The 72,089-nt window shown below is 34.9% G+C and overlaps 2 protein-coding genes across 4 annotated transcripts; one reads left to right on the top strand and one right to left on the bottom strand.

Annotated features, from left to right (window-relative positions):
- Positions 1-12,986: 12,986 nt before the first annotated feature.
- LOC106131062 (cilia- and flagella-associated protein 99-like) lies at positions 12,987-14,791 on the top strand. The gene is made up of 2 exons (XM_060944545.1): positions 12,987-13,359; positions 13,392-14,791. Exons 1-2 carry the CDS (start codon positions 12,987-12,989, stop codon positions 14,789-14,791), a joined length of 1,773 nt encoding a protein of 590 aa, XP_060800528.1.
- A 15,368-nt stretch (positions 14,792-30,159) lies between these two features.
- On the bottom strand, positions 30,160-69,709 carry LOC106131154 (paired box protein Pax-6). 3 transcript variants are annotated; one of them, XM_013330152.2, is made up of 6 exons: positions 69,408-69,709; positions 57,172-57,369; positions 44,533-44,673; positions 32,091-32,366; positions 31,625-31,809; positions 30,160-31,422 (listed from the first exon to the last, which is right to left on the bottom strand). In XM_013330152.2, the coding sequence occupies exons 1-6, from the start codon at positions 69,535-69,537 to the stop codon at positions 30,859-30,861; spliced, it is 1,494 nt and encodes a 497-aa protein (XP_013185606.1). In that variant the 5' UTR covers positions 69,538-69,709; the 3' UTR covers positions 30,160-30,858. The 3 variants fall into 3 exon arrangements, with proteins under 3 accessions (XP_013185606.1, XP_060800830.1, XP_060800831.1); XM_060944847.1 differs by having other exon boundaries at positions 57,193-57,369; XM_060944848.1 differs by having other exon boundaries at positions 31,117-31,405.
- Positions 69,710-72,089: the final 2,380 nt, after the last annotated feature.

Genomic DNA, 72,089 nt, shown 5'->3' with positions numbered 1-72,089 from the left:
CCTTCGGGTTCATACGCTATCCATATGCAAAGCGGATCTTTGATAAAGTGCGCTATTTTTAAAGATTTATCTCGAACGAGAGGGATTATGTAAGAATAGGGCGGTTTAGAAGAGCGTGTGCTATGATTTGCTATGAACGATTTGTTTTTTAAACTAGTTTTAGGGTTTCGAGCCCATGGGACTCCATTAGAGTTCTTTGTTTAAAAATATCAAGCCACCTACCTACTAATTAGAAGATACATACAAGATATATACCTACAGTTTGTTTTACAACTTGCAGAGTTCCCTCCAAGGAATATTTTAACTGAGCAGGTAGTACCTATTTGTAAGGTAAATATCTGATCATCTGCTCTTGATGTTATTTAGTTTCGGGAACTACCAAAGCGTCCTTACTACAGTACCGTGAGTATGACTTTATGAGCCTGGGGTGCGCCTGTTTTTAGTCATAATGTTATGAAGAGGTCAATTAATCTGCATTTTTTCAGGAGAAGGAATGTTATCTGCAAAGTTTAAAATATTCGTTTTGTGGCAAGGAAATAACAAGTATAATAACGACCTCAAAAATCCGATAATTAAGCACTTGGTGTACACTGTACACATATAAACCGTGAGTTCATCACGGACCTAATGTTTTGATACGGTCCAATTATACCCTTTACACATCTGCCCTAAAAAGGGCCACTCGTTCGTCCTATCTATCCGTATCATCGGAGTGGAGCATGACGCACTACCCTCTCAGGGTGCCGGCAAACCGTTAAAATGAATAATGGCTGTATCTCGTCAGAGGTCGCCAACTTTGTAACTTTTATTCGCCTAATTTTTCAACATTATTCTGACATGGGTCCTCAAAGCTTGTAGTAACATCTTCGTCGACCACGATCAAGGTGTAATTCTAGAGATATTCTTCACAAAGTAACTTTCGTCTTACCGCTTTTATAAGATCAACGTCAACATAATATGTAGATGTCAACTTCTTATTGAGACATTTCCATGCAGCGCCATATTATGCATCGCCTTTGATAATATTTGATAATTTCGGTATTTATTTAATGTATTTTGTATACGTTTATTGTTTTGTATTTATAATATTATTTATATATTTATTTATTTAAGTTTATTAAGAACTGTGTGGATGTACACGCCTGTCGCGCTTCCATCATGTCTTCTGTCTCGGGTCCGCTGAAAGAGATTTCTATAGAAATAAGCTTGGCAAAACAAAGTTAGTATTGTTTCTTGTTGTCATCACTATATGTTTATATATAGAAATATATATATATAATAAATTAGTAAATAAATAAAAAAAATAGCGTAAAATAACTGTCTCACAAATGTTAACATGTCTCAGTCATTGACTGAGACAGAGATTTTAACACTATTAAAAACTTGAAATTATTACTACAAGCTTTCTTACTGAATTAAAATATATTACCATTGGAAATTAAGAAATAAACATAACTTGACTTTTTTTGCTTATGTACCTACTTATAAGTCATTTGAAGTAAAACCTAGTTAAATATTTAAACAATACAAAGTGAGTGTAGTAGGTAGGTAACCTATAAAATTATACAAAAGATTCACTGAAAAATAACAAAGGTATAAAGTTTTCAGCTACAGAAAACAGTTCACAACTCCTGCCTAACCATCCAAATGTACTTATTAAACTCTTTATATAAATATGAAAAAAAGATGTGATTATCATTTAATTTCATAGCTAGGAAACGCTTATTGATTGTCAGAAGAAGGCGCGTGCGACTGGCACCTGCTTCCGTCGCTGATAGGGTTAAATCAATATTTGGACTAACGTACTTATATATTCAAATCTTTTTGTTCTCTGATTAGAGTTCGCCTGAGTGAATCCATGAATCAAATTTGAATAATCCCGTCATTACTATTATTTGCTCCCTTTTTAATGACCGTAGAAAAGTAACTTATTTACATAATTATAGGAAAGATGAAGACCAAAGAATGAGATCTAAAACTCATTTAAAGGTAGATGTTGAATGAGTTACCTGATTTAAGTAACTGTACTGTGTACAGGAAGCAATAGGTAACTATGAGTTAAAATAACTGTTTTACTAGATAATTAAAAAAAGACCCCAAATTGTTTCTTAATTAAAAGACATCATTTGTATTTGTTCAAGTTCTCACGGATAACAATCAAAGGCCAGAGTTACAAAGTAAAGACGATTAAAAGGAACCAAAGCAAAAACCTTTAAAAATAAACCTTTATCTTAGATTGATTGGTTCAGTCTGACCCTTTACCGATGCAAGCAGTTTTTATACACTTTCACAAAAAATTGAAATGTATCAGTGTTTATTTGTGACAATTTGCTTTGTCGGTTTGTGCTGATTTACATTTGAAAGGCTTTTTTTGTGCAGCGATGCAACCTGTAACGACACGGTGAATGACACAGGTAGAACAAAAATGAATGTTGTGATGCGCCCCAACAATCTTGGACGTTCGAACAGACAAATTTTAGAACAGAGTTTTAGACTTTCAATTCAATTATTTTGAAATTGATTTTAATAATTTTAATTTTATTAATTTTTTATAATAATTGATTAAAGGGCCGGATTCTACAATAGCCATAATAAATAATTTAGGACTGGGTCAGTAATATTTTTACACGAAGCGACTCTAGTCTGACCTATGCAAACGTTGCAGGAGAACCTAACTGATACTGGATCATAGTTAAACATGATTTTCATGCGATGGTTTTGGTCACAACAAGAATATCCGACACCGACATATTAACAAGTATATATGTTTAAATATATGTAAGTATACATATATAATTGAAATAAATGTCAAAACATATTAAACTTAGTTAAAATAATAAAATCACGAATAAAAAAATGCAAGATACTATCAAGATGCAATAGTCGATCTCTCCGCAAGTTCACTGCGTCCCGCGTGGCGGGTGCATAGGTCTGGGACATTCGGGATAAAGATGTAATCATCGATCAATCGGTGCTCGTCACCGTGGAACCGACCGCACACCGTAGTCTGGAGCAGTCTGACTGAGGTCCCACCACTATAAGGACCTGAATTAAATATAATTGGTGACGACTGTGTTGGTTACGGAGTAGCCTTAATGATATTCAGATTTAAAATTAAATTCATTTGTTTGGTTTAAATCAAGAGAGAAAGTGTACCTATGTACCTACTTTTCATTTCACCGAATTACTCAAAACTACTACAATGATTTTGTTGAAATTTTTAACAAAGATTGATAAAGTAGACTTCAGCAGGAGAAAAGCTCCAATGAACATATACTATAAAGTTATATAAATAACTCTCACTAAGATGTTGGTTTTTAAATTTAAAGTTCTATAGAAGACAATTTTTTCTCGTTTGTTTAGTTAGGCTTTGTTTTACAAAGTTTAATCCCCAAGATCTAAAATTTACTGATACTTATAGGTATACTGATTCACGCTTTTCCGTAATCAACACTATAATCGAGGATATTAACTCCACGCGATTCCTTCTCGTAAAATATGTAAATGCTGTTGATTACTGGTTATTGTGGTGGCATTGCGTAAAGCGGCAGCGTCGCTGGGCTTCTGGTGTAAGCGGATTGGAAAACCAAGGCCAGTGGCTCTTAAACTTCCCATTTTTATGTTTACACAGATATAATTTAGAACTATCAAATATTTTTACAGTTCGGTTAACACGGGCAGAATAGACCATGCGGCGATGGCACGGCAATGCGAGTTCAACCGTATATCAATAATACTTTTCCTGTTATTAAAATCGAACAACCAAGTAAGCATTCCGTTCTTGTTATAATTGTTTGTAAAAACCTCTATCCACTAAGCAAGAGTATAAATTATAAAGCAAGTGAGCAAATAGGTGTTACCACAGTAGGTTGTGTTTTCCCGCTGATTAACTAGCATATTAAGGCATAATTTAAACCTGGCAAGTTTTAAATTTGGCATCTAGGGGTCTAGGGGTGCACTAAGTATATTCTCGAAATTCCCGCAAGAATATAATTAGTGGGATTTTTTACATTAGTTAAATTGTGTTTTATGTGTACCTAAAGCGTGGCCGTTTCTTAGTTTAATGTATAAAGCTGAATATGAAAACATGTTTTATAAATTTTTTATTAGATTTTTGAAATAGGTATTTTATAGATTCAAACCTAAATTACAATGAAAAATAAACTTAAGTATTCTGCAAGTTTCAGATTTACTTGGGGCTGGGCCAAATTGCGTGATTTGTTGTTATTAACTATGAATGAAATAAATAAAGGGAATGGAACAAAACCATAATTTAATTAAGTATATTATATAACAACAAATATAATCTCGCATCGCGAAATTCTGATAAGTATTATAAACTTTGAGAATCCCCTATTTCCAATGTCGTATTTTATTATCCTGGAGACAAGATTTATTTGCACCAATGCAATTAAACTAGTTGTGCACGAACCAAAACGATATCTTTCCGAGTCCAATGTTGAATATTTACAAATATGCAAATGTTTTTGCTCCTGAATTATAGATATTTTTGCACTTACCATCACCATTTGAAAATGATGTCAAAATTATATATGTACAAAAGACCTCTAAATCTTCTAAATGATGCCTAAATTATATATGTACAAAAGAGGACTGACTGACTAACATATCAACGGACAGTCCAAACCGCTGGCTAGTAATTTGTAATTTGGCATTAGATTCTATATTTAGTCCAGGGCTGCACTAAGAGAGAATGTTCGGAATTTTTTACGACAAAAGGAAGGGCGTAGTATTTTTTTTTTTTCATAAAAGTTATAACAAGAATAATCTGGTAATAATAGCCAATATATTTGTTAATTTATATTGCAAACTTAATCGTCGATATACGCTATATGTTTCAGAAATTACAGTACATAGTTATAATTCTCCTTCCAATGTCTCAGTTGCCCGAACTGATTAGAAACCTCAGCACTATTTTATCGATAATAATATCAGAGCTCATAAATGACCGTAATGAAATGAGCAAATAATGTTTATTGTGTACAGTCCAATACGATATCGTATCTGAGTATAGTGGGCCTTCTATTTACAGGAGGCAGAGTATGCCATAGTAAACGGTGTAGTAAGATAACTTTAAATAAATATAAATACATAAAATATTTTTAAGACATTCAAATAAGAATATGTAATGTAACATGTTTCGGTTATTTCTGGCTGGTATTATTATCTGTGGTGAGAAACTTAAGAAAATATCAGTTATATTTTATTCAGTTTTACCACAGATTTATTTAATTAGAAACCAACTACATTCTAACAATCACCAATAAAGATAATTACAAATCTCTAAAACACTATCTTTTAACAGTCGTAATATAATCATAGCTGTAGTAATGGCCTGAATACTATGCATTTCCTCATCATTTCAAAACTACATCACGTTAAAAAAGTCTTACCATCATAGAAATTAGAATAAATAGGATTCTTCATCGTAACTTACCATCAGGTGAGATGGAAGACAAATGCCTAATCCAATATTAATAAAATAGATTAAGTCAGTTTTCTCTGGTTTATATATAAATAAATAATTGTGGAACTAAATTTCTACGCGGAACACTAAAAAAGACACTTACATGTGTATTTGTGCTATGTATATACGCCAATAACACAATAACGCATAACTCCATAGATGCAACCAAATGCAGTAAATTCAGTTGGTAGCGCCTACGCTGCGCATTTCAGAAGCTACTTTGGCTACGATACTGCGTTTCTTTATAATCAACTGACGGTGATCATTTCTATCAAATAATACCTACCTAAAAATACAAATAATACCAAATAATACATTTTTTATTTTTGAATATTTTTTTCCGCTTACGAATTTCTATGGAAGAAGGACCATTTAATATGGGAATGCATGTTATCTGTCCGTGGCACATTCTAAGTAATGAAATGAGTGAAAATGGGTGAGTTTTTGAACAATTTTGAGATTCGAGAGATATGAAGATGCTTTAATTTTTAGTAAATTAAAATAACTAAATAAATTAGACTTTATCGAGATGAGAACAGGATTAAATATGAATAAAGGACCCAATACCACGAAGACATATGCTATAGACGAGCAAAAAACTGCCATCTTTGAAATTTCGAAAAATGAAAGTCCTGCGTCAGGCCATTGACGGTAAAAGTTTAAAAAAGTAAGTTTGATCAGATTGCAGTCAGTAATCACGGGACCAATGCAACCATATATTAGAAATCAGGAGTACACCTGTTACACGCAGGTTAAACGTAGACTTTTTGTCCGGATCCTTTCACGAATTTACATATCTTACCCTTTGTTGAAGCTAACAAGGGTTATTATTTCAACCACAAAATGTGGATTTAAAAGTTTGTGATTGACAAGGGCACGGTTAAATATTATGTATTTCGAAGTAATTTGTTCAACCACTGTACAGCCGTTTCAAGAAACGTTCACATATAGTATTTTCACCTTGTTAGCAATTAGAGTAATCATTTCAAAAATCGACAAAGAAAACATCTCATTGTTGCGCTTGTTAACGAAAAGGTTTCTTTATTCACTGTCACATGTAATAAAATTTGCTAAAATTACAATCCATTTGCTGTGGAATGTACCAACATTTAATAATAACGATAAAGCCTTAAAGCTGTCATTAGTTGATCTAAAAGGACCTAATTAATGATCACGACCTATGAGAGATAGGCAAAGAAAATGATGGTACTCCTATCAAATTCCTTAGTCACCGTTTATTAAGGTAATGAAATGGATTTATTACGTCCAAAGCGATTTTATGTCAAAGTGTAGTTCATTGCCACCCGACAATGTCGGGGAGACAATGTAATTTTATGCTTAAATGAACCTCACCTGAAGTGGAACTCGCTCGGAAAATTTTGAATAGCAATTTTGGTGTTTCTCTGCGACTCACACCTTTGTTTTTAACTCGAATTGCAGTTATGCTTTATATAACAACAGAAGCGTAACCACTTTCCACTGTTATATACTTCTTTAAATGAAAACTCAGAAACTCTAGAACATACATACATACATACATACATATGATCACGTCTATATCCCTTGCGGGGTAGACAGAGCCAACAGTCTTGAAAAGACTGAATGGCCACGTTCAGCTATTTGGCTTAATGATAGAACCGAGATTCAAATAGTGACAGGTTGCTAGCCCATCGCCTAAAAGAGGAATCCTAAGTTTATAAGCCTATCCCTTAGTCGCCTTTTACGACATCCATGGGAAAGAGATGGAGTGGTCCTATTCTTTTTTGTAATAGTGCCGGGAACCACACGGCAAAACGGCACTCTAGAACATGTTACCAGTAATTAGGTTAATATTATTTTCTTTAATTTGTTTTATATCGAAGTCCTGATTTTTAAGTTTTTTTTTTGTTCTAATATGCAAAAAAAAGAAGAAAGAAGTATGCAGGGATCATAGCAAGTGGAAAGATATAGTTTCTGCCTGCAGCTTCGTAAAATACCCTTCTTTATTTAATGTATGTGTTACCTGCCAAACTCGATTTCAGAATCAACTAGTTTTGCCTAGGATAAACTAATTCTTCCTACATGTGATAGGATAGATCAGTACAGCCTAGCCTCAACAAGTTCGTCCTACCTTAGCCCAATACGAGTAGATAAATTTAATTAAGTATCAGTTAATTAAAAAATAATTATTTATTAGGACGAAAATGATTCGTCGCTATAAATTTTAGACAATTGTGAAAAAACGATCATTTTTAAGGAATAATAAAGTTTTTGTTTTATTATATTCTAGTTTGGCTTAGGCTAAAATGATTATTCCTAACAGAATAAGGACCAACTAGTTTAGCCTAGCATATACCTGTTTATCCTTTTGCATGTTGCGAATAACTAGTTTGGACTAGCAAAACTAGCCGATCCTGAATCGGGTTCAGCCGGTAAAAAATAAATAGCATAGTACTAAAAAGTAGCCTAGCGCCTGTAAGAATAAGCATGCGAACAGTGTACATGAAGAGATCCAGACAAAACACAATAAAGTGTTTATGTTCTCTATAAAACCTTCTCAAGCTAAGACCTCATATTTTATGTGAAGCCGCTGAACCCAATTACACATGAATGGTTCGTCATGACCAGATATTTTTTCGGGGCCCAATAAAAACTTATGAGGAGATTTATGCCCGCACTAGGCGACTGATTTCTAATTCGTCTTGTTACTGAATCAACTTTTAAATAAATTAAGAGATCAAATTCTTGGTAAAGATTTATGTTCTTGCTGAAGGACTTAATTTACCTTGTAATCACTAATTAATAAGATTTAATGTGAAAAACTCGAAGCACATTAAATAAAATTTCGCCCGACAATCGACAATACGACAGTTACAAATATACGAAAGTAGGTTCTAGAAGTAAGTTTTAAAATATTACGTAGCGTAGGCACTTGTGGATAATAATGTCTCATATTATGAAAAACTTTCATACTTCAACAAATAACAAAGTTGTATAAATCAAATAACTATTTCATCTTAAAGATTCTTGGTTAAACATAATTAATTCCTTTACTAAAAGCACTTGAGTCCAAATAAATTGATTTCGAATTGCCTAGGTTTAAGAGCCCGAGAGATAATGCCTGTGGCAAGTCGCCGGAATATAATATAATCGAACTTTGCGCTTGTCAATCAATAAAACTGAGCGAGTCGAGAATTCAAGATCGAAACACTTTGTCGATTGCGCTAGCGTTATATGGATACGACTTCATTTTGAAGTGGTAATTTCAACATATATACTGTTTATCACATCTTTATCCCTGACAGGGTAGACAGAGACAAAAGTTTAAAAAAGAAAGGCCACAGTCAGCTAAATGTTAGGACTGAAACTGCTTTGCTACCAAGGCAACATGCTGCAAGGAAATTCGAAAAGAAAAATATTTAAATTACATTTTTTTTAAATATGAAAAGTAGAAATACTTTATAATTTACATTATTCTTTGTAAATATTGCTCACTGGTACTTCTTCGGTGAGGGAAAACATAGTGACGAAAATTGCACATTCAGGAAAGGGGATGTGTAACCATGATTCATGAATAGGTCCACAATGTACTAGCGTGCGATAAATGTTACCACGGTGCTGTGATAAAAGTGACCAAGTAATAATTTATTGGACATACCAAGCAGAAACTACGTAAAAATAAACATGAATGGCTGCCTTATTGGGGCTTGATTTAATACGGCCAATAAAACAGTAACTAACCTTATATAAATTACTAAACAAATAAATAACAACTGTGGTCATCAAACTTATCGGGCTGAGGTTGAAACATCAAATTTTAACATCCTCTCATCGGTAATGTCTTTACTTTATACAAGGGTTTTAAAACATTTTGTAAATATTTAAGTGTTATCTTTGAGTATTTAATGTCATAGTAATAAATTTCATTATAATTGGCAATTATATTAGCATTCTTTGTGACATCCCTTTTTCATATTTGCATACTATTCACTTTATGCTATAAGCCAGAACAGTTGTAGTTTTATTGATTATGGTTTCCGACAAATTATAGAAAACCACTCTTCCTCTTCCTGTGTTTTTCATAGAAGACGAATAAAATACAACTACAAGTAGCTCAGTTACAATTCCAAAAATAAAAAGATTGTATTAGGCAGGTGACCGACTGTGAAAACTTTGCTAAATCTTTTTACGAGTAGGTACAGCATCGAGTTACCAAACGTAGACCCTAAATGCAAGCGTGAATGCGATTATGTGACAGTATTTTGGGTATTTTAATAAGCAACTAAAGGTAAATCGATAGTATTCACGGCTTAGAGCCTTTTTTACTTGAAATAATACTAACGACAATATTAATGTTCCCTATTTTATTTATAGTTTAGTGGTGTGACCAAAACCAAGTTCTTTATTAGGTACAATTGGGATTTCCACATTTCTGGCTGAAGGTACACTCTGTATACTTCAATGCAATAGGCTGTACAAGTTCTTACTACCAGTAAATCGAAATTTAATGAACGCTTCGTACATTAGTTGAGATATTTGGTCGTTATTGCATCGCTCGTATTCCCGAGATTTATGTAATAAAGCTATAGATCCACGGAAAGGCAATGTCTAATCACGGAGCGATCATTAAATTGAAGTAATAATTCTTCAACATAGTAGCGACCATACATAAAGACCCATAATTCTTTGTTAAGATCCTTTGTAACTGGCCCGAGAGATTGATGGGAGATCTCCTTAGGTGGGCCTTATTAATATTCTTTCGATAATTCCACTTCAGTTTGAAAATTATTTGTGACTTTTGTTGAATTCAATTTAATTCTGTATTAAACTTGATATTTAATGCACTTATTGATTATACATTATATAAACTACACAAATTTTCTTAAATGAAAAATACTCATATAAGTACCTACTTATTACGTAGATTATATTAATATGCTATCTATGTTAATTGATTTATTTATTTTCTAAACTTATTTCTAAAAGTTAAAATATTTTTATAATTTACTAATCTACGTACTTTCTTTTTTAATTTGCACTATATAACAATGTATTATAGTTTATTTCACCTGCAGTTACAAGTTGCCCCGGGCTCAATTGCTAAAAAAAATCGCAGCTATTATATTTACGTCTCACCTTGCTAATTGTTTCCTACCGGCACGCGGTAATGAAATTGTTATTTTTAAAATATATATCTTTTCCAGTAACATGTTTTAATCCTTAATTGTTTTAAAGACGGTGGTAGATGGTAGTCTTTTATGCTGTCAATTGTTTGTTCTAAGTTTTTGACACGCTCTCTAAGGATCCAGATATTATATCCTAACATATCATGACTATTATATCTTATAACCTTTGTAAAGATATTTTACGTGCAATTTAATTATGAAAACCGCATTACAATCCGATCGAATACAGAACCTCCTTTTTTAAGTCGGTCAAAACTAGGTTCAAAGTTAAACAACCAATTATTTGTCAAATTACGATTCATATTACACGGTGCCATGTCAGAAGTGACTGTCGGGAGTATTAAATTAGGTAGCCAGTCTGTTTTCGCCGAGCCTGTCATTAATCAATCATTTGGAAAGCCAAGCTATTATTCGTCAGATCGACACCTCAGGCGGATCCCTCACTCAATGTGCAAGTCACAAGAGACCTCTTAAAATATAATAATCATGTTAAACACGACCATAAAAGCCATATTCGATTAGAGGAATTTTAAATAGGTTCCAGTCTTGTTATCTTCGGCCCATTGTAGCGTAGTAACTACCTATCGTATTGGTAAGTTTTTGTTCTCCGCCTTTATAATTGCTATTGCTCGTTGAACGGCATTCACTGATGAACTTATTATAGTGTTGATAGGTGATTGTACTTGGATTTGATGAAATGAATACCATGATTTTTCGACATATAATTACGCTCTTGATTTAGTACTATCATAGAATAAAAAGTAAAATTAAAAAAAAAATTGAATAATTTACTTTCGTTAACATATATACCTACCAGCATTCAACTACGGCATCGCTCTCATTAGATATTCCAAAAAAAAAGCACTTGTCCTAAGCTTATAATCTATACTAGCTGTCCCGGTAAACGTTGTTTTGCCATATAAATATTTTTTAAGTAATTTCTAGTTAAAAAAAAATGTTAAGGGTGGACAACCCTTCGATCACTAAGAGGTATGAAAAATAGATGTTGGACCTACTTCTCAGACCAACTCAATATGCTCACAAAATTTAATGAAAATCGGTCAAGCCGTTTCGGAGAAGTACGGGAACAAACATTGTGACTCGAGAATTTTATATATAAGATGTGACAAATTTCATCCGAATCGGTAGTCGTTTTAGAAATAATTATTTATGAAAGGATAAAATACTGGAAAATGGACTGAAATAATTTGAAAGCGTCGGTGATCGAATCGATAAGGTGCCAGATTAAAATGCGTGTGGCGCAAAATGGCACAGGTTCGAATCCCACCTCGGCTATATACCAATTACTATTTACGTTTACTTTGAATACCAACCAATGCTCTTACGGTGAGGGAAAATATCGGAGGAAACCTGCACATTCAGGCAACTGGATGTGTTACCATGATCGATCCAATACGGGTAAGGGCTGCAAAGGTTGCGGAGGTCAGACAGGAGTTGCTTCGAGTAAAACCACCAGGATCCATGTGCAAAGGCATATCCCGGGCTCATGTCAAGAGTGTTGTAAATGCAACCGGACCTAAAGCCAAGGAAGAAAACAAGTTAAAAAAATCATGGATGACAATGATTGTTCTCCCAATGAGAAAGCGGTGGCTTATTAACTGTGTCAAAATTAATTCAACTTTGAACACAAATCAATTTCAATACAATATTAGCTGTCAGAGCATGTCAAATTAAGGCCATAATGAACTATGAGTCTTCTTTCTCACGTTACTAACATTTCTATGGAGATAAGTACTTATTTTTTTCGTTTTGTAATTTAATCGTTCTCATGCTATTCTTATGTTATATCAAAAAGATTTACTAATACAAATTTCCTTTAAAACTTCTGTTTTATCTTATAAACGAGGATTAACTAAAAAAAAAACCTGGTATGACTATGGAATACGGTTTCGCCACGGGTAAATACTTAGTACTTAATATATTTTTCAAATAAAATAACCTAAATCAGGTCAAAATTGCCTTGATAATCGTATAGCATTGTAAAATGAAAAACCTCTTCTTTTATAATAGTTTAAAATCATGATTCGTTCTGCAGGTAAGGGTGAAAGAGTGCCTTCATAAATTTTATAAGCTTAGAGCAAAACGGGCTTCTTTTTAGAGTTTTATGTAATGAAGTTATTAGACCTCAATTTTTTTTAAAAACATGTCTAAGATATCTTTTTAATTTTTGAAATATAACATTGACAGTTATTTGTAATATTTTTATGTCAGTGACATTTTGTACAGTCATAGTACGGTACGTTCTACATATTTTATGTCATGATTTCCATTATTTTCTGAATTTGTTAATAATCTAATTGTAAACCTTTACAATGGTTTACTATCTTATTTCCGACAACGTTAAAATGCTGCGAAATATATTGATGGACTACGCAGCTTCTCAAGAGGTATCACCATATGAATTCATGAAATGTTATTTGGAGAGGATTCCAGAAAATACAGAGGATGCAAAGATATCCTGGATTGCAGAATCATTTATAGGAATACAGAAACACAGCCAGTTTTTAAAAGAAATTGCTAATAAAATGGATGAAGAGTTGTCTCAAGAAGACGTTCATTATTTTATGATCATACTTCACGCCGTTACATTTCAAATTGATCCGAAAGAAATGCAGTTACTGTATAAATGTCTATTCAATCTAAGTAAGCACCTGCTGAATACTTTTACAAAGTTTTTAAGCACTTGTGCTATAAAAGTAAGAACTTCATTATTGAAGTTCTTACTTTTATAGCACAAGTAGCTCAAAGTCATTATGATACAACTTACATAACTGATAAAATTGTTGCACCTTTATTTATGTGGCAACCATACATAAGTGAAATGGCTCATAACTATGCGGGATATGTAAAGAAGCTAGAAAATCGTAAATCAAAACCACCTACATTACCTGTTCATCCAAATGTCTTGAATAGAAAAGGCAAAGAAAGGCAGCTTTCATCAACTGGATCAATTCCAATTACCCCTCCGAATTCAATACGAACAAAAAGTAAAAAAATGCTCACAAAAAGTGTCATTGATCAAAAACTAAAATGTTTACATGAAAAAAATAAAGAAAGAGCAACACATATGTTAAATGTAGTAAAAAGCAAAAACTTTCATTATGCACAAGTTAAATCGGATAGGTATTATCAAAGACTGTCCGATATAAAAGATGAATTGGAAATTCAGTATGAAACTAAATTACATACAAAATCAAGTCAACCTTCTACTAAACAACCTCCAACGATTAATGAAACTGCTACTACAATTAGAAGAATGAGTAAACGCATTCAACAGGCCGAAGAACAAGAATTAGAATGGTTTCAATCTATGATGAAAACTTGCAGAAATACCGCCAAAATAGAAGAAATAGAGGAACGTACCCGACAAGAACAGGAAAGAGAAAGGTTACTTGATATAGAAAAGAAACATTTGAAAGGTCTCATTTCTTATGAAGAGGCATTATTAGCTAAACAAAGAGTAAAAGATGAAAATAAGAAAAAATATGAGGAATTCCTTAAAGAAAAAGTATTATGGAATGAGGAAATTGAGAAATGGAAAAAGATGGAAATGGAAAAAAGTCGAAGAAATTCGGAGAAACTGTCGGAGATAGAATTAAATATTCTTAAGGCAAAACAAAATACTGCTGTCAAGAAAAAAGAAATTGCTGAAAAATTAAAGCAAGAATCTGAACTATTGATAGCTAATGCGTTAAAACAAAAACAGGAAGAGTTAGAACGCAGAGTCAAAATGATAAAAGAAATAAAAATATTATCTATGATTGCTAAAAAAGCAAGAGTCCCCAAAATAATTGATCTGACTGAGACATCAGGTCTCGGTCTTTTGTGTGAAATGTCTATGGCAGAATTACAAGAAAGATTATGTGCTTTTAAAATAGGCTTAAACGAAGAATTAGAAAGAAAGAAAAAGCTGATAAAAGAAGCAAATACAGCGGCAAAGCAAGGTTTAGAAGAAGCGAAAAAGTCAATTAAATCATTTATGGTAGATAAAGAAGTGATTCGTAAAAAGAACACTAAGACAAATTTGAACATTGAACCCAAGCCATCTAAAGAAATAAATGATTTAAAAAAAGTATTGGAAGAAAAGCGTAAGCAGCGACTTCAATCTAAAACTTAGTTTTGTGATTATTATATTTTAATTTTATTGACAAGTTTCGTTTTTGTCTTCGAAGTAAACTAATTGATAATAAAATATGTAGCGTACTGTCATTTTTTTGTAACTAATATTTATACACCAACCATATTCCATGATAGAGTACTTATTTATGGTACTACACTTGGGTTTAGCTTTTATAGAGCATTATTACGGTGGTCGCACATTAAGTATATGACTAAAAACTCCGTGATGAAAATGTTTTAATTCTACCGCAGCAAAGAGAGAGAGTTACGTAAACTATTTAAATTGCTTACATTTAATTGCTTACAGTGAAGTAGAAAATCTGCACATTCAGTCATCCACTATGATCCAATATGGGTTAGTTTCCCCTGCAAGATGACGGAGCTGACCAGACCATTTCCGTGGCAGGCAGATTTAGTTCCTGTTCAGATTGGTGAGGACACAAACGATGCCAACGATGATTTACACTATGCATAATTTTTATCATAAAGAACTTACCTATTTTTATATCCTACTATCACTATACATGCGAAATTCTGGTCTATCCCGCTAATCTCATTGAACTGTCCCATGGTGGGACCAAGTTTATTTTATAATTCTTTTACATAAGTTACATTGGATTAATATGTATGTACAGAATTGTAGTAACAAGTGATGGTTTCCAGCAGAATAGTAAAAGGCACTAACTATGCATGCCAACAGCAAAAATGCAATCGGGATAACGCAATGGTGAGAGATATATATACTAGAAGTGGCTAATGTTTTAACTTGCAAAATGGCTCGGATTAATTTGTGACCGGGCAATCCAGTGCTGCATTCGTGAAATGAAGATAGCTTTGATATAAATACAGGCACCTCGAGCCATCGACTTAATAAACTTGATTGCGCCGTTCATATTAGCATATAAGCTTTGAATGTGTGAACCGGAGATGTCTTGTAATAATTTACACGACAATGTAGACTTATCTTTCACATAGATAAGACACATTATATATCTGCTTAGCCCAATGGTAGAGTGTAAGTTAAAATAAAGAATAAATAAATAATCAGAGCAACCGAGTTTGACTCGGCATTTTTGTAAAATGTTGCATTATGACATAATAATCTGTTTTTGTTTTTCGAATCAATGTTGTGTACATTGATTCGAAAAACAAAAACAGACAAACAAAGGAGTTTCAACTCGAACCTAGAACCGCGTGCCAGGCCAACGGAACCACTGGACTACTGATAAAAGACATCAAAACAATTTAAATTTTATAATTACCTATTGGTCGCAGCATATTTTTTCAGAATGAGTAGCTTTTTGGTGTTCCAATTTTAAATAATGGGTAAAATATGTAGTAATTTAGTTGAGACCATAAAGTCTAAATAGGAACGCAAATTTGGCGGCGCTGCGTGTATCGCAGTCACCGTAGTCATTGCTTTTGTCTACTGCAATAATTAGAATGCGGCGACTATGGTGCATGCGGGGCAGGAAAGTTTGCTACACCTTTATAATTACATCATTTCTCAACGTATTGAAGTCTACGGTCAAACGTAGGTGCATGGAGTAGCAAGACGAATGATGTCTCCAGGCAGAATGAGATCGATGCGCATGCGTGAATTGGTTGCTACACTTAATTATTGCTGCGATATTTGTGATTGGAATTTATAGATGACGCCTGCCTTAATGAATAAAGCATTCAATTTATTACTTGTTCAGTGAGCTTAAAGCTTATAAACATGGGTAAGGTTAATCTATTTTGGCTTTCGCGCTTATTGATGACGACCTGGCAAATATAATAATTGACCATATCAGGGACTCTTTATTAATTTAATTCAGAATCCATTCATATTATAAAATTGTAACTAACTGATATTTATAATGATTAAAAGGAACCAAAATGGGATTTTTAGATTATCTGTCTGTCTATCTAACCGTCCGCCTGTATGTTTGTACTCGCATCACGGTTGCTTTGAATGCGGTTTTCTGCCGGGCAGTAGCTAATAAGTCTATAGAAGTTCTTAATTGCTTGCTTCTTAAATGTTTGTTGTGACTGGGACAATTATATTGCATTTCAATTCTGAGATTTATTTCAAACAGGCAAGCTACTGTACAGGAAACTGCGAGCAGTGCAAGACGACGACACATACATCTTTCTTATAGTCTCGTGTACTATTTCTGTTATCTAATATTATTATAATTACCTATATATCTAATGTCATGTTAGACTTGCAACTTAGGCGATAAAATTTATAAATATAACTTAACTAAATCGCAGGAAATAGCTATTCAATTTCCTGCAATACATACACAGTAACAAGCGTAGTCATTGTGCGTACACGGGAAATGCAAGTTGTTATAAAAAGCTCATCTAGAGCTATAAGGATTATTTGAAAGGCTTTTTTCGAGATGAAAATTGGCCAATTTACCTTTCGTCCCGATAAAAGACAGTTCCCGAAGGTATTGTGATAAACGAAAATGTGGGCGAGCAAAGCTGCAAGAAAATATATTATGCTATAAAAAATCTCCTCATTTTTATATATTTTTATTTTTAAACCGTAGGAAAATTATAATAGCTTTAATAATTGACACAAAAAAATAGATCCTACATTTAACCTTAATATAGGATTATTTACATAACGAATCGATAAATACATATGTGATTTCCATGTTTACATTTTGAACAACTTGGCAAACAAGGAAAAGTAACTTGTTATTTTTTTCGCGAATGCAAATCCCTTAATTTATGTGAAGAAACTATAAATTATCTAATGAGAGAAAGAAATCGTATCAACACTTTAAACTATTTATCGATAGTTGGAGCAATGTTGTTAAAAACCCGTAAGCAGTAACCGGGGTTTAAACTCGTAATAATCCAATCCAATAACATGTCGATGCCGACGTAATAGTACAAATAACGTGACAATGTGTCTGATATCGAGAAAAAGCTAGTCGATATAATTTGGATTAAAGCAATAAATAAGGCGGGGTCGCCCGTTCATTTGTATCGGCGTATAATTTAAATTCTTTAACGCCAATGTTCAAGATTACGCGGTGAGATAGAGGCGCGGGCGCCCGTGTCTCTGCGACAACCACAAATAAATTTATATTTCCGACGGACACCGGACTGACTTCTCTCTTTGTAGATAATTCGGCCGGTAACGTTGAATGACTCTATTAACAGCTTCCCTTTTTGGGATAAATGTCGACGTTAGGCACTGTATCAGTAGGGCTGTATTTATAGTCATTTAGTTCACTGCGAAAAATATTGAATTACTCATTTGTTTAGTAAAATGTACAATTTCAATATATAGCTGTGATGTTGAGTGACATACAAATAATGATGCACAACCGAAACATGTTCCTGTTGTAAGTCAAATTCAAATTCAAAATTTTAATAATAAATCTAATATCAAATGTAATTATTGGTATAAAATTTATGAACCAGCATATTTCTTATTAATTTCGATAGCCCAAATATTATGTTGTCTGAATGTTCAGTTAAAATTTGAATTTTGCAATTATTTATTTTATATAATCGTTAACTAACCATATAATTAACCCAACATATTTTACTCACAATGAACTTTTTTAAGGTAGGTACTTCAATATCAGCTGCTTTCTACGTCGTCATTCACTCATTATTAAGGACATACCTTCGGCATACGCTTTATAATATTTTGATATATAATTATAAATGATATGAAATGATGATGATGATATATAATTATAATTATACTTTTATTTTATAGATGAATTTGGAAGAATTTGTTTTCATAAAAAAGTTTCGAGAAGCAATCTCCTCTAGTGACCGCACTATAAATACGGCCACTGTTTCGAGATTAACGCGATAACAGTAAAACGTCAATAACCACCTAATTGGGAGAGAACACTCAGCCACAATCACCTTAGACCCGTCCTGAGTGAGAAACAAATAAATATTGTTGAGCGCAACCAGATAATTCCACCGATAACTTAATGTGCTTACATTTCCAATCTGCTCATGATTTTATGGGAAACCATGATACTGCCTCAACATTTTTTATATGATTTATGAAATAATACCGTTTGGCTTTCGTTTCCGTTTTTCTAATCTTAATTGCTTAATCTATCGGCTTTGTGACATCTTTACTATTTTATGAAGTCAAAATATGGAGTAAAATGTCACTCTTTTAATTTGAAAATTTTAATTATTAATTTCACGCATCTTGCTCTAAACGCATATTTAGATAAATCTTAATTTTATTATTCTATCCGTTTCAGTACTGAATCGAAAGTATACAACTTTTAATTTGTTTAATACCTACACAATATTTAATTCAAGTTGAAATGTATAACTTAAATGCAAAAGGTAATATTTGATTAAAACGATTATAAATTTCGAAGTAAAGATATTCTAAAAGAAAATAATGAGCTTGCTTCTGCAGTTCATATCGAAGGCTAATTTTGAATGTCAACCAAAAAATCTCGATTCAGTCCTTATGACCGGGAACATTATTTTATTGGCCTCCGTTATAAGGTTGTTCAAAGTGGGCATATTAAAGAATTTATGTTATGATTGCTCACTCAATTTGCATATGAATAATTTGCGAATTTTATGTGCGAATGATGTCATATGCTTTGGTGTTTTGTTAAGAAATGTGTGAAAAATTTCATCGATAATAACAGCACGTTTATATCTTAATTTTGTTAAAACGTAAAAAAGTTGAATGTTTACACCAGTAATAACCTCATAGAAACAGTTTGTCATCAATAAAGCATCAAAGAAAACTTGGAACAAGGCATTTTTATAAATATTGATTATGTTGCCAGAAAATCGCCGATTATCTGCCTGTCTCCCATCAAAAAATTAATGTCTTCGCGTTATTCTGAAGCTAAACACAGCATGTATAGCACAATTTACGTTACGTTTAAATATTTATCGTGTTTCTAAGTTCACGGTTAAAGATTTTTCTGTGTTAAGTTAGAGCAGAGCAATATTTTTTTTTTAATTTTCAAATACTTAGTATTAAACATCCATCACAATTGTCCTTAAAAGATAAACGGTCCATTTTCAACATTAAATATAGTTATCATATAAGCAAATCTCCACCCACTGCAAGCTCTTTACATATCGCCACCGTGACAGCACTCGGCTACTCAAAAGCCAAGATCATAGAAAATATATTTCAGTAGTTCATACTATCGTAAACTGCGACGTTTGCGTAGCCACTTCTTAAGTGGCCTTATAGAAGCTTCTACATTTTGAATGAACGCCTTTAACTTGGTAAAGTAAAAATTTTTAATATCAAGTATAGTCAACAAATTCATTTGGTGTTACGGCAACTGTGTCAATAAAATATTTAAACTCCATTTTATTCGATGTAAAAAAAAAATCTTTAAACAGTCAATTTTGTCATTTTTATAAAAATTTTTGACTCGTAACAATTATGTTGGCGTGCCACTGGTGTAATGCCTTAAACTTATTAAAGTTAATTGTCATATTGAGCGATCAGAAAACTTGTACACTTTAAATAATAAACGAAACTTAGCAACAAATAAATGACATTTTGTTTTATTGTTATTATTTCTTATAACTTCACTTATCTTGACCTGAATAAATCGTCAAGTGTGAGTTGAACTCGCATGGGAAGAGATTCCCGTGTAGATTGTAAAAGCCAATCAAGGAAAAGTCTAATTAAGTGACTTGATTATTCTTGTAAGGTGTGTCAGTTGTTGTAACCCGCGGTCAAAACGACAGGATAAAACGGTATGTACGCGTTAATTCATACAATTATAATCATGCAACGCGAATCTTAAAAAGATTAACTTCTTACTGCTTGAATCTTAAATCCATCATTAAGCCATTCAGCTGAACGTGGCCTTTCAGTCTTTAGGAACTGGCAGTTCAATAATTTTACACTTACCAAATAACATTACAGCACCTTTTCGATTGAACCTTAGTCTGCCATTAACATATTTTGGTTATGAAGTTAAACAAAAGAATAAATTTTGCACCTAGCACCACCAGCCAAGCTCGGTGAAGTCCTGTTACCAGACTTGTTAACAGAATAGTGTTTAAAGATGAATTACGGGTTCTTTCCCACGTAAGCTTATTTTTAACCTTTTCTGCGTAACTCTAAAGATCAAGTTACTACACAAAAATGCTTACAAGATCATAATGTGTTTACATAAGTTTGTTTTTCAATGTAGAATTGAGGTAAGGTATAAAAAATATATTATATAATTCAGACAGACGTCAATATTTCCATTTTTTTTCCAACTACGAAATAATGTTATGTAAAAAGTTAAAAACCTTACAAATGTCATGTTACCAGGTACCACTGTCAAAAAATTATGTATGTGTATATAGCATGCTTTTTACACTCGTATTTTATAAAAACAATATCAATTTAAAACTTTTTGGCGTATCGTAAATATTTGTCGTAATAGTTTGAATCGCAGTACCATAACCATAGTACATATGACTAGCCGGTGGAAGACTAGGCACAACATTTTAATGCCGCTAAGCCAAGACGTTAGTTACATCTATTTTAAATTGTTGCTAAATGCTATTCCACTGGTCTGAATTAGTTACTGAATCATTTAGGATGCCTGTATTGGAATACACTCCTAAGCGAGAAACTGCTTGAACTCAGCCTAAAAGTCTCATCAGTGCTGAACAAACGCTGGGAAGTGTGCGAGTATGCGCCGGGCGCGTCAAACGACATACAAAATTTATTGTTATTGGTCCAGCGCGCGTACATGCATCCTCACTCCGCGGCTATCACGACCCTACAACTTTATCGGCCGCCGCACTATTCTGAATAAATGAAATCTCTTTTACCGTGTACCAGACTTTTACGACGCCCCTATAAATTAACCGACATAGCTATGAATGCTCCGTTAACTTAACAAATCTATTGACTCACTTTGCTACTCTATTATAAGATGTTAATGAGCATATTTATAGATGCTGTGACAGGAAATTTTCATTATATCTTGCAAAAATATGCATCAAATAAAATATTTGTAGACTCTTTTATTTTTTTTATTACTGGATACTAAATTCCAAAGCAACTTCTAAATTTGAAACTGCCGCTTGTAAATAGAATTCCATAAAAAATTACAGATAATCATGTTCGTTAAAAACCTTACAGAATACTTCTGCTCTCTGAACATTCAACATCATAAAGTAGTCTGCACTATCGGCAATTTGTTAATGATAGGCTTGCATCTACATAATATGAACATTTGCTAACACCTTACTGTAATATAGTGCAACACTTTCTTAAACTACCTTTTTTATTGATGCATCTGATCAAAACGCATTTTGATAAAGAAATTGTATATCTACCTATCTTAGTTTAGTATTTAATAAATATATACATACATACATACATATGGTCACGTCTTTATCCCTTGCGGGGTAGATAGAGTCAACAGTCTTGAAAAGACTGAATGGCCATTCAGTCTTTTCAGCTATTCGGCTTAATGATAGAATTGAGATTCAAATAGTGAATGGTTGCTAGCCTATCACCTAAAAAAGAATCCCAAGTTTGTAAGTTTGTTTTAATAAATAATTAAGTATGTAGCGAGCGCGTACGTAGTTAGGTAGTTATCGCGGCCGCGTTGCTAGGCAACCGAGCCCGGCTGAGCGGTACCTCGTATCCCGCGCGTCTCTCCGGACGACTAAGCGTCTCCTCCGTGACTCGCGCGCCAGTAGAGCCGAGATCGCGTTCGCTGCGCACACGTTTATGTGTATCCAATCATACGAACCTTACACTGGCGCCAAATTGCGGCAAAAATTTTTTTTTCAAAAATACGAACCCCTTGCTCTTTAAACTTAAAAGCTAGCCAAAAAGTTAACAATGCCTCCTAAATATAACACTCGTCGTAACCGTAACTGTGAAAGTGAAGAAGAAGATGCTGCCACAGCCAGCGACGGCGGCGGATCCGGGAACGAGACGATGACCTTCGCCGGCCCGCAGCTTTCCGCGCCTGCTCCTTCCGCGGCTGTTGGGGCCCACAGCACGGAACAAGTGATGTCAACAATGATGGAAATGATTTTGCAAACGCAGCGAATGCAGGAGGAAACAAATAAAACGATCATCGAAACGCTTCGATCTTTCCCACGTGCTGATCCCACCGGCGATTTCAGGACGTCGACTCCCTCGACGACTTCGGTTCAGAGAAGCTCAACAGCCCCTGCCGTGGTCGCCGCCCCGCCAGGAAACTTCACTAAGTGTACTGCGCGGTTTAACGGGAAGTCACGCGACGCCGAGAAGCTGGAAGCTTTTTTGGATGCCGTGGAAGTTTACAAAGAATGCGCGGATGTGAGCGACCAGCACGCGCTGCGAGGCCTGAGTATGCTGTTGGAGGACGACGCGGCTCTCTTCTGGCGCAGCGTCAAGGACAACGTCACGACATGGGCAGAGGCCGTCGCGCGGCTGCGAGCTATGTACGGCACTCAGTTGCCGCCGTACAAAATCTTCCGCGAAGTTTTTCGTACTGAACAATGTGAAAGTGAACGTGCCGACGGATTTATATCACGATTACGTGCCCTCATAGTGAAGCTGCCGTACAAAGTGCCGGATGCAATGCAGATAGACATGGTGTACGGGTTATTACATAGGCGGATACGAAAAAGACTGTCACGCGATACTATTACTTCGATGGACATTTTTGTAGAAAAAGTGCGAGCCACGGAGGACGCGATCGCGGAGACCAATAAATTGTCCCTTATATCTCCGTCTTCTACGGTAAAAAATGTAAACAAACCCGCGAATGATAAAAACCTAACTACGAGTTCGTCCCCTACTACCGGTTCAGTAGTCACGAATAACTCGAATCTGCAATCGAAACGCACCCGGGTGCGATGCGCTTATTGTAAAGTGTACGGGCATACGGTCGAAAATTGCCGAAATCTACAAGGTAAAGGCGAGAACATCGGTAAGTCAGATTTGCATAATTCTAGTACCTTAAGGTGTTATGGATGTGGCCAACAGGGAGTTATAAAATCGAGATGCAAGACATGTTCGAGTTCGCATACAAACGCAGCTGGTTCTCAATCAGCTGATTTCAATACATTGTCTTGTAAACTATCTTCTAACAACATGTCATGCAACTCGAATTATCGCACATGTCATCGTGATTCAAATGAGGATATCATTTTTCTAAATAATCACGACATCGAAAATATTTTTTCTGATAATTTTGATATACAGTGTGTTTTTGATGAGCGTTCGGATATACAGGGTGTCGTAAGTGAAAATGTCACAAGTGTTCAGGAAGACAAAATTCGGTGTTCTGAACACCGTACAAACAATTATTTTCGCGATATACAGGATGTTTACAACGAAAATTCGAATTTTAAAAACTGTATTACAAATGATATTATAAATCTACAGGAACATTTTATCGAATACTCGGAGCAAAATTACTGTAATTATACCCGCGATTTGTTTAGTGTACACAGTAGTAATATGAAAAAATCTGACACTTGCGACAAATTTACTAATATCGATGCGACTTCACTTCCTACCGTATCTATTGATGTTTCGGGCCGCGAAGGGGTGGCCATCATTGATACCGGCGCAACTCACTCCATAGCTAGCACCAAGCTGTACTCCATATTAGTAGAACAAGGTGTCCAATTTTTAGACACAGAGCGAACAATAAGATTAGCCGATGGTACGCATAGTCAAAAGAGATTACTTACCGCCGACGTGAATGTCACTATTGGAGGTCGTAAGATAATCGTTGAAGATATGCTTGTTTTGCCAGGGGCTTCAACCAAAACGTTATTAGGTCGTAAATTCGTTAAAAAAGCCAATATTATTTTGGATATTCCACATGATGTGTGGTATTTTCGGGATAAGCCTGAACAAACTTTTGGTTTTGTTAAATCCTATTTCCTCACCGGTCGCGCTTCAGTTGCTGAAGTCAATAATTTGAACGGAGCGTTTTTACTTGCCGACGAGGGAAACCAGCTAACTTCAGAAGAAAGAATTAGGCTGAGCGATTTCATCAAAAGTAAGGCATACCAATTTAAATCTGAGGGTCCTGCCACGGACTTTGCTACGCACCGCATCAAGGTGAATGAGTCCCAGGAACCCATTGCTTCTCCTCCTTACCGTATGTCAGAAATACGTAAGAAAGCACTCAGGGAGGAATTAGATAAGTTGTTACGTGCAGATATAATTGAAGAATGTGAATCAGCATGGGCATCAAATGTTGTATTAGTTCCAAAGAAGGACGGAAGTTTCAGGTTTTGTGTAGACTATCGCAAATTAAACGCTGTCACTGAACCTGACCGGTATCCATTACCGAGGATCGAAGATGTACTTCACGCCGCCAAATCGACGAAGTACATGAGTACACTCGACCTCAGATCCGGATTTTTTCAGGTTAACCTTCATCCAGATGACCGTGACAAGTCCGCGTTTACGACGCCTCTAGGAACCTTTCGTTTCAAGCGTATGCCGATGGGTCTTCGAAATTCCGGTGCCACATTCCAACGTTTGATGGACCGATTCAAGTCAAACTTACCTGGCGTTACACTTATTGCATATTTGGACGATTTGCTGGTTTTGTCAGAGGGTTCCTTGGAAAAGCACTTAGCTGACCTGCAGATAGTCTTTGAAAGGCTCAAGATGTTCAACCTTCTTGTCAACCGCGAAAAAAGTCGTTTTGCGAGAGACTCTGTAAAATTTCTGGGTCATGTTATCGTTCCAGGAGGAATACATGTTGATCCTGACAAAACTGCAGCTATAACCAATATGAATATCCCACAAAACATTAAGCATTTGAAATGTTTTCTTCAAACTTCTAGTTGGTTTCGTCGTTTTATTCCCGACTATGCTAACATAGCCAAACCCCTAACCTTCTTATTGAAAAAAGGAAGTGCATGGCGATGGGAGTCGGAGCAACAGGCTGCATTTGACCACATTAAGGAATTACTTGTGTCTGCGCCTATATTACGTCAAGCGGATGAGTCGAAACCATTTATTCTTCGGACTGACAGCAGTGGATACTGTCTAGGAGCGGCTCTAATGCAGGGGGAGGGATTTGAGGAACGCCCCATAGAGTACGCAAGCCGCCTTCTAACCGATGCTGAACGAAACTATACAACTACTGAGCGCGAGGCCTTGGCAGTCGTATGGGCTGTAGGCAAATTCCGCGGATATATCGAAGGATCTGAAATCATCGTCAAGTCCGACCATCAGCCTCTGCGTTGGCTGATGAGCCTGAAGTCTCCAAGTGGACGTTTAGCCAGATGAAGAGAGCCAGGAAGACATGGAATGTGAGGACCCATTTAAAGGAAGATCCTGGACGGACAGAGGATACATCACATCAGACGGTATCCTATACCGCTATGGCCCAGAAGGCGATGAAGGCGACGAAGCATGCCTTGTTGTGCCGAGCCACGAGCGACCCAAAGTGTTGGCTGATTTTCATGATGCGCCCACAGCAGGTCACTTTGGAATGGAACGCACGTTAGCTCGTTTACGAACCCGCTTTTACTGGCCGAACATGCGGAAATATGTAGCTGATTACATTAAAAAATGTATATCATGTCAGAGGTATAAGGCTGACAATAGAAAACCCACCGGCCTTCTACAAACACCTGCAATGTCTAGACGCTTCGAGGTATTGTCAGTTGACCTGTTTGGCCCCTTACCCGTTACCGCTCAACGAAACCGATGGATCCTGATCGTTGAAGACGTTTGTTCGCGATGGGTAGAGCTATTTCCTCTAGAAAACGCAACTAGTCTCGAATGCGCCAAAATTCTTATGAACGAGATTTTTTTGAGGTTCGGTGTGCCTCGACGTCTAATTAGTGATAATGGCGTCCAATTTATTAGTGAAATTATGCAACAAACTTGCTACATAATGGGTATAGATCAAGTTCTAACACCACTGTACCACCCGGAGTCGAACCCGATTGAGCGTAAGAATAGGGATCTTAAACCACAACTTGCGATTCTCGTCGGTCAAGATCACGACACCTGGGACTTGCACTTAGCATCTATCAGGTTTGCTATGAACTCGGCAATTACGTCTAGCACAGGTTTTTCACCGGCTTTTCTTACCTTCGGCAGGGAGCTTCGTGCACCAGCTGATGCTGTTAACGACATGCGCGCGATATTAGAAAGCGACAATATTGTCCCTACTATCACTCCTTATCTTAAGAAAATGGCTGAAACCCTCTCAAATGCAAGAGATGTACATGAGAGAAACCAAATTGTGCAAAAGAAATACGCTGACGAACATCGCCGCGAAGCACCTGACTATCAGGTCGGAGACCTGGTGCTTTTGAAGACTCAAGGTCTTAATGATACTGACAAGGGTCAGACATCAAAGTTTATACCAAGAAGGGATGGTCCATATAAGATTAGGAAAATAGTGAGTGCTACTACATACGAGTTGGAAGGTATCAATGATGGCAAACTCGTAGGTAAATACCACGCATCACTTCTCACTCCATTTGTTGGCACCATCCAATCTCCTATAAGGGAAAAGCGCAGACGCGGTCGACCGCGTAAAGTTCCTATCCCAAACGCGGGGTCGCCAATTTTGGGATAGAGGGGGAGGATGTAGCGAGCGCGTACGTAGTTAGGTAGTTATCGCGGCCGCGTTGCTAGGCAACCGAGCCCGGCTGAGCGGTACCTCGTATCCCGCGCGTCTCTCCGGACGACTAAGCGTCTCCTCCGTGACTCGCGCGCCAGTAGAGCCGAGATCGCGTTCGCTGCGCACACGTTTATGTGTATCCAATCATACGAACCTTACAAGTATATAATGTGTCTTTAACCTGAATTCACCGAAGGCGATTGAGTTTATTTAAACAGAACGATAAAAAAAGGCTTAGAAGAAGGTAAACAAATTGATTGCAATTATGTTTGGCCATTATATTGCAAAAGCACCTGGAGATCCAACATCTTTCATCTTCTCTGGATGCGCTCAGATTCATCATCATCATGATTTGCCATAACCGAATTAATTACTTACTCTTTGGTACACTCCATGATGTTGTCATACTTACTCTTTGTGATATGTACCATGGTTGCAGTTACTATGTAAGTACATATTGTTATTAAATGATTCACAATGTGAAATCATTTAAATGTTTTATTTAATTTATGCGTTTTTTGATTCTGCAGCTGGGCCAGACTATCATTTGATGATCAGGAGGATGGCAGCAAAAGCACCACTGAAACAAAGATTACAAGAGCACATTGGATGATGAGTAGGTACTATTATTACTCTTTTGCAGTGAACTACTAGTACCTACATGTTATAAGAGTATATATTTATTTTTGAATATAACATGTCTACCTGTTTATTAAAATCGACCAAAATATTGCTCAAAATTACGTTTGTTGTATGGGAGCCCCACTTTTATAATTACATTATTACGTTATTTATTACGTTTATATTCTGTGAAAATATTAAGCGTCTACCTTTTACTGTTATTGACTGACTGACTCCCTGTCTGACTGAATGAATAAAAAACAAATTATATATTAAGTTTAATTTGTTTTTCATTTTTGGTATTTTTTGTTTGCGGGAACCAAAATATAAGTGAGAATTTCCGTTTTCTAGCTATCACAGTTTGTACATACATTATTATTGATACAGCCTGGTGACCGGCAGACAGCGGAGGCTTAAAAATTACTTCGAAATTAAAAAAAAAACTTCCAGAGATTCCTGTGGTGTGACCGCTTATGTAGATGAGTACCTACATAAGATTCATTATAATAAGTGGAAACTCACTGATTTTATGAGTATTAAGTTAGAGTAGAATTAAATGACTATTAAGTATAATCTAGCCGGTACATACTTACCTATGAATAAATACTGTACACATTTTTAAAGCTTATTCTGTACTCTTTGTATTTTTTGACCTCAGCTTTCACTGGGATGATTGCCGATATCCGGGAAGGACTCAATGGGACTTTATTTAATAACAATGGAGAAAAAAAGGATAATTGTTCCACATATGGTTGGAGATATAAGAATTGTGATTGCCATGAGATTTACACGCTTTTGATACAGGTGAAAGAGTTAATTGACGGATAGCATAACCGCACATCCGGCCCGTTTTCTGGCTTCAGGTGTTATTATTATCTTCAACCTATGTTTTCTTACTTCATGCCAAAAGATGGCCATTGTTCCAAGCCATTATCTTACTTTACGTAAAAATCTGAATAATATGGCGTTCACATTTCTGTATATTTTACGTAATATGATATCGATATCGCATTGTCATATTACTAGATTTACAAATACTTAGTTACTTAGACGATTAAAGTCTTAGCAGCTATAACTAAGCTTTTGGTCAAATTAACCCCGAAGATTACATTTATTTTAAAAAAACATGGCTCACTTTTAGTCAGAATGTACCAATTCGTTTGTTTGATAGTTCTCTGCCGTCAAAGGCTGCAAGTTAAAAACGTTTTTGACAATATATAATACCGTATAAGCAGTTAATTAGCTTTCTGCTACTGCTTTACATTGAACTTAATTTCATTCAATTTCTAAGCCATGCAGATGAACGCGCCCTTGAATGGACTTTATGAAACTGTTGGCTCTGTCTTATCCACCCCGTAAGGGATAATACGTGATTATATGAAGGTATGTTATGTATGTATTTCAAAGGACCAAGATAGGCTTTGTCCAGAATACTTTGATAGCACAGGTTTTACTAAATACATAGCGTAGCATAGGTTTTAGCTACAATCCGGTCTACTAGCTACAAATCGCTAGCGTTCTCACTCACCTAACCGAAAGCCGGGTTCATATCCCAGGATGAAAAAAATATCTGATTAGCCTTGGATATTTCGTTGAGTAAGTATCACATAACACAATATTGGAGCTTACATTCAGGCTAGGTCTAATTTTTTTTAATATACATATTAAGTAATTCATTGATATTACTTCAGAGCCAACGTTTTTGATTTACTTTCTCCACGCAAACCAGACTTTAGTTTAGCCTACATACACATATAAGTGTATATCATACATTTTGTCCCTCGCGGAATGGTCCATTACTGACTCTGTATACCTCGCAAAAGATAAAGATTTTATAATGACTTACCAAGATACAGCGACTATCTAAATAATATGTTTTTGGCGCCAGTTACCTTTTAGTTAAATAAGTGATGATATGAATGAAATGATTAAATTACATGCAGAAAAATCACTTCTTTTCGTAAAAGTTGTAAGGATTAAGCCACCCAGCTTAACGTGGCATTCGCATCTTGTGACTTTTTTCTCTTCTTAACCTCATGAAATGAATGAAAGCCTCATGTGTGTACAGAAATAAAAAAAGGTCTCATTTTCAAAATGTTTATTCACATTTTCTCATATAGGTACGAATGTAATTTTTTCTACTGGGTATTTTTACAATAAAATTATATTTAAGCAATAAATAGTTTACAGTGCTTCCGAGTTCATAACAGTATTTATTTACATAAAATTACAATTAACTTTAACAATATTTCATTTATCCTAGACACCAATACTGTTCCATTTAAGACTTACAAATATTTCTCACAAATCTATCGATAAACAATGGAGTATTATTATATTATATACCTATTAATCATCTGAATATGGATTAGGAACTTTAAATTTCCTGAAACCGTGCTTTTATTTGCTGAATAGGTATATCACTTTGGTTTACTCTCAAGATGTTACAATTTAACTAATATATTCGACCGTCCTAAATCCCTTCTACTACAAAGTAAAAACTTTCTCCTTATTATTGAATACATTAATTATTCAAAAGAGATATTAAACTTTTCTGCGTAATAAAAATATGAATTGGCAGATTCAGACGTCTTTCCAATAAATCTTGACTTTTATGAATTTGGATATAAAATAAATAAAGCATAACTGTTTGTGCATCATTAAATTTATTAGTCATTCATCTTCTTCGTATTCATTAACAATTTAAATATATCCGTATTTACATTAATTTACAAACAAACTGGAGTATTAGCACTCTAGGATATAATTTACATAATTATTCGGAACATGGACATTGAATAGGAATGATTATAATACTTTATGTAAATAAATAAATAAGAATGGTTCTAGATCAGCGATCGTGTTTGGTGAGTTGTAAAGGCAGATCGCTGGCAGGCTGCCGTCGGTCGTTCGGACTGGCCGACATCGACCTAGCTTTTCTCTTTTGTTTCTCGCTCTCATCATCACTTTCATCGTGAACATTTATTTCTTCGTCAGAGTCGGAATGTGACTCGCATCCTCGTGCTAATTGAATAGACTGTGCAGCCAATAACGCTGCTGCTGCGGAATGCGGTACGAGCGCTTTAAAGGCACTATTCTCTAGCGCCGGGTGAGGTTTGAACGCACCTCCTTCAAACGTCTGCTGAGATAAAGCCTTCAGGGCGTTACTGTCAAATTGTGCTTGGTGTGAGAGGGCTTTCAGTGCATTTGTGTCTTGGTGTGATAGTGCTTTGAATGCGCTATTTTCGCCACCCATCTGAGGGGTGTGGTAGGGCACGCGAGCGGGGGATATAGAACGCGAACGGGATCGGGAGGGGGAGTGAGGGAGGCGGTGCGGGGGTGAGCCGCCACCGCGCTTCAGGAGGTTCATGCGCTGATGGCGTCTCCACTTGGCTCGTCTGTTGGAAAACCAAACCTGTCAGTAACGGTAAATAAACGTGATTAGTATTCTGTTCTGCGTTAACAAATATTCATGAATATAAATTGGTGTGAAAATGATAGCTCTGATTTGATTAAGCCGTCTCTATTTCTGAGAAATGTCATTATGTTTAATATTATTAATTGGCTGTTGGCTTATGAATATAACATATAATATGAATTTTTATTACAGTCGTTACCTGAACTCGCGCTTCCGACAGAGATGTTTTCGAGGCGAGCCTTTCTCGTGTCGACACACATGGATAGTGAGATTTTTCGAATTCCTTTTCTAACTCTTCCAATTGGTCAGGACTAAAGGTTGTACGGTTACGTCTAAACTTTGGTTGTTCGCCATCTAATGAACCAGAATCATCGCCGTCGACATCTGTCAAGCAAAAGTATGACTGGTTAGTGACCGTATTGTTTTTAATTTGATGATATTTTCAAACGCGTTGAAGTCTTTTCTTCTGCTAAGTTTTACCATTGCAATGAAAATGAAACTGAATATGTACTATGTCAAGTCTATGGTTAATGTAGTAGTAATAATTCTATGCTGGTAAATTAAATTTATTTCTGACAATAATCATATATTTGATATAAGCAACACTGTTAAAGATGTTATTATCGTTAAGTTATTCTCCTAACAAAAACATAACATACTCGTACCTATAAGTCCCCGTCCCGAAGACAAGAATCCTTGTTGCACTGCATCAGGATGAGGGACTCCTGAAGAAGGCGGGACCCCTGGAGGTAGGGACAAAGACCCTGGGGGCCACACTCCACCGCCGCCGGCCCAGGGGAAAGCCCCGTAAGGAGGTGGCGCGGCGTAAAGTCCGTAGCCCGCCGCTCTTGCAAATTCTGCGGCCGCCCTTTCAGCCGCCCTATTTCTTAGTATCCTGTTGATTGATGATACACTTGGTGCTGTTGCGTTTGTGCAGACACCTAGAACAAGCAATTGAATATACTTAAAAAAATATAAATTGATCTTTATTCCTTGTGAGATCGAGTCAGTTAGTGACAGATTGGTAGATACCCCCATCGTCTAAGAGAACAAGAGTAAAAAAATCGATTAAATTTATAAACTAACTTGACATGAAGTTTTGAGTTTGGTCATTGAGAAAATTTTTAACTTCTAATTTAATTGAAAAAATATTCTAAAAACGAGGTCGCTTGAATAACATAAATCCTTTGAAAAATTTAAGTATTACCGAAACTTATAGCCGGAATATTTTTCAATATTTTCAATGAAAAATTTCCGTAAGAGACAGCAAATACCAGCACGCACAGTTTCCACTCCAAGTAGCCCATCAGCTAATTGCATCCAACGTGTCCGGAGGTAGTCGCGAAGTACGCAGCAATGCGTTAAAATTAAAACCAAATGCGTCATTGGTCGCGTTTGCGTTTTAAAACCGCCATTATATCGTTTAATGCGTGCAGTGGCATCGCGTGCCGGCACAGCCTTGGAGAGCCATCCTATGTAATTTTCAGGAAACACTCGCGTAAGTGCCATAATTTAATCATAGCCTGTCCGTTTGTAATTGTCGTAGAATTCGTTGTCGAGCTACTGCTGGACGCTCTTTCAAGCGTTATTTTATTGCCACACATATGGTTAAACATAATATGAATGATATGAGTACATACGTCATAATATTAGGTGGAGCAAAACTAGTCTACTCTAATGTTCCATTTCTAAATAACATCGTTGTCACATAGTTTAAAAACAAAAAGTTGTTTTTAATAAGAATGATCAAAGTTGAAAAAATACACATATTTAACAGACGTTCGACCTATAAAATCTGACGAATTACTGGAAAATTATGCAATATATTCAGTATAATGCCCAGTTCCGCTCTACCACCTAGTTGAAAATATTCTGTTTCAGTTTCGCCAATTTTTCGTAAAACAGAGTTACACATAGTAGGCATGCCTTCTAGAATGCTAAATAAATTACTCCTTTACTCCATTGCAGGTAGCCATTCCGCTCAGTCACTATAATTGGAACTAGTTATTTAGGGCTTACCTTGTGGACAATTGTATCCTGGAACAATAATTCGATCTAATTGCTTAATGAACGTTTTACATATTTCAATCAAAGTGGTTTTCCTAGACGCTTGTTACAGAAAATTACTCAATGACGTATACAAATACAACACCTTGTCAAGTTCTAACATAAAACAATACGACGGATCGACGTGAGCAATAATTATAATTAAATATGGATGCTTAAATCGCGATTATTTATAAAGATTCAATGTGGTCACTGTTAGTAATGAACCCCTATTGTTAGAAGCTCAGGAACGTCAAACGTGGCGCGTCTTTAAAGCGGACCTGTTATAATTTACTCAAAACACAAAGCCATATACAGTATAATGGTAATGATCAGTTGGCGGCTCCGTTCATTGTTAGCACGTCCAAAGTATAAAAAGATGCCCTCCAACACAATTTGTTTGCTTCGTAATCGGCGCATTGAGACGAGATTTCGATAGAAATGCCTTCTGTGCCAGGCTCACCGTCAAAAGCTTGATACGGGTTAAAATACTTCTAATGGTGACCAGTCATCACTTACCGGTGAGATCTTTAATTATATTGGGAGCAGCATTTCATAAAAAGAAAACAAACCGTTGAAAATCTGTTATCGTTTTGTGGGAGCTCAGTGGCGCGTCTCCGCTAGTTAATCTACTTCGTTCTTTCTATTCTTCGACCTGCAAAAACTCCTATGATCTTTAACAGAACAGTTAAATTGGTTTTTGTTTAGTAACAACAAGTACCTATCAAGCGATTTGATCAACAATGAGCGCCATTCGTTCTCGATTCTCTGGAGTCAAATTTTCAATTCAATTTGACTAAATAGTTTAATTCTGTAAAAACTGTTAGGTCTTTGGCGATTGATGAACTTCATAATTCAAAGAGTGATGTAATTCAGATCTTTTATTAAGAGTTTTTTCAGCGATAAAATACCTTCGGCAATGGTTGGTTTTACTATTTGTTTAGAAAGAGATCATTATCCGACAACAGGTTGCAGGTGGGAATGCGATATCTATAATTGTTCTTTTAATGATTTCGGATCGGACCTGATCTCTACATGCCTAGTCACGGTCATGCAATTTGTCTAAAGTCGTTTAATCATGATTAGTCACAATAGGCTCCGTTTCTATTAAAAGGTTAGAAACGTTTTCAATAGAAGGATCTTATTATGATGAAGTACACAGGTTCTTACGATAGTAATAAGCTTTGTATCTTAATAATTTGTTATTTTTATTTTGATCATAGTTTCATTGTCTTACACACTCGCTGTTTCATTATTATTTTATTAATGACCTTTTGTAGATATTAAGTCAAATAAATGGTTGTTCATCTTTCGTTGGCCCTTAAATTCTACGGCACTAACGTATTTTGTTAAATAGGCTTTTTGAAAGTTTAGAAAATACTTATTTTCATTGGTAGATAAATTGAATCATAAAATGTTATCAGGTATAATTCTAAATCGTGGTATAATAATCGGTAGAGGTCGTAATTTTAGTTCGATAAGTAAATTAATTAAGATATCACGATGACTTGATCTAACTTGATAAATAATTATTCTTAATTATATTGGAAGAAATTTAATTAAAACTGAAATTCATATGCCTTATAAATTTAGATAACATCATCTAGCGACGAAAATCTTTCCCATACGAAATCTAATAAAAAGCGAATTGGTATAAAAATCGTGAACATCTCGGTGTGACATTATGTAGGTACCTGCCTAAAAGCGTAGCATGTCTCCGAAGATAAGCCACTCCGGCGCCGTCTGCTTCGTTGCTTAATCTGGTTAATTTATCGATAATTGACGGAAAACCTTTTTGTTTGTATTGCCGGAAAGTAACAGTAATTGTCACGCCTTTGAAGATTTACGCTCGTTTCTAAATTGAGACATTAACAGTCGGATCTCGTGCCTAATGGTTTGGAATGAATTAGTTTGTTTGTTTTACTTATACCGGTTCTTCGATTTGGATTGTCCCGTCGCGTTGTAAAGAATGAACAGAAGAGGTGCAGATTTCTCTTTTTTATGCCTACTTAATTCCGTCACGTTTTATTAATAACCATTAATACGAAATAAATTTTCCAGAATGACATATGTAGCTCTATTAAATTATGATTTGAAAATACCTGTTTAAAAAATAAATCACATAGTTTAATATCTTAAAAGAAAACTGCTTATAAATTATTTAATATTATTTTCTTTTGTGTTATTTCTTTTTTATACGATACACGCCCTTTTTATCATTTTGTTTATTTCTGGATTATTTCTGTTGCAAAAGAAAATTATGTTCGTTATTATCATAAAAACTTACCTCCATAGATAAAAGGTTTTGACATTTTTGTGTCTCATTGACCGCGGTTCCCCCCGCGTGAAAAGTACCCTATGTCTTCTACATATGTACTTCTGTGTCCGTATTTCACGCTACACCTTTATATGGAAAAATTAATGGAAATCGGTTCAGTAGTGAAAGTATAAAGTATGTGAAAGGCGGACAAACAAACACACATAGACACCTATATAACATTAGAGTGGATTTTTCTAGGGTTAAACCTGTATCAACTATATTTTGTGGTTCGATCGTGAATCGAACGGATGCTCGACCGGATCAGGTCTCACTAATTAGTTTCGGTCGCTCGTTAAGGTGTAAGCATCATAATTTTATTGGTGAGCCAAGCAACAAGTTATTTGCAAACTAGTCTATATTTGTTTGTTGTTGTTGTTATAGTTTTTTCTTCACAAACACACCAGCAAGATAGTATGATTTTCCTGCTAAATATGATCATATCTGCCGTGTGATTTCCGCCACTTTAGAATAGGCCCTCTCTATCTTTCGTAAAAGGCGGTTAAGGGAAAAGCTTTTAAACTTGGAATTCTTCTTTCAGGCAATGGGGAAGCAACCTGTTACTATTTGAATCTCTATTCTATCATTAAACCAAACATCTGAACGTGCCCTTTCAGTCTTTTAAAGACTTTTGGCTCTATCTAGCCTGCAAGGGAAATAGACGTGATTATATATATGTATGTAACTTGGTCTTATATGGAACCCCCATGTATCGATATTTGCCAATTTCTTTCAACTTTAGGTCAGTTTTTTAAGCGTGGGTATTTTTCGCAGGCGAGAAAGAAAGCTGGTTCATAAACGACCAACTGTTTGTGAACCTGGTGTACGCAGTTATGGTTTGACCATGATTTTGTTTCCAATGGTTCTACAGTGAGGTGTAAGTGCTCCAGCTTATACGGAACTTCATGAAAGCTTGGCGTTTCAAAATCACGTCACCGCAAATGATTGGAACCAGTTAACGAGTGAGTGGCGTCACGTCGTCTAAATGAATTATTGTTGGCTTTATGGGGAACATAAAACGATGAGATCGGAGGCAATCAGCCGGCACCCGCAGCGTGCTGCAAGTAAAAAGGTGCCCGAGCCGACGGGGGGCCGAGGCGCAACCGTTGCGCTAAACGCCTACTCTACGCACCCGCTTTTCTACCCATTTCAATTAGTAGTGAATAGGTAAAGTAACAAAAGAAATGCCAGTTCGTAATAAATAGCCATGCTCGGAAAAACGAGGCCGTCCGCAATGTCCGATCTCGATCTCGCATCTACTTTTTACTGCTAATCTAAAAGGGTGGAGAAATGTTGTTCTCCATTTATTTCCTAAATCTGTACTACCATATCGTGCAAACTAGCACCGGCCTCATAAAAGCAATTGCTGTTTTGTACACATTAACTGTTCCCTTTTTTATGAAGGACGTAACATCGATAAAGTGTCAATAGGGACAAAAAGTGGTCACAACAAGTTCTACTGTACGGCATATAGAGACGATTCAAAGCGTCAAAATAAGAGCTTTAAAGTCAGGACCGTGACCTTCCAACGAGCAACAGTGTTGGTGCGATGCACTGCTGGGAACCAATTTAATGCTGTAACAAATCAATAAATGTATCGGTTTATTGGAAGCTGTGTGGAGATCGATTTGATTTATTCCAGCTTCGATGAACGGCACACCTTGTTAGTAAATGTCAAAAAAACTGAAATAAAAAGTGGATCTGGGTTTCGAATTTAAGTATGCCTTATATAATTATTTTATAAGTTTGGTCTTATTTATACTCTTTAATTGTGTTATTTTTGTCAAATATTAATGTTTTATTTTTTATCAAGACCATTTAACACCTTTCCAAAAGCTACACGTCATCGGTTTCGCTAATTAATCGGCGCCAGTCAATATCAGCCCAACACTAATACAGTTTGAGGTTGGAAGAATGCAATTAATCAAAACGTGGTCAGTAGCTAGAGCCGCCCGTAACGCCTCGTAAACCGATATCGATTTAGTCGATAAGTTGCGCAAGCTATTGTCCAAAATTGCCTAGTCATCGATAACAAAGGCGGTAGTGGGCACCTTATTAAAATTTAGTCGGCTTCGATGAGTCGCAGTGTTTTGATAACCGCGCCCCCGAAACCTATCGAGGTATCGACAAATGCGACTTAAGTGGATGCCGCGTTTTTGACAGATTCTTATTATCATCATCGTTTGTAAATATTGGGTTAGATTGTGTCTGCGAGCCGCTCTCATGTTTGTTCTGATTAAATATCACAAAAAATTGCTACAAACTTTATTAGAAATTAAATGTTATATTGTCAAAAATAATTATCAGCACTCCTTTCAGTAATTAAGGAAAAAATATCTTCAGTGTATTCATACAACCATTCTGAGTGATATTCTTCTATATAGTCTATCAAGAAGGCTCAAATATACAGAACTTTGTTTGTGTTAAATTTTTTTATGGTTTTGAAGCGAATTCAACTTGACTTAGTAGAAGAGCGTATTTATAATTGTTTTAGCCTTTTATTGAAGAATTAAAGTTAAGCATGATTTATTTGTATAGCTTATGTACGAAATAGGGAACGATTAGTTTGTGTACATTTAGACTTAGATTTTACTTCATTTAAATTTTTTAATTTAGTTTTAATGTGCAGTGGGGTTTTCGGCACCAATGGAAAAAAGAATTGGACTCTCCATCTCTTAGAATTCTTCTTTCAGACGATGGGCTAGCAATCTGTCACTATTTGAGTCTCAATTCTATCATTAAGTCAAACAGCAGAACGTGGCCTTTAAGTATTTTCAAGACTGTTGGCTCTGTATACCCCGCAAGACATAATTGCCTTTATGTATGTACGTATACAAATTAAGAAAAGCACAATATGGGTACTGTGTCATAAATCAGTGGTTTAGTATTTATATTTATTTTTAGTTATCATTCGAACTATTTATAGGTGTAAAATTAACAAAATCAAACGTTCCTCCGTTACAAATTTTACTGAGTACAACCATCATAAGAAATAATAATAAAGATAATTTTTTATTATGTCACTTATATAGTTTGCCACACAAAAAATAAAATTGAACTATTTCACTGATAACAAGTACTTAGTTCTTTATGAAATATAATCAATTTGGTCAGTTTCAATGGCCGGCGTAGAATTGGGCACGCGTCCACATCAAAAGGCTAGGCATTGTGAGCGCGCTCATTTTGTTATAAATTTCATTAAAATCCTATTACTTATGAAGCTCGAGCGTGCCACAGTCAAGGAATATGATTTGTATAGAACTGACAACAAACGTATTTCTTTTCCAGATGGTTCAGATTTTTTATAATGTTTTTTCTTAAACCTTTGTATTGGTTGGATGTTAAATAATACTTTTATTTACTTATTTGTAAAACACCATGAATCCTGAAAACAGCATTTTTATACTGAACTGAACTGTATTTTTATAGTGCAGGAAACATTTCTTTCTTTTCAACAATTGTTTTTAATCTTAGTACTTATTGTGGCTTTCAAATGTTTTTTTTTTTCAAATTTTGGTTGATAAAAAAGGAAAAAAAATACTTGAATGTTATACACAAATGAAGTCGTTTGCCTCCTTTAGATACTTGGATGTTAAGCGGTTCTGACAGGTTGCTTATGACAAATACGAGTATAATCTCGTGCCAGTTCTATTTATTTTTATGTTAAAATTTTGAAGGCATTGGCTGATCCCACATCAGCAGGTGGTCCGGTCCAGTCAACACGCTTTGATACACCGAAACCATAGTCAAATCTAATGGAATCAATCATAACTACATCCCAGTTACGTTCACGTTTTCCTTTGTCTAAATTGATTTCAAATATCACTTTGAAAGACAGCGTCTGCAAAACAACTGTAAATTATAAGTGGTTGAAAATACAGAAAACATTTAAATAATATTGCATTTACGACAAATATGTGAGCATTTACGCAAAACTACCGCCATGGGATCGCGTGCAATTTTTGCATACAACAGGCATGGGCGAGCAGCGCGCCTGAGCAATTATTTTAAACACATTTCAACAAATGACGATAATGTCAGCCGACCACGGAGATAAGGGCAAAAAACATAAAAGTAAAGCATTCACTGAGCAATTGTTTGACCCTTCCCTCTGCAAGCTTGCACAGCGGTACTCACGTTCCTCATTTTTAACATACATATTTTGCCAATTACTGGAAATTTGCTACAAATTATTCATTATATTTATGTTTAGTGCATTCAGAGCATAGCTGACAATCGCTAAAGTGAGCATTTTCATGTTGTTGTATCAGTATTTCTTAAAACTACGGTTACCTAAGTGCCTTCATACAGTTAAAAAAATTACGGTTGAACGTTAGTTGTATTTGTAATAAAAGCATTTTTACTTGATTTCAAAGAATAATGGAATCAAAGAATCAAGATTGATACTAGTATGATGTTATGACGCCCAGTTTTTTTTTTGTTTAGTTTTGAAAAGAAGAAAGTCCTTGTGCTAAAGCTATCGCGTTATTTTTTAAAATTACATTATGCAATTTTTCTTTTATCCTCTTCCTTGTCTAATATATATACCTAGATACCTTTTATTATCCTAGGTATACAACTATCATTAGTTTCAAATAAATCATGTAAAGGTTTTAAAAATATGCAATAAAATCACTATAAATACATAAAACATTGAAGTATAAGTTGTTTACCGAGCGTTCATTTTGAAATGATAGCGCCTCCTGGGGATTTAATGACAGTGAACCAATTTAACAGCTCAGTTTAGCACAGTATTTCCCATCAAGAATGTTATCGTCTCTAATCTGGTCCCAATGATATCGTTAACCAGAAGTGGTCTTAAGTGAAACCAGTTTAACAGGCGATCGCGCGCACCCTACCGATCTGCACTGCTAGAGAAAACATGAAAAGCAAAATTGATGCTTAAGATAAAACGAAGCAGCACTATCAGTTTTCAACCTTAATGGAAATAAATTAGGTGCGAAAATTATGTTTCTATGGAGGTGCATTTAAGTCGTTTTTTGTATGCATCAGAGGTATTTAACGTCACGCATGGCCACAAGAGGTGTCGTTGGTGCAATTATCGCAATTGGCTCGTTGGCCTCAGAGCTGCAAGTAAGACGCCCATCATGCTTTCCAGTCTTTATGTGTGTCGCGGCCAGATGCTGTAATGTTACTCTATAAAGGACTCAATGGTTTCATTAAGACATTGTAGTTTTGCTTTGGTTTATCTCTTCAAATAAGTTGAAAAAAATATTTATTTTGTTACTAACAGAAATATACTTACAAAAAATTATATGTAGCTGCTTATAATTTTTGGTAACCTACTACATCATCCTAAAAACTTATGCTAAACAAAGCAAAAATCAACGTCATATTAATAAAAAAAAATACAACTTCCTATGCAGTTTGCATTTTAGGCAACAGTATATCCACATATACCTCTTAAAAATACCTAAAACTAGCCAGGTACGGCTCAATATAAATAGCCCCAAAATCCTATAATCTTCTCAAGTTACATGATATCCGCTACCGCGTAAGCCAGGCGGCCATTTACAAAAACTATTAGACACATTGGTGGTCGCACTTCAGAGGCTTTACCTATTGACCCCCAAAAACGTATTTAACACAAAATACCCAATGTTCAGCTCTCAATAAGGCAGATCCTTTAATTGGATATACGTACTTACTGAGTAAGCAAAGTACCTACAATAGAAATATTTACGGTAAATCCTATGAGAAAATCATTTTTGGACAAAAATTCATACCGATACATATGACATACATATATTTATTTTTAAAAAATATGAAAAAATAACAATATAGATATCTTTTGAAACATGGTCATCTCAATACTTAGAAATGAAACTTATTTTTTTTCTGGTACTTGAAAATAAAAGCCAGTTGTCTTAAACATTTCAGATAAACTTTTTGTTTAAACTGCTTAAATATAATAAAAAATAATTTCCGTAATTTGCTAAAGCGGCTTTTGGCTTGTACAAAGGGTGCCCGAATTTGAAATTAATTTTTATTGGCCGAAGCGTTGTGATGTCATTATTGTTGAAAGATAAAAGAGATCCCATCACGTATGACGAGAAAAACTTCGCTAAACCCGTTGGGAATACAAATGAAGAAGCACAAACGGTAATATTTATAACCGGATGTGAGAACAATTTAAAGTAGTATTAGTGATCTATTTGATTATGAGCGTCATTTTTTTAAATATATCAAGTAATATAATTAATATCAAATGACTAAAATATATTAATTTCATTCAAAGCAAACTTAATTGTAATGGAATAGAAGAAGTACGGTTAATTTCTTTTGCATGTAATGATACCACATCATTTGTTGAATAGAATTATAAGTTGTAGCTGAAAAAGACACCTTGAGCGCTGTTCTTCCGTAATTTGGCCTGTGAAAATTAATGCCATCAAAAACATCCTGTAAAAAAACCCAAGTCTCGCAGCTCAGTCTTTCTACCGTAAAAAGTTGTGAGATCCATGTAATACCAAGTCGGTTAATCTATTTAGTCTCAAAGAACCTTCTGAAATCGAATATTAAAAATATTTTATGTTTTAAACAAAGAGATCGACTTTGACATTTTTTTACCAGTTTACCATTATTTTTAAATTGTATACTTTGAGAATATTTTTATTTTATTCACAATAGTGATGTGATTACTGTGAATATTTATATTGAATAAAATTTACGTAATGTACAAACTGAATAAGAACGCATTCCAATAAGCAATTTACGACTATTGCAATAAATATTTAAATTCTATTCATTATTTGCTATTTAATTTTCATTAAGATTTGTTTTATTATTAGCTTCATCCCAAACAAGCTGCTACGCAACGCGACGCGCACGCAACATGAGTTTTGTAACGCGAGCGCACACCGGTATTACGCGGTGCGCTCACGACTTATAAGCCTATGATATTACATTATAGATACACATGCAAAGCAACATTTCAGTTCATAAACCCAGCTATAATATTTACAAAATATTTGACAGCGATTAATACTTGAGCTGAACTTACTTTTTTTGATTCATTTTATTTCAGAGATTTTTACAAAACAAAATCGGCAAAGAATCTATATTGTCATATTTTAAAAGTTTATAAGTCTTTTCAAAACTGTTGGCTTTGTCTTCTCCGCAAGGGATATTAACGTGATTATATGTGTGTATGTATCTTAAAACTTTATTTGTCTGTGGTCCCCACTAATTTTATATAAGTACTAGCTTTCCGCCCGCGGCTTCGCCCACGTGTAATTCGGTTCTATATAGCGTTTTTTAATGATCTCGACAGGGCTTTTTCTTCCACAGGCTGAAATCTTGTTACAACTGGAATTAAATATAGCCTGTGTTACTCAGGGATGATGTAGCTTTCTAATGGTGAATGTTTGAAATCGATTCAGTAGTTTCGGAGTTTATCGATTACATGTGTAAACAAATATAGTCTGATAGTCATCATCCCATGTGAATGAGCTGATGATGGAAGGTACAACTCCTTAACGGTTAGGAGTTGAAAGAAAATTCTTACGAAGTTATACGTACATGTGAGGCTATTAGGTTGACCAGATAATAAAAAGTAAATCTCATTAACGTTAAGAATTTAGGTGAAAATGGATGCGGACAAATTTCGTCTCTTCACTTGTTTCCTTTTAGCTGTTTGTATGGGTAGAGTTAACACAAAATAGGGATTTAAAGGCGTGATGTTATTAATGTTATGCATGTATGTACATAATTATGTATGTTATTATGTATGTTAAAGAGACGACTGAAAGTTGTCATACAAAGTCTTTTTTTAAGGATGGGAAATCATCAAATGACCTCTCCCGCTCTGGGTGGAACGGAAGGGAGTGTCAAACTTTTACTGACTAAAACCCACCTCGTTCCTTCAGTTGCCCTTTGCGTTCCGGGGCCACGGTATCTCGTTAGAACTTTCCCGCAGCCCCGGCTCAGTTTATCCCGTTTCTCCCCCTTGGGGGTTGACATTTCAAAAATCCCTTCTTAGTGCTCACTTATGTTACTAAAGGAACCTCTGTTCAAAATCTCAGACTCCTATACCGAGCGGTTTCGGCTGTGCGTTAATAAATCAGTCACCCAATCGCACCCCCTAAATCACGATTGGAGGGTAGTTTGAAAAAACTTATAATGTCAAACATATTTACTTGCCTATGTACGTGTTCATGCCAAGTTTCAAGTTTATAAACCCAAGGAATAAGATTTTTCATAGAAACGTTTTTACCCCTTTTCCCCCCCTTGGGGGTTGAATTTCCAAAAATCCTTTCTTAGTGCTCCCCTACATATCCCAAGGAACCTACATTCCAAATTTCAGCTGTCTACGACCAGTAGTTTCGACTGTGCGTTGTCTGTCAGTCAGTCACTCAGTAACGGAAGAGTTTTATTTTTATATAAGTATATTTGTGCCAAGTTAAGATTTACCAGTACGAGCAGAGTAAGAAGGCGAATGTTGCACCACAGATTAAGAAGTATGAATTGTTCTTATTTATGACGGCACGTCATGCTTTAGCACTCAGGTTCAATCAAACTCTGATTGATTTTTACACAGAAATTTCCTGCACGTGTTATGTATGTTATAATAAGAAAATCTTTAAAAAGAATTTTCCTAGTTCCCCACACATTCTATCATGTTCTATCTCGCATCTAATATACTAGTCGTGAGGCCCTCGGCATTCATGTTTCACCTCAAGAAGCTATAAACAACGTTTGCTTAGAGATAATTGTTTGTTTACCTTCTGAGATGAGTCGCTCACGGATCTCCCACGCGAAGATTGTCGGGTTTTCCCTCTTGTATTGCTCTATCTTGGATACCACCGCCGGAGTTGCGACTTTGGGCTTGCTTCCACCGATGAGGCCAGGAGGTCGAAGAGTACCTGTGACGCAAACAATTGATATTTTTAATTTCAGTTTTTAATAAAAAATTTACGACTATATAATTTTAATAGAGAGGCTTCTTTACAATTTTTCAAACTGATATTATTTTGGATCTTATAATAAATATTTAATAAACTTTGTAGACTAAAAAAATGTATTATTTCAATAATTATTTTTAAAGCATTAAAAGAAACCTTGAGGAAAACATGGCCGTGTGCTTCGCCCAAAATACTACGTTCATTATTTCATTCATTATTTTCCTAATTATAAAAAACCAAAAATTTTTTGTATATCATATTAAGTTGTAATCAAAGCCTATTTATAAACGGAAATTGATAATCAACTTCTTAAAACCATTCATTCACTGTCACTATTTGCGGAAACGATGAAAGGCAATTATAACCACATTAGAGGCTCAAATAAAAATGCCAACAATAGCGACACGATGCCATTGAAGCAGTTTCATTGAGCCCTATACGTGAGGCTACGCTAACTGCTTGTTAAGAAACATTTTCTTGTTTAAACTCTTCGATGTAATATCGCTTATTCTTAAGGGGGCAATATTCGTTAATTATCATTCAAATTATATAAAATATGGCTTTATATTTTCAATGCATAGAAACTAAGTTACTCGTATATCATACTTTTCATTTAAACATTAAAAAAGACTAGTAAAATATTGTAAAAGCTTGTGGAAGATATTCGACTAATAAATTAATTCTTCAAAACTTCTTTGTAAATGACATGTAAGTCTACATTTTACAATACATAAATACAACATTAACGCTCACAAAAATAAAACTGCAGTATTGGTGATTCATTTTCGGTTTGCTTATCTATAACATCCAAAGATGACGGAGAATAACCTACTTTTAAAATCTATACAGCGATAGATTGTTAAAGTCACAAAAAGCATGTAAGCAGAGGAATACGTACAATGAAAATATGAAAGTGTAAATTTATAAATTACTATACATCCTATTCAATATCACGAGGAAGGAAACATTAATTTAAGGTACCTGTGTACTAAAGTCCCTTAACTAACTGGCAATTTTGATTTTTTATAGCACATAACTAAACATGTGCGCCCATTAAAAAGGAAGAAACAAAGAAATGATAATATCGAACACATCAGTAGGAATAACAATGAAATCTTTAAATTAGTATTAATTACAGAAACACCGGCTTAATGAAACTTGAGTTACGAGACATGAATTTTAATATTTTCGTTCTTCATACAAGAAACAAGTGCAATGACAAAAAAAGGATTGAAATTATTTGTAATATGAATAGAATCAACAATCTTAGATTTAAGTCTCCTTCCTCCTGGATTTTAGTCCCAGTTGCAGCCTCACCATTCTTGAAAGGAGCCCGAGGTATGCCTTTGATCATGGACACTGAATTGGGTGAGTCAGGTTTTTACACGAAGTGACACCTATCTGACCTATGCAATCTTTGTAGATAAACTTAGCCCGCATTGGATCGCTTATGGTTACACATCCAGTTTCCTGAATGTCCCTCGCCGTTAGAGCATCTGTTAGTATTCTAACTAATTTTCTAAAATAGTCATTGACCTGTGCATACATACATACATACATATAGTCACGTCTATATCCCTTACGGGGTAGACAGAGCCAACAGTCCCGAAAAGACTGAATGGCCACATTCAGCTGCTCGGCTTAATGATGGAATTCAGATCCAAATAGTGACAGGTTGCTAGCCTATCGCCTGAAAAAGGATCGCAATTTTATAAGCCTATCCCTTAGTCGCCTTGTACGACATCCATGGGAAAGAGATGGAGTGGTCCTATTCTTTTTTGTATTGGTGCCGGGAACCACACGGCACACCTGTGCATTTTTGCGCATTACGCATCGTATACGCGCGTCTTACCGATACGACCACCGTCGATCTATTATAAGATCTTTAACATAAATCTTCAGATATAAAATATACCTCATTGCTTAAATGATTGGATTTTCTTAGTGCAATAATTATGTGTCATTAAACTCCCATTCATCTATAATACCTACACTACAGTAAAATTATACATTTTAGTCCTTCAGACACAGTCACTTTTCTACAAAAAACAGTAGAATGCTAATTTTGTTTTGGAATGACAACCAAGGCGACACGAAACAAGATTCTTAACGTTTTCGAATCCTTAATTTTGTTCCGATGAAGAGCATAGATAGGCGGTTTAAATAATGGATTTTGTTAATCAATATTCTTAGGGCATCGCTGTTTCATGAACTGGAGGAATAGTGATAAAAACATTACATTCCTCAGTTCCTAAATCAGTTAGCTAAGTGATGGGTGCAAGCACCAAGACAATTAGGTAAAAACGCATGGACGCGCCATTCCAGCATGCGTCTCGCGCGTCGCGTTGCGTTTTTATTCCGCGCTGCAGCGGCTTCCATACCGATAACACGCTGAATTATTCATCACATTATATTCACATTTTTATCAACGCCATCCTCGGTAAATTCATAAGGGTCTTTATGTCTTGATAAAACTAAAGCTCAGCTCCTAAAATGGACAGGGCTCAGAAAAAGTAATGCTCCAAGTTTACACTGCCCGAATTTTGATACCGTAATAGGTAAGATTTATTGCAAAAAATTATAATATTTAATAATGACATTAGTGTCTAATTTGGGATACTGTATTTTCAAATACCAAAACCCCAAAAATATGGCTATGTTTTACTGCACAGTAATAAATGAACGTTGTTAATAACATAAATATGCTGTTTTATTTAGTACTAGCTGTGCCCGCGACTTCGTCCGCGTGGAATTGTTATTTTGAGCATCATTGAAGCCCTCAAGGATGAATAATTTTCCCCGTTTTTTTCACATAGTCCATTTTTTGTTTTCTCGTTAAAGTTGCAGCGTGATGTTATATAGCCTAAAGCCTTCCTCGATAAATGGTATATTCAACGCAAAAATAATTTTTCATTTTGAATCAGTAGTTCCTAAGATTAGCGCGTTCAAACAAACAAACTCTTCAGCTTTATAATGTTAGTATAGATTATGCAAAAAAATTGATGTACCTACGTGAGTGCTTGTTTGAGGATGCTATTCAATCACGCAAATTCTATTGGATGGATTTTGATGAAACTTACGTACACGGGAAGAATAATGCCTGGAATAGAACATAGTTTATTTTTCTTACAAAAGCAAAGCTCGGAAGCGCAGCTGTTAAAAAACAAACAAATTCTAAAGACAAAAAAAGGAAATTATAATAATGGAAAGTTAAAGTACCTATCTCTTTGTTTACAACATTTGCTGTCTTGCCCATTGGAGACATCACAAATTAACTGTCACAGCTGGTGACCCGCGAGCAAGCGACGTAGAGCTGTCCGTGTGAGAAGCAAATCGTCCTGAGGTCGACTCCGGCTGTTCCAAGTGTTTGACCTTGCGATTTGTTAATTGTCATCGCGAAACAAATAGCCATTGGAAACTGTACACGCTTAATTTGAAATGGAAAGTTGTTGGGAATGAGGGGAATGCGCGGTATAAAAACAATTTCACCAGCTGCAAAACCAGTAAGAATTTTAGCTTCTATTATAATGTTATGAAGCGACACCACTTTAAGGCAGTCCCATTACAAAATGGAATGTCTACTTTTAGAGCAATTGTATGCGCGGGCAGTCCAGATGCCGAAAGTGAATTAAGGAACTCTACCGAATAAGTACCGATGCTGCAAGCATCGGTACTATCTAATTTTGCCAGCGGCTACAATCGCGTTATTTCTTAAATTCTCGTGGCGCCATCTCGTATCGGATGGTCAAAAAATAAATATCTAAACCACGGGAACTAAATCAATGGTGAAATGGTAAGTACTGGCGTTACTACATGTGTGTTATTCCTGCTAATCTTGAGGAGCATGGCAACCGTCGCCGATGCGGGGCGCGTCAAACTACCTACATAAAAAAAAATTCTTCTCAAAGATGTGGTGAAACGGTAAGTGCTGGCGAAACTGAATCAATGAATAAAAGAAGTTTTAATTATATAATTAATTAAAAATTTTGCCAGCGGCTACAATTGTGTTATGTCTTAAATTCTCATGAGGCGCCATCTCGTATCGGGTGGGCAAAAAATAAATATCTAAACCACGGGAACTAAATAAATAAACAAAGCATAATTAATTTAATCAATAAAATGCTATTTTTTCAATCATAATAAATATGATAAATAATTATTTATAGCTTTTTTTATCGATTCAAAAATGACGAAGTTCCATACAAACTTGCACCCCCTATTTCATCCCCTTGGGATAGAATTTCAGGATAAAAAGTAGCCTATATTCTAATCCAGGTTACTAACTATATCTGTGCCGAATTTCGTTCAGATCCGTTCGGTAGATTATGCGTGATGCGCGTACAAACATACAGACAGACAGACGGACAGACAGACAGACAGACAGACAGACAAAAATTTAAAAAAAAATTGTTTTGCCTTCTATTGACCCTAAAAAGACCCCTTACAATATTTTTTCTTAAATATCTTCAATGTACAGACAATGTTCAGTTACAGTTTTATTATATGTATGGATATTAATATTTATTATATCTTTATTCATAAATTACTTTTTTTATAAAATAATTACTTCTTGTTAAACGTTACATGTCAACCGTTACAACTTACAAGCCGTCAACGTTTACGTACGTGATCGAAATTCGAAATCTATTACTGTGCCTTTCACTATACACTATGTTTTGCTAAGCGATTGAAAATCCATATTGCCGTTCTTGAAACGCCAATAACCGAGCCGCTCTTGATTGATAGGTAAATTGTAGGAGGCCGGCATACTGATCATTTTGCGATAATTAAATCGACTAGGAACGTAATCGCATGACCGCAGCCAATTACTTGGCATTGCCTAGGCAGAGGTGGATCGTGTGAGGCTCAGCTAAAATTGTTGTTAAATGTATATTATTTGCGTGAAACGCATGCGCGTGCTCCCGGCGCGCTCTTGCGCTTAGAAAAGTGCTGGACGTACGAGTATAATGCTCACTTTAAAAATACCTTTGAATATTTTAAGAACGCCACGAAAAAGTTAAGCAATCCCTTTAAATATGAAATAAATATAAAGAATTATAATTTTGACAGTTGTGCGCAAGAGTACCTAAAGTAAAAAATCTAGAGTGTGTGTGTAATTATATTTGATATAAGTATCTTTGATTAAATTTCCCCACGAATTAGTACAAATATTTTATGCTAACCTTACCTTATCTACTAGGAAATTATTTTAATTTTGTGTATGAATATAACTTTTAGGGGTTTCGTACCTAAAAGGTGAAAACGGGACCCTATTACTGCCTCCATTGTTTGTCTGTCTGTTGCCATCATAAACCGTGATAGCTAGAAAGCAGAAATTTTCTACAATTTTATATAAAATAAAATAAATATTAAAGTAACAAACATAATGATGATACGGATCCCTACGGGCATAAGTCCCGTCTCGCGCTTAGCTGGTTTTTTTACTTCAAAAAAAGATTTGTGAAACATTTGTCTCATCTAACATTCAAACACAACCGTTTATAATATAAATTTTTCCCACCGTGGCTGGAGTTATATGACACGAAATTACTCGCACGAAATACTTTAGAATATAATAAATCTTTTGATGTGTTAATGCTTTGTATAAAACCAAACAATTTTTATTCATTTTTACTTAAAAATTAAATTATCACGATTCAACTTGTCAGCATAATTGAGTTTTGAACTCACTTGGCATATTAACCGTAAAAGTAAAATTTAAGTGGTGCCATCACTTCTTTGGCTTATCAAAGGTCTCGAGTTTATATGGTTGAAACTAATTGATGTAATTTACTAAGGCTGCTGAAGTATATTACATATGTATAAATACTGAATGACCATTTTTGATACAGTCGGGAGCAGAAAAACTTGATTCATAAAAACTTTATAGGTCTACATCATAGTTCTTTCAAACCAATATTGCGTACAGTAAGATCAGCGTCACTAGTGTAATGAATTCAAATAATTAAGATTTAGATTAGATTAATCAGATCGGTATGCTTTAACAAGAAAGATGTAAAGCGTGTTTACCTGATGCTAACCCTAATATGTGTTAGATTTTACAATGTAAACGAATCCTGAAGTTAACAATTGGTTGCTCTTTATCGTGACAAGTGCATTATGTAGTTTCTTTCTACCAATCCAGGAAAGAAGCCCAGGTAAATGTTTGAATATATGTATTTATTATCAGTCAAAAACTACAAACAATCTCGCAGTTACACAAACTCTGTAAGACAAAGGTTCAAATAAAAAATATCAATGACTACTACACCATAACAAAACCCTAACAGAATACCTATCAGAAATCATTAATCAAGGCGTAGCGGTAATATAAGCGAGGCAGTTAGAAAGCACAAAGCGCGCTCAAATCGTCAGTTAATAAAATTCCACACAAACATCATTTATGAACTCTTAGAAGTCATTACACGGTGATTCTACAAAGGACAAGATCTTTGTAAACCACACAAAATGGTTCGAATCCAGTTAATTAAATTTGTATTAAAAGTGGGCTTTTATTGGCTGGCGCTAAGCGGCCCGGGGAGTGCACCGTCATGCGCCTAATAGATCAAAATCTTTAGCGGCAAGTAGGCAGAAAATAACGAGGATACAAATGATAGCTCGCGTAAGTACAACATTTATTTTCCTGGAAGTAATAATCAAAACAGATGAAATAGTTGAATTTCTTTCGTACGAAATTGTCAGATAATTTTAAATGTGCTTGGTTTTTTTTTTCGATATACTTTTTTATTTGTAGAACCCATTTTTACATACTAAAAAGCATTAAAGTTCTGTTTAGTGAATTTCTAATTTAAAGAGGTTCCAATTTATTCTTTGTGAATCAAAAAGTTTGTTCTTTTTTTATTTGTCTGTAAAAAGACGAGCTTTTTGCACCGCCAAATGGAAAAAAGAACTATATCTACCCACTTTGAAAATGCAAAAAGGGCCATTAACTTAGTTGCCACATAAATACCACCAAGAAGTGGTCCTATTCAAACTATACGCCGCCGCCATAGTTTCATTTCTGTAATATAGTGAATTTGCGATGCGGCTATGGGCCTGGATAGCCCTGATTTAATGCAATGAGTTAATGATACTTGATCTAATGATTGATAGGTTTAAACCTTATCGAAAATACGAAATAAATAGCGGTAACACCCACAGAATCAATTACAAGTGGTACGAAAAAGGTTTTAAATTAAAATTAAATATTAAAATACTAATTCCAATAAAAATGTCAAACTGTATTCCGCCTACAAATACTATAGTAGGTATATACTTTTACTATATACTTACAAATATGATTGGCGTAGCGTTGGGCAATTATATTGGGTGTTGAAATGAATAAAAATGGAATATTGCATGCCACGATGCTACAGGAAACTTGTTTTTATATAAACGGCGTAGGAACGCTCATAGGAACCTTTGTATGTAATTAGGGAAATAGTAAAAAAACAACCACTGTGCCTATTTGAAATGATTTTTGTAGTTCACCGATTTCAATTCTACCAATACAAAATATAGACATTGTAGCATAGAGTAACCGATAAAGTCTAAATCTTGGTTCTGGTTACGTCCACCCTGAGAAGTGACTATAATCTAGTAAGAACATACAATAGTGGAATAAGTATAATATTTTGAACATCGTATACATAGTAGTATTTTGCAAATAAAAAAGAAGAATTTGGTTTAACTCTATTATTTGGTTTCAACTTCGTCAGATAAAGAAAGTAGATGAATCATACATTTAGTTGATAACATATTTATAATATGAAGAAATATGTACGTAGACAATTTACTGTATTTTTATATGTATGTAAAAAGTATGTTGATGAAGCAAATAAAACTTGTTTTCCAGTGCAAATGAAGATGGCACTGAAGATTGAAAATTTATTTAAAAGATATTCTTTAATAACTCAATCGTACACGTCTATCAAATTAGTCGCCGTCGTCTTAATATTTTATTAAATTGTCGCGGATAGCATGTACGGTGTTAAAGCATAATAACTTCACCTGCTACATTATTAGCGGGTAATTGATAGATCTGTGCGACGGACAACATGTTCTAATCTAAAAATAACATTCCATCGATAGTAAGAACCATTAAAAATTCAAATTAGCCTTCGTGAATTGGAGCAGAAAAAGAAAAAGTCGATGGTGAAGCAAGAATGTCAACCGTGGTAATTCAATTTTGATTATAGGACCAAAGCTTAAATACGGCTTCATTACCCGCCGCGGCCATCCGCAGACAATCTTCTTGAGTAGGTATCATTACGCACTACAAATTTTGGTAATATCCAAATAAAATGACAGCTTTAATATGAAATTACTCACTGTCTGATTCCGGTTGCTTTATAGACTGTACATTAGCAGTTGGTACAAATCAAATGTTTTTGAAACACGCAAGAACTTTGCACTGAAATGTTAAGTTAGGCTCTTTTATATACTTATGTATTCTTTCATATTTTTAGTACTTATAAGTAAGAAGTTATTTAAAAATGTACTTTGCATACTATATTTTCACCAATATCTTATCGTTTCATTCATTTCATAAAAAAGATACGAAATCCTCGCAGCTTCCAATCCCTGCAATAAACAAAGAGCATGCCACACATACAAAAGTAATTTATCCATCAGTTTACAAAACCGACAATTTAATACTCAAACTTGACCATGGCGAGTTATTTATGCGTGCCCATTTCCATGCCATCAGCTCGGAAATTGTTTAGGCTAGATAATAACATTTGAGCTAAGGTGTACCCTGTGTACAGTAAACACGTAAGTGGTGGGACATGACGGCCCACGGCGGAACGCGGCAGGCTTCCGTGGGAACGTCCATGTGACGTTATGAAACCACCACGGGCGAAAATTGATTGACAACATTCACTCTTGTGTTCCTGTCACTCGGTTTCTAATCGCGCTCGCAAATAGCGTAACAGATATATTGACAGCAGAAACTGACCGTTTAAAGGATCTGCAGCTGTTTTATATTGTAAATTGCAGAAAATTAAATGTTGTGTAAGTTGCACGTTCTTGGTGCTTTAAAGTGCCGGAAACTACACGGCAGCTTTTGTTAAAAATATTTAAGTCATTTAATTTAGTATAGGTAGGTAGTATTCATTTACACTATACCATTTAATGTTAAATTAATATTTAAATACTGCAGCCAAACGTTTAAAATAATAAAAAGGTACTCGCTTACATTCACTAACCACTTATTTTTATCCCTGATATGAAAGAAGTTAAACTTATAACTCTTAGTTAAATTTGCGTTCAAACGGCGTAAAATTATATAGGATGGTCAGATGAACGCATCAGTGCTTTTGAAATCGCCCGTTCACGAGTCCTGAGCAAACACAAAGTAAGCATGTGTCTTAATAACACACCACACACGTCTAATTCCTCAAGTCACCTCGACACAACCGAGTTTCCAGCGCAGCCGCAGTTAACTCACGCTTCGGTTAAAACAAACTGTAATATTAAAGCACTAATTAACTCCGGTCACATTGTTTGTCCTCACGAAGCAACGTACAAATTACTAGGCACTTAAAACAACTCCCTTCGTGTTATTCTTTCTTTGTAATACTCAAGGGTATAGACGATTTGTGTCGCGTTCTGCAGCAAAAAAGATTATCAAAGGATGCGCATTATGTATTTCGTGTCGTCGTTTTATTCGCTGCTAACTCTTAATTAAATATTGTTCTCGTATAAATACAGCGATGATAATTGAGTCATCTAGTATCAAAGTCCGCTAAAACGCTGTTTCAAAAATTTAAGGAATATATAAAAAACGTTTTTTTTGTATTAAATTTACCACTAAGACAAAAAATACTAGCAGGTTTTGTGGATTCTACTCTGGTAATACGGGAACTAACCTAATTATTTGGAAATGCATGTTATAATTTTAAATATAACGTAAAATATTTTCATTATGGCGTATTTTGCTACGAACAATCAATTTAAAGGGAGTTTGAAAGAAACGTCAAGAATTTTAGAGGGATTTGTTGCAAACAGGGATTAGAAATAAAAAGCGTTATGCAATACGGACAAGACAGTAAGTGAATAAATTTTGGTTTTAAAAATAAAACAAAATAATTAATAAAATATTAGCAGTTTTATTACTATCATTGGAAAAAGCAGGTAAAAGCATTAATGTGAATGGATTATGTCAGGTAGTACATACCACGCATTATTCGATTTTATTCCATTGTTTATTATCAGATTAATTTTCAAGAAGCGTGGACGTGTCATACGCATCATTATATCATTTATTTTTTTACTAGACAGTATTCAATACTAAGTACGAAGTCGGTAGTTAATTTAACAATCCTTAAACGTTAAATATCAGGTTGATATTAAAATTAAATGTGAATATTAAAACTAAATATAATGAAGGTACTTTGTAAGTACGTGTTAACTGAAAAATTAATGTACCTACAATATGTAACTATACTAATTACTCATTTTGCATAACACCATCAAAGCACTTTGAAAGTAGTTTTACAGTAACTTTTTACCTACAGTTTTCGAGTTTCCTTAGTGCGTTTCCATGAAGGAATGTCGCGTAGTTTCTTCCGCGCTTCCTTAGGATCACATTTTTGCACAAATTGAACTAAATTCTCCATGTTTTCTTATTAAAAACAATAAAAAACCGGAGCAACCTTTCATAGAGATAAAAAAACTGCCATACTGTTTTGAATGACACGTGATCACAATACCGCGCTGTCATTGGCTAATTTCTTTTTAGCGGATTCTGAAGTAAACAACACGTATTTTAGCGGGATTTGCAATGAAGGTAAAGTTTTGAGTGCAAATTTCTAAAGGTTTTGCCAGGTTTTGATGAGAAATGATAATGACATCATAAAAAGAATACGTACTGGCGCCATTTTTATCTATTACCTCAATTTTTATAAAAAAGTCTTTTAGCGGACTTTGAAACTAGACGCCTCAATTGTAAAGGAAACAGTGAAATAAAGGGTTATGGTTGTGAAGAATCGCCGATGGTAGATAGTTCGCACATCAGGATTGCTTTTGAGCGAATACTCGCGGCGGCGGCGCAGGCGCATCCAGCCGCAGTACAGTGGCTTATAATTAACACGCAGCAAGTTTTATGAATCGATTAGGATCTAAGCTTTCGTCAATAGCAGCTTTCGTCGCGGCAAGCTCCACCGATCTTTTATCATTGATTAATAGCGATTGAGATTTCTGCTTTAACCGTGTTATTAGCACGCAGTTAAATACCAACCGTGCTCGATTCGCTTTCGACAAATTGCCCAGTTGTCAATATATGCTTTCATATTATTTATGTTTCCGATAATCGTCGGTATATTCTTTTTTTAGATAAAGGCAATATTAATTTGAATTATTTTTATCTCTGTGCTTATAGATCTAACAAAGCCGCAAACTTTTCTTGTATATTTCCTTCGTGTTTAAATTTGGTTATAAATAATCTATTTATTGAAATACATGATTGTTGTCGATCTCGTAAAATAACTTTTTATATGAGTTCATTAATATTTTAAACATTTTTTTCAGCATTTTATACAATCAAGGTTTTGAAAATGAACTATTGTTTTTTAAATCACCGTTACTCGTAGTAATGGTCGTAAACATAACAAGGGCAGTGGCAAGAAACTAACATCCCATCGAAGTTAAATCTAAACATATACTTAATACAAAACAACGAATATTATATCTGTACCTACACCTCGAAACCTCCCGTCTACAGTATAAAAACATTAAGTAAAACAGAAATATTTATTTTAGGTCAACTGCGCGAGTTACGTACACGGGCGCCATATTGATCATTCTAAGTAATTACAGCAAATAACTTAGTTCCAGGCAGTTGGAAGCCGTGAGTATAAATCGATATAACACACAAGAGTAGCCAGCAAGCTCTATATACATAACATATACGCTTATTACACAGAAAATTATACCCACTGGCAATGTAGGCAGAAGTTCACTTTATCAATTACCTTCCTGCGAGCATTTTCAACTTTTCTATTTCTTGCGCCTGTAGAAATTTTAACAATAACCGTACAGAATAAAGCACTTTCTTATATTTTATTGGTTCTGCGATAGTTACGGAAATGTTTTATGTAACGAAATAAGTATTTTGCATCATTGGAGCAAGTATGTTGCATATTAAGCAAAATTAAGTCTCATAATCATGGTTTTAATTCTCCTGCCTTACTCGTAATTAGGTGCAAATGTCAATATCAATTTGCTGCTAATTAGGTACCTACATATATCTTACATCTGGACTTAATTTAATCATCGCGTTTTTTATCGTACGTGAGTTCATCAGAAAAAACTGCTGAACATATTCTTGATAATAATAACTCGCAAATATGAAAGAAACCCATATACTGGCGGAGACGCAAGAAAAAGCTAATTAATCGTAATTAAAATAAGTTGTATATCAGTTGAGACGACCTACACAAGATACTTATTGCTTACCAAGCAGCTTGGTAACAGCACCTTGCTGGGACAGCACGTGATGGGCGATGTCGTAGTGCCTCAGGCCAAACCGGGAGAGCTCCAGGAGCCGCTGCTGAGACAGTAGGGACGAGAGGGGGTGAGACGCCGCTCCGGGGTAGAGGGGGGTGCCGCTACCGCCGCCGGCACCGCCCCCGGATGATGAAGGGGATACAGGTACTGGAAACAGAAAAATAATGGTTTTTATTTATCAATTAGCTAAGTTGACTATAACTAGTTTCGTAAAAGGCGACTAAGCGAATGGGCATATTCATTTAATGCAGCTTTTACCATGATCAAATATGGGATAGGTTCTACTTGAATTGCGGACATCTGACGGGAGTCACTACGTTTAAAAAATACCTGAACTTCACTGTCAAAAGGCGCAAACCGGGCTCCTCACCAGAGAGGTGAGGATGTAACCGGAATTAACGCCAGATAGAATCAACGGGATTTAAAAAGAAGAAGTAAACATTAAAAAAAAGGTTAAGTATGTTAACCTTTTCCATACTTTTTTCAATTACTCATGAAGATACCTAATTCTCGGTCCTCGTGACGTCATACTCCGAGTGCTTGGTGATAGTGAGGACTGTGTTTAAAAATATATAAATTAACCTTATTAAAACAACATCTCAATTGAGTTTGTATGATTACTATAAAAAAAGGACAAGATTTTTATTGACATTTCATAATCTCTGAAAAATATTGACGACCTCGATCATAGGTACATGTACTTACGTACCTAGTAGGTATAATAAACAAAGTAAATACACATAATATCATATAGGTAGCTCTTCTCGGTGTTGTTCTTGGAACCAATAAAAAAAAGAATAGGACCACTTTTGGTCTTTCCCATGGATGTCGTAAAAAGCAACCAAAAGATAGGTTTATAAATTTGATATTCTTTTTTTAGGCAATGGGCTAGAAACCTTTCACTTTTTGAATCTCAAATAGGTATATCATCAAGCCAAACAGCTGAACGTGGCCTGTTAGTCTTTTCAAGACTGTTGACTCTGTCTACCCCACAAGCGATATATACGTGATGCAATCGACAATAAAGAAGCATATTATTAACATGGCTTGCTTAAAATTTTATGTTATCCAAATTCAGACTCATAAAACCTTAATCGAAATCGGGGTCCAAATGAAGCCATCAATGGATCAACAAATTAGAGTGTTCTTTAAAACAGTTGCTTCAATATTAAGGTCTTATAAGCAGCTTTACTTTTTACTTTGTTTCGTAATGACACTGCCTTCGGGGAAATATCTGGAATTCCACTTCACTTACACTTCACTTTACACTTTAATGTATGGTGCTCAATTACTGAAATATATAGGTAATGAACTCAATAGCTGCGAGACAATGTACGATAGTCCTTACCTTGTGCACATCTGTCGTATTGTGAATGCATAAAGATTTGATTTGGTTGCATTTTTTTTTATAAACCGAGCCTTGCGACCTCTCCATATATTTTTCCCATGGATGTTCTAAAAGGCGACTAAGGGAATGGTTAATAAATTTGGGATTCATCTTGTAGCCGGTGGGCATTATCATTAAGTTATACAGCTGAACGTGATCGTTCAGCGTATTTTCAAGACTATTGGCAAGGATTATAGACATGATTAAATAAATAAATATAAATAAATAAATATATACGGGACAAATTACACAGATTGAGTTAGCCTCGAAGTAAGTTCGAAACTTGTGTTACGAGATACTAACTCAACGATACTATATTTTATAATAAATACGTATATAGATAAACATCCAAGACCCAGGCCAATCAGAGAAAGTTCGTTTCTCATCATGCCCTGGCCGGGATTCGAACCCGGGACCTCCGGTGACACAGACAAGCGCACTACCGCTGCGCCACAGAGGCCGTCAGTTCAGAAGTTTCATTTAATTAATGACCCGCAGTACAATCGATTTGGTGTGTTCAGAGTAAGAAACCCGACTGTTTTCTCTCTTGCGAATTGTTTCATTGCTTCAAAATTATTTAGCTCATAATCCTGGTTCCAAAAGTCATATCTAGTTATTACCACCATCGAGTTATTCCGCCATTATAAAATCAAATACTTAGTACCTACCTATCTATTTTATTGACCGCCTTTATTACAGGCTAAACTTTGATTGATATTGTTCTATAGTATTGTACTAACATACGCCTACAAAATGACTACTAAATTTTACTGCGACATGATGACAAACCTGAATGTTATGCCCTATAATATATTCTATTTTAAGTTTCCTATCAAAAGATACAATAATCTGCATGAAGTAGCAGCAAATCATTTTTTTTTTACTAAGTGTGATTATTTGTATAACTTTTAAGAAATTCCAGATTGTATAAAAATTTCGAAATATCGTATCCTGCGACATACAGATTAGATACGAAAGCAATTTGTCGCTAACATCTACCAGATATGCTAAAAGCCGGTCGTAACAATGCTTAGTTATGTCTACATCGCAACACATTCAATTATAAATTAAGCTATTAACTTAATATACTATAATTTGTTTATCAGGTTAAGCATCGAAATTAATGCAAGTGGCATAACTCCTCCATAACTTAACACTTTTTATTAGCGAGTCAATAAGGCGATTTCGTCAACGAAGGTATTATCGACCTTTATTATTACCTCGTACAAATTTCTATCTTATGGAGAATGTATTAAAACACATACTCATTTTGCAGGGATATTTGATCGGGCACTCAGGACTGGACTTCGACGTATAATTTCCCGTGTAATGGCTTTAATAATGGGAGAAAAAAAGTGATATTATCTGCCCACGGTCAATAAATTAACACCGTTTAGAGCAAAAATGTAGATTCTTAGTGTCGCTACTATTATAAATAAATTGGAATGGAAGAAGTCGAAGTTTTAAAGATGACCGTTCGTGTCGGTGAGTGCGTGTGTGTATTTTTATTTGGGTGCGTGAGCAGTGAGGCCTTATTAAAATATTTCGAGTGGAAACTGGAAGGGCCACTTAGCACTGCGCGGGAGTTTCACGCCTGGGCTGATACAACATTAAGTCGACAAGATAGCTTATTTGTGCTCAACCGAGGATTAGTGGCAATAAATCACTGATTAGAATGTATTGACTGGCGTTGACTCCGGCGCATGGTCGTCGTTCTTATTTATTGACCGACACTTCTAAGCATTAATGGCTTCTTTTTAACTATTTGTTAAAGTTTTATGATGTGAACTCGTAAGCCTATTTAATTAGCTGGTTTGCTGTTTAAGACTGAGTAAGTTTTAGTCCAAAAAATATATTGCTTTTATTATTACAATATTTATATTTACGTTTTCGCTATTGCACTCGTCGCATCAGTATCATAGTAGCTTAAAACGTAGAAGCTTACGTGAATGTCGTCTTCAACAATGTTTTTGAGAATCCAATTTAAATACTTCTTGAATTATAAACAAGATTTTTGAATACTTCAACATTAAGTAATATATAAAAACCCAAAATTTGTATTTGACATTATGTATTTGCCCACATTTCACAATAAGATAATCGCAGCAGCCAAGGGGGTAATGTAACAGCGCAAGAATAATTTGTTAACTTATTTAAGGACAGAAGCAGTTATGTCAAATGTTTAATGAAAGACTGATGTACGAGTATAATGCAAAAAGTATATCGCTACTTGGAAAATCTTGCAGCTATTAAAGACGTCATACACCGTTAAATTACTGGCTTTCGTGTAAATTTCAATACACGTGAATGTCTATACCCTTTATGCATATAAAAACTACTTGAATGTTTCTGTATTTTGATTGACCGCGGTACACATGAATTATGTATGCGAATTATTGAACAAAAGACCGTACTTACTCGATTCCGCATCATAATTGAAGTTTTGTACTTCCTGTTTAAATTGAGCGTAAAATTCTTATCTCATGCGAATCTCACTTTGCATATCATTGAGGTATTATCATTTACAAGTGAGATTTTATAAATTTCTAATAAAACTACTTACCCGCGGCTCCGTACGCGTGGAACGATAAATCCCGCTTATTATCTTACCCGCTCGTATTTCGTGAAATTCTCTCTAAGTGCATCACTAGACCACAAAATAAACCTATAATTTTTTTTTATACCTAAACTCCGCTGTTACCATATGTCGACATCTTTGTCAGTGTCTACTGACTTTACTATTGTACTGGTAAAATATGTTGGCACACATTTTAATGTATTCATTCGACCTTTGCGTGCTCGAGTTGAGCCCTCGTTATGTAGTTAGCGTCACTTGCCGTCTTTGGAAGTGAGCCTAAGGACTTGTCATTGAAACCAGACCCACGGTTTTTTTAATTATAAAAAGACAAACAACAGATAACAATTGATCAATTAACTATTCAATTAAATATTGCAACCTAGAAAAATGGTTGCCTAGAATGGTTATTAGTTTATCTATGTACTCTCTTTATTTCATTATTTCCATTATTGTTTATATCTTTTTACATAAACACTTACTAACTAAATGTTTCAATCTCAGCAAGAATAGTCTATCAATTAGTAAAAAAATATAATTTGTAGTGATGCAAAGCAATTAGTTTTTGGAAATTTTAATTTGTTGTCATAATGAGCTCGGCCCGTTCATCTCGAACGATAAAAATTTAATCGATTGGGTTGATCAGCGCGTACGCACACATCTCGCTACTTTGTAACCTTGACGTTGCAGAGCGGCTCGGATTTCCAATAAAATCAAATAGTTCCACATACCACTAATATGTTCACTCTCTTATTGCCACGCTGGGTTATAATCTTGTTGTTAGTGTCGAGAGCAAATACGAATCAGGACTTAAAAACGCAAAGATATTGTGAATTTTATTTCGCCAAATGTCTTTATTTGTACTTGATTTATTTTGGCAGGGAAAAATATTTTCAGAAGAAATCAATTGCAAAATACTAACACCATGACAATTGGTCTATACGATAAGTATTTTGCCGCGTGGTTCCCGGCACCAAATGAATAAGAATAGGACCACTCCATCTCTTTCCCATCGATGTTGTAAGAAGCGATTAATGGATAGGTTAATAAATTGATGATTCTTCTTTTTCACTTTTTGTATTTCAATTTTCTCATTAAGCCAAACAGCTGAACGTGGCCTTAGACGCAGATCAGTCATTTCAAGGCTCTGTAAAGTATATTGACCTGATTATATGTATGTATGTAGTTTTAATGTATCCATCAATGCCTGTTATATCATTGAATGTAACCATAAATTATTGTAATATAACATTTATTATGAAATACACTTGGTATTCAATATTTTTCTTTTATTTTATTACCAATCTGGCCTTGGCAATATTCAAAGTGTATCCACAAATGACAATGAGAGTACCGAAGCTGGTTTAACTGCCCAATGATTGTCCTTAAGCTACATTTAAACCCTTTTTTTAACAACTCCGGTACATTGCATATTCAATGGCCCGATTGGCGAAGATTTAATAGTCTGATCGAAGCAGCGAACGGAAGTGAGCTTTTGATACATAAATCAAAATAAAATTAGCATTATTTTATTCAATTGAGTACAAAAATAACTTAAAACATAAACTTTAAGTTTGTTATAGCCTTGCGACTACACATGGGCTCATTTATAATGTGAAAAAGGTAGGAATCCCGAAAATCTCCCACCTATTACTCTAAATTGCGTAATCTTGGACAGAGTTTAGACTTTTAAATATTTGGGACATATTCTTACTGAGGACCTTAAAGACAATGAAAGATGTTGATCGAGAGCTGATGGTACTGGCGGTAAGGGGCAAAATGTTGATCCGTAGATTTGCCCGTTGTGGCGCCCAATCAAAATATCGCTTTTGAAAGCTTTTTGCCAAGATTTTGACGCGGGTAGTCTGTGGTTGTACCAAAAGATACCATTCGTATCCAGTATTATAATATTTTTAATATTCGGCTAAGACCCTCCCTATAAGATATTCCCTCGATTCTGTAGTGCCTTTGAAATGTTTGCTCAGGCAAAAACGGATGGATTTCATGGCGTGATCCGTAAAAAATGGCATCTTTGCAGCAGCATCCTGAAAACTGTAGCGGATAGACCGGAAGCACTAATCATGGGGCACCTTGTACAGGGGACCATGCCAATAGCAATATATGGCCAAATATAAAACCGAGTTTTCAGCGGCACCCCGGTGCACAGAAGATTTTTGTTGGGTACCTTTTAAAATTTTATTTTTACACACATACATATATACTAACGCTATCTCTAAGTGTTCTATATTACTAAAAAAGTGGATCATGATATATGAATAATAATAAATGAAGTTGAAATACGGTTTGATCTCTAGTTCAGTAAGTACTAACTGTTAAATAAGTATTTTGTTGGTTATTATTTGGTGGCTCCGATTTTTATTGATGTTGCTAGGTTATCCGAGCAAGTACCTCATACTTGAACAGCCCCATTTCTATGTCTTTATGGCATACATAAAGTTTGCTAACCGTAGCTTTTAAAAACTCCTAAAGCAAAAAGAGTCTTTAAACCATAATTTAGTTTCAATTTATGATTAATATCAGAAAATTCCTTGATCTATGATGAAGAATACTTCATCCTCGATTAAGGAATTTTCTGTAACTAATAAGTTACCAGAATCGGGTCTTTTTGCTAATGAAACTTTCTGTTTTGGTGTAAGATGATTGTCGGGCCGTTTGAAACTATTATTGTCTAATAGTCGGTAAAATACAAAAAGTAGAATAATGAAATGGAGGTATGCTATTTTCATTCCCTGGTGCGCATTGGTATTCACGGCTTGCGTCACATCTCCCTTTGAGTGAACAAGTGTTCTCTCAGTTTATTCATTTAACACTGTCTGAATGTTTTAGCCGACTTTATGGCTCATTAATACTTTGTTGCTATTGTCTACTAATTAAGGAGCATCGTCTCAGTTTACAAAGCCACCTGATTATTATGCGTGATCACCATTTAAATGTTAATTAGATTTATTAACACACCTGATCAAACTCGCCACGATAGAGTTGACGTGAAACATGTTGCACTGAATCAATGGAAATGAATCTATTTATACTATTGAGTCATGATGTTTTGGTATTTTGAAAAAAAAAATCTAAATAAAATAATAAACACCAAATTCTTTAGTTTAATTTTTTCTACTGATTATTTAAATATCTGTAAAATGTTTTAATTTTTTGTCATTATTTATACCAAAGTATTTCTACTTCACGCTATTTTCTTGCATTAGCTGAATTTAACATAAGTGTTTAAAATGTATATTTTAATACTAAAAATAATTAATAAAAAGCCGGTTATTTAGAGCTAGGTTACTAAATATTCTTTGCGTGTTCCACCTGAAAATACAGAATATGGGCTCGTCCTTTGACGACAAAATTTCGGAGTTGTCCAACTACGTTAGGAAGTAGTTGTACAACTCCGAAATTTACTTAAATTATCGTTATAGGTGTAGAATATATGTCGTCCTGCCTACTGAACTCTTTCGTTTGAAGCATTATAGTTGACATAAAAAAGAACGATTTTATATCACAACAGCGTGACTAAACATCGGATACGATGAACGTACAGTCATAGTATTTACTAGTTTGATTGATAGAATTACATGTTTACATTTGACGACATTGCTTGACAAATGACTCTTTTGGTGCAAGAATAAAGTAAAGCCTTCAAGAACAATGTCCACTCAAGCCAGGCTTGGCTATGTACCTACTTATTTGATAATGCACGTAATTTAAACCTTAAGCCGTCTTTGTCTAACTTTAACATTGTGAAATCGCCATAATTCTATTCAGTAATCTATACATATAATAAAATAGTAAGAATATTTTGTCTGTACATTTAGTATTTTTGGCTGAAATGGATAGAGGGACACTTAGAATGAATAATAGAAAGCAAAAATATTTTTTTTTAATTTCTTGTCTGTCTGTCTGTATGTATGATCACGATTATCTCCGAAAGTACTGAACCGATTTACTTGAAACTTTCACCAATTGCTTTGTTTTGACTCAGAATAACATTTAAAGTTTGTTTCATCAAAATCGGTTCACTAAAAAAAAGTTATCGACATTTGAATGAATTCAAGGCATGAGTTTGCCTGCAAATAAGTTACGAAACTTAAAATTTAAAGTCATTTATCATTGAACGACAGCATAATACCTATAACATATAAATATAAGTGAAAGGCGACTAAGGGATAGGCTTACAAACTTGGGATTCTTTTTTAGGCGATGGGCGAGCAACCTATCACTATTTGAATCTCAGTTCTATCATTAAGCCAAATAGCTGAACGTGGCCATTCAGTCTTTTCAAGCCTGTTGGCTCTGTCTACCCCGCAAGGGACATAGACGTGACCATATGTATGTAGTCTACTTTAATTTCGACACCACCGCAACGGCTTCGATGGTCCAGTGGTTAGCGCGTGAGACTGTGAAGTTGGCGATCCAAGTTCGAGTCCCAACAAAAACAAAATAGTTTTTTTGTGTTGTTTTACTATTTTAGTTAAAAAAATTGAAATTCGAATTACTACATATAATAAAACGGCAAAATTATTTTGTCTGTACATTCAAGATTTTGACTGAAACGGATAGAGAATTTAGTTTTTACATTTTTTGTCTGTCTGTCTGTATCTGACTGTTTGATTAAGATTCAACTCGAACTTTACGCGGACGAAGTCGCGGGCAACTGCTAGTAAATAAAATATTTTAATAGTTGAATAACTGCAAATAAACCGTAGAGTAGAATTACTCTACGGTTTATTTGCAGTTCCTTTTTAGCTTCACATGCGCAATATTTTTTCTTATATAATTGTGTATGAAACAAAGCCTCTCTTTTGTGCTTGCCAGTGTCTCTGACTTCTTTACACATTCAATACATTACATAAAAATAAATAATGTCAGTTTAGTTTTAGTTCAATTATTAACTCGTATCAATATTTTTTATTAATTGCCATATACATTACATAATATATGTTGACCTTTAAAAAGTGAGACCCGGTTACATTCTCCCCACACTGCAGAAGAGCCCAGGGTACGCATTTTAACCATGGATTCTCTATTGAATGTGTCAGATTATTACACGAAGCGACTACCATCTGACCACCGCAACCTTCGTAGGGGAACATAGCCTAGTAAAATAATCAAGTAATATAAAGTATAACTGATTTTGGTATTTCTGCCTTCAATTTAAAATTGCTCTGAATTTTTCATTCTTAACTTTGCCTTGCGATTTCCATTATTTTTCTACAACATAGGTAGTATTGTACGCTATGGTGGTGAAAGTAGAAAACAAAAGGAACGCTCTTTAAAAAAAGACACATAACAGCTAATTTAGCTTCCATTTGTTTGCTATCGTCAATCAAAACGTTTCAAACGATGTATCATTAAATGGTCTTGTGAATATTGAGCAAGCTTGGCCGGAAACGCTACCGGACTATCTAGCCACCGATCTACCGATTAATTAGTCCGATCGGCAATACAATGCCGGCTATGTCGTGCGACTCTGCCGATTTTCGCCAACTCATCGTAGCAGCTGTAAGCGATGACAAATGACGAACTATGCCATCGATATGAGGCTCGTATGCTTTTTATAACAACTTACATATCATACAAATGGAAATATTATTCTTCTTATGAGGTGGCATCTTCAATAATAATGGTCGGCATTTATCAATGCTAATCGTATCTGTATTTTGGAAATAGCTACATATTCGGAGTAGAGACTTTGTGCCATTTTTATACTATATTGGCGTAGATTTTTGAACCTGGAGATTCGTCATCCTCCAGGCCTCCTTCTGCCCTGGATCTTGCCACGTATTATAAATTGTCATATTGCCGTACTTAAAACAATAAACATGTGTCGTTGTATTGCATCGTAATTAGTTTTTTATGCAAATAAAAAAATGTGTACATTCTATTCACATATGTTCATTCTGTTTCGGACCTGTTCTGCTATTCTAAGTTAAGTTTTTCAGCCAAATCAAAATAGGAATAAATTCTTTTTGGTTCATCAAAGAGTTTTAAAATCAGTACAACGATAAAACTTACCACGTTCAGCTTATGATAGAATTGAGATTTAAACAGTGACAGGTTGCTAGCCCATGGCGTAAAAGAAAAAACTCAAGATTGTTAGCCTATCCCATATATATATATATATAATATTACAAAACAATTTTTATAATAAAAATGTATTATTCCATAGATCATAAAGAACAGAAAATACAGCTTTCTTATCATTCAATACTTTCAATCTAAATACTTTTTTAATTTTTATATTCTAATTCATATAAACTTATAAAAATAAACATATACAACAAAAGCAAAATTAAAGATCGAATCATAATTTTGAAGTCGTAAATATTTATCTATTTATTTATGTACCTATACAACAAGGAAAAATTATTCAGTTTGATTTTTACAAAAACACATATGATAGTATAGGTGAGCACTTATTGTATTTATTCTATTTCAAATAAAACTCTGTTAGGGTTAAATAACAAGCGACTATAATAATATGGTTTGCGATATAGGAATGTAAAACTGTTCATGATGATGAATACTAGGTACTTAGTATCACCCTTACGTCGGGATGCGTCGGGCGCTCGTCCGGTGTCAGATATTACAAAACGCTTCACCTGCTGTTCTAAGGAGAATTACTCCCTTACTCTAATTGTCCAGTTGCTAGAAAGTCCAATTGACAGTAGTAATTGCTACATTATTAGAACTCAATGATGAATTAAATTACCTACTTGATATTAAATTTAGGATAAATTCGAACAGCCCCCTTGAATGTTTTTCTAATCAGCACTGTTTAGAATTTAGAAAATATTAGTAGTTTAGATTTGACACCAGATAAATATATATGTATCGGAGTCTCTTTAGGAGTAGAAAGAAATACAATCAGCAGTTCGCTGTAATTAAACCTTCACAGAGTATTATTAAAAAAAATCACAAACAATTTAATATTATAGCAAATACTTTGAAACCTTATAGCTCAGAAGGTAACCGAGAAGCGCTATACGAGTATATAGAGTAAGGGATGGGTTAGAGTTAAGAGACAGAGAAAAATAACTATAATAAGAATCATTCTCAAATAAAGTATGAAAAAGAAACAAAGTATTTGATGGATTATAAAAATATAGCTTTTTAGGTTGCTAGTGAAGTTTTACACTATGTTTGTTATGTTCCATTTTCAACCCTTTCAATTATTTTTCTAATTCACATTCAATAATCTATTTAATTTGATTTAATCAGATACCACAAGTCATTATTCGATTTATTTTATTTTCAAAAAAGAAATTAATATAAGTACTTATTGTTGTTAATAAGACCATATTGTAAACCTTATTTACTTAAAACTAAGTATTATAAAGCTGTTTATACTAAAAAGTGACATGATTGATGGAAAAAATAATGTTTATTTTAGGTAAACTGCAACACAGCAGCTTTTGTATTTACATTTACCCTTATAAAAAAATTAATACCAAGCCATTGTGATAACATTATAAATCTTGTTCTAACTGCTAAGTTATTCATTCCGCATCGATTATTTATCATTAATTTATTTTAATTTAATTAGTGTGTAATTAATTGTTTATTGTACCTAACGCATCCTCAATGCTTTTAATGTGCGCTACCTCTTTGATTATGGATTTTCTATTTTATCTTGGTTGACTGGAAGTAATCCCGATTTGAATAAGTCCGCCATCATCACTACATAGTATAAAACAAAGTCGCTATTTTAGTCTGTTTGTCTGTATTAAATCTTTAAAATTACGCAACGGATTTTGATGCGGTTTTTGTAACAGGTAGAGTGATTCAAGAGGAAGGTTTTTATGTATAATAACATTTATAATTTTGCACCCGTGCGAAGCCGGGGCGGGTCGCTAGTTGTAAATATTCTTCTATATCCAATGACTGTTCTATTTTTTTACATTTCTTTTTAGGTGCAATTAAGAGTTTACAAACTAACAAACAAAAATAAAAGTTATAAAATCTAGTGTAGAAATTAAAAATTTCTAGTTATTAATAAGTAATAGTTCCAGTGCCTATAATCAATAAAAATGTTGAGTCGTACCTACATGTCTACGATGATAGAGCGACATTTTAAACATCACAATTAGGTACATATTATATTAACGTTATTATATTTATTAATATCATAACCTCAAAACTCATTCCTTATTTTCGAGGTTTTCTTTTCACGATGAAACATATGATAAAATGTATCCTTACCGTTGGGCGATAGGTTGAGGGTTTGCGACAAGGCTGCAGGCGCAGGCGGCGCCGGCTCCATTTTCCAAGAGGCGCAGCAGGACGCGGGGGAAAACTCGGGCGTGGGGCCGCTGCCCGCCGATATCAACATGGTCGGGCCACCTTCCAACTGTCGACTTCTTCCAACGAGAGCATGCGGCACCAACCAAAAGTTCACTCAAGAGCAGCTCACAATTTATTAAGATTAATTTTATAGTCCTTCTTAGTCTTATTTCTTTTTAATGTTTAGCTAGAAGCACCTATGCGATCAGCACTGGGCTCGCACGCGCTCGCTTGAAGCTCAGCCAGAACACTGAAGAGCGCGCTTGGCGTATCGGCGCGCCCACTCGCGCGCCTACTCCCATTCGCACGCCTCGGAAAAAATCTCCACTGTCAAACAATAACAAAAACTACCTCCACCAAATAGAGCCTCTGTGCACCTCTCACTCTAGCCTTCTTAATTCGATTTCTAAAAGCGTCAAAATTAAAGCACCGTTCGATTCCAATGCAACCTTCCGTCCCATTCTTAGATTTTAAAATTCAAACTCTACATCGGTTTCGAAATGACGTTCTTATTTACTTTGTGGTAAGGTTTACTTTGGTTTACCAGCAGCTACGGCCTAAATGACCTTTTTAAAAAAGCCTTCATTGTAACTACTCCTACTCGCACTCGTTCGGTTCTGCCTAAGCTTGAACCGCATGAAAGGGACAGGTGCTCTACCGACTGGTAGAATTACGGTAGTGAGCACAGGTGATCTTTTAACATTTCTTCGCAACGAAGGTGTTAATGTATATCTTTCTCTTTCTCTCTAATGTAGAATCGCATTATGTTTTCGAGACGAGAGCAGTAAATTCTCTAGGTAGTTAATTAAATGCGGTTCTAGTTGACCATGCTTAGCATCCATTCTAATGGTCAGTGTATCGTGCGCGTTCCATTCTAATTAACTCGAAGAGCAAGCTCATTATTATAAACTTTGCTGCTCGCACTGAAGACTTCATTTCCAGTTTATACAATTCAATTATTTATGTCTGTGAGAACACACGAATGGCAAATATGAAAAAATATATACGAGTAGGTACTTGTTTTGGATGCAATAATTTTCGTCACGAATATTTTTATGTTTGTTTTATTACCCTTTCCTGTTATTAGTTTAGTGGACTTTATATTCAGAATAATAAATAATAATATTTCAAATTAATAACACCTTTATCATTTCAAATTTGATTTCATGGTTTTTTGGCGTAATAGCAAGCCTTGATAAAGATTATAATAGGTGCACATTTTGTAACTGGCCTATGACGAGTTTCTTTCACGTAGGAATTTCTAAGTACTTAGATAGAGAGCTACTTCTACCTAACTATATTTGAATATTCTTAAGTTCGTAGCATATTTTCACTGACTAACTTTTGGTTGCGCCTCCTTCCGCTTTATACTGGGTAAGCAAGTATTCTTGATAACCTGTAAGTACTTACCTACATTTAATTCATGAAAAACAGCATTTATCAAAATATTTGAACTTGGAAACCAGAACATTTGAAACAAAATAGTTTTTGTGACATTAATAAAAAGTCGTATTTTTTAAATAGTCATAGGTATGCAGTAGTAAAGCTGAAAACATTTTACTTGTTTTGCTTTTGCAAAACTAAAAAATGTAAGTACTTAGACAATATTATCCTACAATAGTATACATAGGTATTATTTTTCTTTTGGCAAATATTTTCCCAAATGTCGTGCCTAGTATGTAATTTCGTCACAATATTATCTGCCTTTAGACATAACTTTTAGTTTACCATAACAGCCCATGAAAGTCCACTGCTGGATGGCGGCCTCTTCAGAAATGGGGGGGGGGATTTTACCCACGGTCACCACGCTGAGCAAGCGAGTTGGCGACCGCAGTGTATAGACTATGTTGTCATATCAGCGTAAGAGACGCTGCTGCCCACCTCCCGCTTAATCCTTTAGTCGTCTCTTACGTTACGGGTATTGCTATAATACAAAAAAAAGCCCAGAGGTGCACCTATTGGCACTAATTATACGGAATGACAACCGTCTGTCTTTCCTGTAACATTTTTTTAAGAGAAAACGACTCCTAGCTTAAATCATCGTAATAATACATAAGTATTCTGAAGTTCGAAATAATAAGTACTTCACTACGACAATATTTTAAATAAATATATACCTTATACTTATGAAGAGAGGATGAATAAAGAAGATTGACTAAACAAATGTAAGCATAGGATAGGGCCCTATAGATATGATAGCCCAACGAAAAAAAATGCAGAGTTTCATATCCGATCACCTATATAAATGACTCTTTTTTTTTTATTACATTAATTTGATTGCAAACCCATGCTCCCGCTGAGAGGAAAAAAAATCTTAAATAACCCAGCACAAATAACCAACTGGATGAACTTAATTAAAAGGTATTGATTCAATATTGATTAAGTTACCTGTAAAGATTGTGGAGGTCAGACGGAAATCGCTTTGTATAAATACCCCTGGTTTCTCTCCAAAGATATGAAGACGTAACCGGTACTAATGCCAGAATAATAATGAATAAATCTTTCATTTATTAGTAGTATGAAAATAGCTGGATCGCAGTATTAAAACATCTCAAAGGAATCAGTACGACATACGGCGAGATAATTAACAAAATGGCATTA

The sequence above is a fragment of the Amyelois transitella genome, chromosome 6, assembly GCF_032362555.1.
Source record: "Amyelois transitella isolate CPQ chromosome 6, ilAmyTran1.1, whole genome shotgun sequence".
Classification (NCBI taxonomy): Eukaryota; Metazoa; Arthropoda; class Insecta; order Lepidoptera; family Pyralidae; genus Amyelois; species Amyelois transitella.
The sequence above is the reverse complement of the archived record's forward strand: the minus strand, read 5'-3'. Positions and strand labels throughout refer to the sequence as shown.

Excerpts from the sequence above, each read along its gene's own strand:
- LOC106131062 (XM_060944545.1), top strand. The coding sequence starts at position 12,987 with ATGGTTTACTATCTTATTTCCGACAACGTTAAAATGCTGCGAAATATA. Across the intron at positions 13,360-13,391 it reads TACAAAGTTTTTAAGCACTT|TTCTTACTTTTATAGCACAA; the intron begins GTGCTATAAAAG and ends TCATTATTGAAG.
- LOC106131154 (XM_013330152.2), bottom strand. The coding sequence starts at position 69,537 with ATGTTGATATCGGCGGGCAGCGGCCCCACGCCCGAGTTTTCCCCCGCG. Across the intron at positions 44,674-57,171 it reads TGCTGTTACCAAGCTGCTTG|GTACTCTTCGACCTCCTGGC; the intron begins GTAAGCAATAAG and ends TTTGCGTCACAG. Across the intron at positions 31,423-31,624 it reads TGTCGGAAGCGCGAGTTCAG|GTTTGGTTTTCCAACAGACG; the intron begins GTAACGACTGTA and ends CGTTACTGACAG.